General features: G+C 39.9%; 1 pseudogene; it reads left to right on the top strand.

Annotated features, from left to right (window-relative positions):
• Nucleotides 1–32,915: 32,915 nt before the first annotated feature.
• LOC102428080 lies at nt 32,916–55,703 on the top strand (annotated as a pseudogene).
• Nucleotides 55,704–72,089: the final 16,386 nt, after the last annotated feature.

Below are 72,089 nucleotides of genomic sequence, written 5' to 3'. Positions count from 1 at the left end.
AAAAAGAGGAAGGAAGGGAAGGGGAGAGAGTGAGACATTGATATGAGAGAGAAACATGGATTGGCTGCTTCCCTTGCACACCCTGACCAGAGATGCAACCCTCAGCCTAGATATTTGCCCTGACCAGGAATCCAACTGACAACCCTTTGGTCCATTGGATCACACCCCAATCAACTGAGCCAACAGGTCAGAGCTGTATTGATTTTTATATTTAAGTTATATTTTATAATTTAAATTATGTAGGTGGTTTCAATGTCAAATCTATTAACAAGCATATTCAAAATGACAGGCTTTTGAGATCTGAGGCATGTTTGAGCTGCCTCCTTTCCCCAGGGGAATTTGAGGCATAGTTGGGGAATTCGTACTTCTTTGAAATTTCTGGTTACTGAACAGACTTAGGGGTCACTCATCTAGAACCAGGTACCATCTGAAAATGAAGGGAGTTGGCTGGCATGCATATAGAAAGCAGCAATGGGCAATCTGCTCAGATCTCTATTGCTTAAATAAAAGGTACACTAACTATCAAGTAATATTATGAAAGGTTTGGATATTAAATAAAAATATCAGCCACAATTTTCTTCTACCCTTGTGATATTTTACATATTTGTTTTACAGAGTTGACATTAACAGATTGCCTATTACTTGCTATTCTGCATTTTTATTTGACTTTCTATCATAAACATTTTCTATTGTTGTCACCTTTTCTTCTTATTATTTTAATGGTTGCACTATTCCATCTAGTAGACGGACTTATTTAATTAGCTGCTGTACCACTATAGAACATTTATGAAAATTCAAATTGTTTACTGCTACAATCTTGGAATGAGCACATGATGCTTTTAAAAAATAATCTAAGTATTGTCCTCAGCGATGGCAGCAGTAGCTAGTAGTAGTTTTGATCATGTGGATGCATAATGCTTTATCAGGTCTTGTTCAACAATTAGATGAAAAATTTGCCAATTAGGAAGCAAGGAAGAGCAAAACATTAACTGTTCTTTTTAACCAACTGCCAAGAGAACAGACAGATTGCAATAGTGTCTGAAACAACTGACCTAGAGTTGACCCGAAGGACCAAATTAGTCTCTTCTCAGGATACATTTCCCATGTGTTTTCCTACTCTGTAGAAAATGTGTTTTCATCATCATTTCCTACTAAAGATCATATTGTATGCCAACTTACCAAAACGCCCCACGCCAGAGAATTGAATTAATCTTCCTACAGATCTAGGTTTTCTTAGAGGTGAACTAAATCTGGCAAACGTGCAACTAAAATGGTCAGCCACAGGACTGACCCCCGAGGGAGTGCTGTTATATGTATAATTGCACAACTATCGAGAAGGTGAATAAAAGGGATGGGCTGGGATTTGGGGTGGATGGAAGTAAGAGCACATTCAGAGGAAAATGTTGGGTAACAGCTAATTGGATAGAAGTTAGGAGGCTCTACATGACACTGGGGACAAGAGTTTTAGTGTTGCAGGCCTTTGAGTGATCAAAACTGGAATCTCCCTAAGTGGTGTCTTTAATTTAATTTAAGTCATAATTCAGCATTTGTGCAAAGTTAAGTCTCTTAGGTACAGATCTAAGACTTCTTGCAAATAGGATCGGAAACCATATGCAGAGCTGAGATGGAGAATGCCTGTTAGAAGATGGGGTGTGATGGCTTCAGAGAGTTAATTTCCACATAGTTTAGGGTTATATAAAATGGAGTGCTTTCACCATTCCTAGAGATGTTACCCTGGTTGCTTGGACCTTTGATTTTGCAGATCACTAGTGAAGATAACTTTTGGAGATATAAATGATTGGAGGCGGAGTAGTAAAACTCACTTTTTAAAATTGTAGTCATGTCTATCATTTGAACTCAGGCATTGTTGGGGTTCTAGAGAGTTATAATGCAAGTCTGTGATAGGTGACATTAATTTTACATTGGGCCTTGAACTAGTTTAAATAAATACCTATGAGATATGATGAGGACAATATTTTAGATATGGTGAGTACAATTTTTTCTAAATATTAAGATTATTAATATTGGATGTTTTATGCTTCAGATGTTTAATTTCTGCCAGATTAATTTCTTCATTAAGCAGAAAAGGTGTCTATATTTTGTACTAGACATTCATATTATGCAGGAAGCAACTTCTCAGATAATTCCTGCTGAGATTTAAACAGTAGGACCCTGGTCATATGAGGCATGAAACATCTCTAATTGTTCCATCATTTTATTGGAATATAACTTCATTTAAAATTTTGCCAACTTCATTAAGACATGAAGACCCAGAGAGAAAGAGTAATTCAGCAAAAATAATTAGCTTAGAGTTTTTCATTTGCAAGGTCTTTTGCCAACCTTCATCATTAATCTGGCCTTTAACAACTTGAGCATTCTAACTAACAGTATGACCCTCATCTTGAACTCTCTAATCCAACTGCAATTCTTCCTTGAGCTAACCTGTGCACCATCTCTTCAACCATCTGAGCTGCAGGGGTATCTTAGACAAATAGGATGGCAGTGATGTTGAGATGTGTTGAGAGATGCATAAAGTACCACCTTCAACTAACTCTGGAGGTTCAGGGGACCATTCTGTGGAGCCATCGCTTAACATCACATTGTAAAATACATGGGAAAGTTGACTCATATAAGTGTGGAGAGTTGGAGTCTTCTTATATCCTTGCCTTTGTGGCAAATACCAAGTCTGACTCTTTTCAAGAAGGCTAGCTAAGAGGTAACCTGAGTTTATTTAGGAAAATGAGTTACAATTATTTTCCCATGAGACACAAGACAGATCATAGCTCATGTGCTGCCTCCCAGGGGTTATTTTGAATAGCTTCTGTTTTTGAGGTGAAGTCAAATTTGAGACCAACTGGCCAGTGGAAGGAAGATAACACAAGGGTCTTCAGTCCTGGCTCTGGCAACAACAAACTATATAACCTGAGATCTAAGGATTAAACCTTAACAACCCTGAGTCCATATCTCCTCATTTATAAGATAAAAGCTCTAGAGTAGAAGTTTTCTAGTGTTTATCTTTTTTTTTTCCTAAAAATACCTCTATTCCTCTTGCATCTAAGATCAATTATCAGCTGCCCCTTGGTCTTTGCTGAATTATGTAACACTCTGTCAATGGCTAACAGGGCTCAATTTATTACAGAAAAAAATTTTTTGATCATTCCAAATCAAAGTGATAACATACTTAAAAATGCTTATTATATACTTTTTAAATTGGCTCTAACAAAAGTTGACTAAGGTCCTTGAGATATAAAGGACTCTTATTAACCAGTAAGAAAATGGGCTTAAGTCATAAATGAATAATTTACAAATAACAATGGGTCATAACATTTGTAAAGAAGTCTAACCTATTAATAATAAAATAAACATATTGGTAATTTGAAATAATAATAGCATAGCTTTGTGGGTTGGATCTCATTACATGGCCAAAGTAAAAGAACAAAGATGCCCAATGGTAGTGAGATGCAGAAGTTCTGCATTGCAGGGGTGGTACCAATTGGCCCAGCCCTGCTGAAGGAACACTTGACAACATGGACCTAAATTCTTAATGTGCATACCTGTTGAACTAGCATTTCTAACAATTAGAATAAGAAAATAATTACTTAAGTATTTGAAGATATTTATGCAAAGATATTCATAAAAATATTTTTGTGAATTTTCATAGTAAATTTATTCATGTTATCCAAAACCAGAAACAAATTAAAAATTGTGTGCAAAATTGGAAAAAAAAAATTGAATTTTCAAGTTGAGACCAATTTAATAGAATCTTATCTAATAAAGAGGGGATATGCTAATTTACCCTAACGCCATTGCAAAGATGATGGTGCCCACAGCCAATAAGGAGGGAATATGCTAATTGAGTGCCACATCCTCAAAGATGGTGGTTCTCACAGTCAATAAGGAGGGAATATGCTAATTGACTGCCACACCATCAAAGATGGCAGTACCCACAGCCACAAGATGGAGGAGCCCTGTCTTTTCAGCCCCGCCCGGCCTTGCCATGCGCCTGCCTCTGGATACCCCCAGTCTCCTCAGCCCCCCAGCCCCCCAGGGCCAGGCCCAAGGCACAGGCAAGCCTTGGATGTTGGCTGCACAGCCGCCCAGGGCTGGCCCAAGGTGCAGACAAGCCTCGGATGGCGGCTGCCCAGCCGCCCAGGGCCTCCCGAGGCTCAGGAACCATGGCCGGCCAGGGCTTGTGCTGCCGGCAGTGGCAGCAGCAGAGGTGTAATGGGGTGTCACCTTCCCTTGATCGCTGGGTCGCCTCCCATCCCTGAAGACTCCCAGACTGTGAGAGGGGACAGGCTGGGCTGAGGGACCGCCCCCTCCAGTGCATGAATTTTCATGCACTGGGCCTCTAGTGTAATCATAAATTTAAAATCGATTAAAAATGTTACCATTTGCAATATAACGTATAAAAACAGGATTTTCAACCTAAACAAATGATAGAAGTCAATGCAGAGCCAGGTATTCCATGTATATACTTTTAGATCTGAAATTTTTGTGGCCATATAATACTCATTTTTTCTTATTAGTTACTTTTAAATAAGTAAGTAATTATTAACTTAAACTCATAAAATGCATCTATACTTATCAGATACCTATCTTCTTATGTAATGCACTAGAGGCCCGGTACACGAAATTTGTGCACTCGGGGGAGGGGTCCCTCAGCCCCGCTTTGGGGGATATCCGACTGACAGCTTAGGCCTGTGGGGAGCTGTCCTAAGCCATCAGTTGGACATCCTTAGTGCTGCTGCAGAGGCGGGAGAGGCTCCTGCCACCGCAGCTGCATTTGCCAGCAGTAAGCCCAGCTTCTGGCTGAGCGGCGCTGCCCTTGTGATAGTGCACTGCCCTCCAGGGGGCAGCTCCTGTGTTGAGCATCTGCCCCTGGTGGTCAGTGCGTGTCATAGCCATTGGTTCAATTTGCATATTACCCTTTTGGTATATAGGATTATTATATAGGATTACTCTTGCCTTCTTATGAGGGAGGGAGCCTAACCAGGTGGATTCTGTTTCTGGATTTGCAGCAGTGTATAAGTAAAAGTTCATTGCCCTGTGTGTTCTTTTGACCTATAGGAATGGGGGCAGTGGGCAGTTCCAGGGATGAGATGGGGAAGGGTCTTAGTGTTCTGTGAGGTGTGCTCAAGCCAGAGAACCTTATAAAGTTCTATTAGATTTTTTTTGACTCCTGCACGGAGTTGGGGAATTGATACATTTAGTTAATATATAAATTCTTCACTGTACTTGGAGCTGTTTTAACTGGAATGCAAGATAAGGATCCCAATTCTCTCAGATGCTTAGACTCACCAGCTGACCTGATCCTTTAACCTGTCTCTGTTACCCCTTCCTCGAATAGACCTGTCATCTAAGAGTGAGAAGTACACTGGTATCTGTATAATTTGCAACATCCTTTAAATTCTTATTCTTTATAAGAATATCAGGCAAACAAAGTTGAGGTCACTTTGGGACTTATATTCCTAGCTATCAGCACCTAATTGCTTGACATTTCTTATTTTCCCTTTATTACTTCCTCTTTCCTACCCACCCATTCATTCACTCATACATCCACCCACCCACCCACCCACCCACCTATTCACCTACCCACCCATTCATCCATCCTTCTAACCCAAACATTTATTCCCAGCTTACTATGTGCCTTAGTACTATGATAGACTATGGAAACTCAAAAGTGATAATATGGTTCCTAAATTCTAGGATATTCTAGTGGGAGAGTGGGGAGTAATAGGAATATAAACACTTAAGGACAATGCGACAAAATCAATTTTATACTTAAGATTATTGCCTAAGATCTTATTTGCATAAATTGTTTTTCTAATGAAAATGATCAAAATGCATCATTTTCCAAGTCTAAGATTCAATGATTCTATGATCATTTTCTAATAATTATAAGCCAGACTTGGTAATGCTCATCAATCTACTTAACATCTGACACATTAAGTATACCTTACCTCTTCAACAGAGCTGAAATCAGAAAATCATTACCTTTTCAAGCCTAGAAGTCTAATATAAATGATGCACAACTTGCTTAGTACTGCAATAATTCACTCAGTAAAGAAAATGGAAATAAAGAGCTTTTTACAGGTTTTTAAAAAGCAGTCTTCAAAGGCAATACCCTGTTTATAGTCATTTGTGAGGTTTCTAATGATAATAGCTCCATTTAAAATACTACCAATTGTTAACTTGCAGCTATTCTTGAAGTGTTATTTTCATTTTACACAGCTTTTATTGGGATCTAATAATAGTAATATATTTTTAACATTCAAAATGTAAAAACAATCTTGGTGACCACCAATGAGAGTCAACTTTAAAAACTCCCACCCTCAAAGATAATACCAGCATTGAATATCGTCTTTCCTCGAGGCCTCACCTCATTCCGCCTGCCCTGCCCCCACCTTCATTTTGGGTAACATTGTGAATGAGGAAGGAGTTAAACTGCAGAAAAGGGAAGTATCTCCTCAGACTCTCCATGCCCTAGACCAGTGGTCGGCAAACTCATTAGTCAACAGAGCCAAATATCAACAGTACAATGATTGAAATTTCTTTTGAGAGCCAAACTTTTAAAACTTAAACTATATAGGTAGGTACATTGTTATTAACTTAATTAGGGTACTCCTAAGCTGGCCTTTGCTAAAAACGTCCTCAATTTGATTGAGGTACGTTCGCTGAGGTCGACCCCTTCCAACTCTCCCATCCACACTCGTCTTGTATACTTGTTTCGTCTATCTCCTTTCCGAAAACCGACTTCTGTGCATGGGCCATGAAGTTTCAATCGCACTGTACGTGTGCGCCCGCACGTGGTATTTTGTGGAAGAGCCACACTCTAGGGGCCAAAGAGCCGAATGTGGCTCGCAAGCCGCAGTTTGCCGACCAATGCCCTAGGCAAATCAGAGCTAGGGGAGGGGAGATGGTTTTACTTTAAAATAAGTAGGAGGCTTTGATTACCCCATCTGTTCCTGAACTGAAAATAAGCTCAGGGACTGGAGGGCCTGGAAGAAGTTTAATTCTCTGAGAAAGACCAGAAAACTCACAGAGGCTCCGAGAAAAAGACTAGCAACATTCTGCCATATTTTTTTCCCTCTCTGTCTCTTCCCTATTTCTCTTTTTAATTTTAAATAAATCATATAAATCAAAGCAATTAACCTCTAAATACTTACCATGTTGTTTCCTGAGAATAAAGATAATTGCTTCTAGGACCACACTGTTCGGGTCGCCGAACGCACAAGGCTGAAAGTGGTAAAGAAGTATACATTTGCCCTAACTGGTTTGGCTCAGTGGATAGAACGTTGGCCTCCGGACTGAAGGGTCCCAGGTTCGATTCCCGCCAAGGGCATGTACCTTGGTTGCGAGCACATCCCTAGTTGGGGGTGTGCAGGAGGCAGCTGATCAGTGTTTCTCTCTCATTGATGTTTCTAACTCTCTATCCCTCTCCCTTCCTCTCTGTAAAAAATCAATAAAATATAAAAAAAGAAGTACACATTTATTAGATCATCTGGAAACCGGATGGGCTGAGCCCCCAAATGGCGCCAACACCGGGGACAGGGGAGTCAGAGTTTTAAAGGACTCTAGGTGCGCTTTTTCTGAGCGGGTCCGGATCTTGGGCAAGTACTGAAGGGGAAGTTACTATAAATAGAATGTGGTCTAAGAGAAATGAAATGTCCGTTATGAAATTATCTAAAGGTCAGTTTCTCAGGGGAGGGGGTATCAATTCGATTGTTTGATCAGATCTAACACACACTACCATTAACAGGACTAAAACTTAATTATCAAGAATTCCATACTATCTAATATCTACTTCACATGCAAAAATTCCCAAATGTTGAATTAATGCATTTGTAGCATTTAGTTAGTTAGTTCACCATTGTCTAATCTGGCTTTACACATCGGTGGTTATATCTCTTTAGTCTCTTTTGGTCTAAGATATGGCAGAAGCCAATTCCAGCATGACAGCAGGGCTGAATCTGGAGTGGCTGAAGGGCATTTCCCTAAACCTGAAAAGCATGCATTAAATTGATTGCTTGCTGCCAGACAGCTCAGGGCATGTTAATCTACATGTCATTGCCTCCTACTGGCCAAACACCTGAACAGCTGTAGGCTAATTCTCCCCATTTTGACAATGGACTCTGTATACAAATCCCTACCCTTTGAAGTGTATATCTCTGCCTCGCCTCAGGACAAATTGTGTTAATAAAAAGCATGGGGTCCTGAGACGAGGAGATCTTAGTTTCTTTAGCTAGGCTCCTCTGACCCCCAAATGCCTTTCAAAATTATATTTCATCTCTGGACTCTTACTTAAGTTACACACAGCCCCTTCTCCAGATTGCTGAACCCTTCTAGATGCTGAAACAAGAACCCCGGCAAAGATAGTTCCTTCATTGATTTTTATGACACTGCATTTTTAAAGAATCTAGGATATTCTTTTTATAGGATGTCTCATAAACTGGATTTTGCTGATTGTTTTATCTTGTTACAGTTCAACAATTTCCTCTATAGCCTATATTTTCTGTAACCGTAAGTAAATTAACTTCAGGTTAAATATTCTCTCTTTTGCAAGTGTAGCTCAGGAGTGATGTTGTGTATTTCTTATGTCTCTAGACTGTCTTGCTACTAGAGATTCTAAATTTAATTTCTTGGCTAATATATTGACTACTCCATCGTGACATTCCATTTTTCCTTTTGAAATTAGTAAAAACTATGGGTGAATCCTCTGTTCCTCAATCACTCCCTTTTCTAACATATACATAAATTTCAAAATTATAACTATAACATTATAATTTGACATATGAATACACTAAAAATGATCACCTCCAAAAGTCTAGTTACTGTCCAATACCATATAATTGACCCCTTCACCCCTTTTTGCCTGCCACCCTCCAATCCCCTTTTCCTCTGATAACCACTGATCTGTTCTCTGTATCTAAGAGTTTGTTTTTGTTTTGTTTTGTTTGTTTAGATCCCACATGTGCGTGAAATCATTTCGTATTTGTCTTCTTTTTCTGACTTCTTTCACTGAGTATTATACCTTCAAGGTCCATCCATGTTGTCACAAATGGCATGAATTCATTCTTATTTATGACTGAGTAGCATTCCACTTTTTATTTATTTTTATTATTTTATTTTATTTTATTTTATTTTATTTTATTTCTTAAAGTATTACAAAGAGTATTACACATGTCTCCTTCCCCCCCCCCCTTGACATTCCCCCGGCCTCCCCCACCTCCCAATGTCTTGTGTCCATTGGTTATTCTCATATGTATACATACAAGTCCTTCAGTTGATCTCCTACCCGTGCCCAACCCTCCTCAGGGTTCCCATTGTAGTTTGGCAGTCTGCTCAATGCTGCTCTGCTTCTGTATCCATTTTTGTTCATCAGTCTATAATGGTCCTTATTATCCATAAATGAGTGAGTTCATGTGGTATTTTTCTCAGCTTCCCAGGGGCCGTCTCAGTCTCACAGGGGCCATCCCAGCCTCACAGGGGCCATCCCAACCTCACCGGGGCCCCCTCAACCTTACCAGGGCTGTTTCAACCTCACCGGGGCCGATTCAACCTCACCGGGGCCGTCTCAACCTCACCGGGGCTGTCTCAGCCTCACGGGGGCCATCTCAGCAACACAAAGTTTGGCATTCTGTCCTTTGTTGGGCAGCTCCTTGCTGGACAAAATCTCCAGGCGTTCCTGATGGCTGAATATCTGGTATGCTTGCTTTGATTTCGTTTTCTACTAAGTGCACAGACTGCCTGTCTGCCGTCTCCCAGCGTCCCGTGTGAGACTGGATCTGGTGGACCTGCCTGTGCATTTGCTGGTACAGCGGTTCCACGTCACCGGCCCATCCGGGTCTGGCTCTGATTCCTCTGAATCTGATTCTGCTTCTTGAGTGTGTCCCTTATGTATTCGAGGAGTTGAAATCTGCAGTCTGCTGGGCTGGGCTGCAAAAGCGCCAGTGGTTCCCTTTGTGCCACTGGCACAGTTTGGGTGGGAATGTAAATTGAGTAGGGCGGGGTCCCCGGGAATCACCAGGGCGGAGCAAGGGGCAATGGCATCTTCGCATCTCCTTGCCTCTCAGCAACTCCACGTCCCTGCATCCCCAAGCACCGGCGGGCAGCTCCGCAAGACAGAAACTCTCGCTCTCTGACCTGTTGCAAGGCCATCCCACCTCTCCCTGGGACCTCAGAATCCCGCCCCAAACAAGCTCAGAGTCTGCAGCCCCTTCCGATTGAAAAAAACCGCACATCCAGTTGCAGCCTGCCTGGCACGCGACTTCGTACCTCCGTTCTTGGAGCCTCTGCACAACCTACTCAGTCTCAATGCTCTTCTTTCTTTCCTTCCAGTTGTAGAGCTTCCACTGGGCCAGCTTTCCCATGGTTCTGAATGATAGCTGTTTGTCTTATAGTTGGTAGTCTCGATGTTGTTGTGGGAGGCAGCATGCACAGGTCTGTACCTTACGCCGCCATCTTGGTTCTCCGCATTCCACTTTTTATATGCCACATATTCTTTATCAACTCATCAATCAATGGACACATAGGTTGTTTCCATACCTTGGCTGTTGTAATAATGCTGCAATGAACATAGGGCTGTATATATCCTTTTGGATTTATTGGGATAACTATTCATAAGTAGAATAGCTGAATCATATGGTAATTCTGTTCTTAATTTGTTGAGGAATCTCCATACTATTTTTCAATTTACAATCCCACCTACAGTGTATAAGGGTTCCCTTTTCTCCACATCCTTTACAACACTTGTTATTTTAAGTCTTTTGGAAAATAGCCAAATATCTTGTCCCATTTGGGGGCAAGCTTGCCTTTCCATTTTTGATGACGGTTTATTTTGCTGTAAAGAAGCATTTATTTTCATGTCATTCCATATGTTTATTTTCGCTTTTGTTCCTCTTGCTTTTGGAGTCAGAGCCATAAAAACACAAACATTTCTAAGACCAGAATCAAGTAACTTACCACCTATGTTTTCTTCTAGGTGTTTATGGTATCAGGGCATACATTCAAGTTTTTATCCATTTTGAGGTAATTTTTGTATATGGTGTAAGATGGTTGGTTTTAGCATTCATTAGTGGTATATTTTTAACAAATTACATTATTAAATTTGCAAAATAGTAATTACAAATATATCTTTCTTATGTTTATTAGCCGTGGTGTTTGTTGTTGTTGTTGTTTTGTTTTGTTGTTTTTTTTTAAGTTAAAATGACTACTTTCTTTCTTTCTTTTTATTCTCTTTTGTTTGAGCATCACTATGGACTTAGGGATGTCACATTAATGCATTACAATTAATTACCATCATGATTATTTTTGCTGTTACATTTATTCCAATTTGGCAATGGATGCTACTTCAAGCTGGTCCTTGATCCATTTCTGACATGACTCCTTGGTCACTTCCCTTGTGTCACTTCTAAACCTTAGACTTGAAATCATCCATTTCTCTAAATAGTTCTGGTTATTTTCCTTGGAAAATGGTAATTAGAATGCAAAATCTAGGTGCTAGGTGCTAGGGGCTTATTGCTACTCAGATATCATAGGTTCTGGACCTTTTTGTGGACAGAGATAAAAGATATATTTTTAAAAATTAAGCATTTTGCATGGATATTTCCATTACAAATTTAACATTATAAATTTGATTTTTCTTTATGTATTTTATTATATATTTTTCCCTTTCATTACACTGAAAATCTTGACTCAGATTTGTTTGCTTGTTTGTTAGTGGGTTTTAACATATTAATTGGCTTTATCCAAATTGTGTGTTGTGTGTACTTTTGTTAAATTTACTGAATTGATTTTAGATACAACACTTTGCAGATATACTTTAAATGATCCATCATTAAGAAAGTACAGAAGTAATACTGTGTTCAAGAGCTATTTGAAGCAATTATTTAATCTGCATGATTATCAAATAAATTCATTTCTTTCTACCTGTGTTAAATTTTAGCGTTGGCTGCTTTTTTTTTCTTTTTGATATTATTTTATTTTTTAAATATACAAAACCATTACATGGTTCAAAAGTTAAAACAAGATACAAATTATGTTCAGAGAAAGCTCACCCTAATCCCTGTTCTTTTCACCTCATTGCCAGTGCCCATGGGGGGTCATTTCATTTGTTTTCTTGTTTGTCTATCTCAATTATGCCATCACAAGTTGGTCCTTGTGACAGAAAACGTATTGGCCCAAACACCCCAGCCACAGATTGATGGAACCCTGAGTCAAACCCAGGCAGTGTTCTTGCAGGAGTAGAGCACCCATCTAGCTGACAAAGGCCCGAGTGAAGTAACTGTGGGGAAAAGGGGCTTGGAAATCAGTAGGTCCTGTCACTTATTATATGTGTGACTTTGGACAAGTTCCTTACCTTCTCTGAGTTTCATTTCCCTCAGTTATGATTTAGGGATAAACATGCCAATTTTACAGAAATGTAACAAGAGTTAAAGATAATTACTGAGAAGCAATTAGCAGATTGCCTGGCACATGGTACTTATTTAGTGAATGTTACCCATGACTACAACTAGTGAAGCCATAACAATATCAGTCATGCAGGAAGGCAGGGGGAAATTTTACTTTTGATTTGTCATTGAAGTATTGTGACTGATTGCATGTTAATTCTTTTAATAAAGCTAAATATTTTCTAAGAATTAGTGAATTTGAATTATTGGGCCAAAAACAATCTTGAAAAGCAAATAAGCCAGGGTTTGGTAATTTGTGATTTCAAGTAGGTTAAAAGCATCTCCTTGAATAACTTCATTTTTCAAACCACAGGTTTTAATATTTTAGTAAAAAAGAAAGTTCTGCCACTACTGGAAGAAGTAGAGAAATAATTGGTCATTTCTGGCTGAAGTGAGTTTTGCCTAAATTTGTACTAACATTCTCATTGTTTTCCCTCTCTGTTTGCAATGTAAGATATTCTTATGCCCCCTATGTTTTAAAGAATTTTCATCCTGTGTTTAACACAAAGACAGTTGAACCATGCAGAGGTGGAATTTAATTTGTATAACACCCTCTTAATAGCATGGTCTAATTAAGATACCCATTAAATTCATGTAATGCTAATTTAATTTGGAGACAAATGTAATTGAGCACTATTGGATTACTTTTAACATAAAATTAACGCAGTGGACATAAAATGAATGTGCTAATTGAATATTGTTGTGAGAAAGATCACAAGGATAAAAATCATGACTGCTATCTTGATGGAAATTACTGTTTTATAGAATGTGACGTGCTGAGCTTACTAGGTTTACCAGTGTAATTTACATGAAGCTGTATGAACAAAACTGTTAGTGACTGTTTTTCTAAGGACAAAGGTCATGAAACAGTTTTCTCCTAACATTGGATAATGCCTTGGCCCTGTCTTTAAGAGTTTGTTATATTGTTGAACTTTGTAAGAGTGCAGTGCACACACTGACTTGCCTTAAGGCAGAAAATTTCAAACTTTTTGATCTCAAGACTCTTTTACACTCTTAAATATTATCCAGGACTTCAAAGAGCTTTCCTTGATGTGGATTTATAGCTACTGATACTTATCACATAAGGCATTAACATTGAAAAAAAAGTTAAGTATTTTTATTAATTCATTTAAAATAGCCACAGAAAACAATTACATATTAACATGAATCGAATTTTTAAAATAAAACATAATATATTTTTCCAAGAAAAAGTGACGTTATTGCCCATTTTTGCAAACCTCTAAAATCTAGCTTCATGGAACACATCTGGTTTCTGTTATCTTCCTCTGTATTAAATATATTGTGATATATTGCCTTGGTTGAAGCATATAAAGAAAATGCAAACTCACTTATCGGTAAGTGGCAGACTGAGGCGATTTTAGTAGCCTTTTCAGATAATTGGTGGATATTATTTTTTGATGTGAAAACCAAACTCTACAGGTGGCAGTTCCCAGGAGCAGTTGTGATGCAATTAGTGTCTCAAACTGGATCAGAAGCTCTTCACACCCAGTTACACTGTACGGGCCTCTTATTCATGCATGATTTGCTAACATTATGCACTGGTCATTTGAAAAATATCGGTTCACTGAGTTATGTATATATTCCAGATGTTGACAGATTCCATTATAAAATGTGAGAAAATTACATTTGTTAAAATCACGCTGTTCTCATCAGAAAAGCCTGTTAAGTCCTGGGGAGCTGTCAGTCTGGGTGGCAGACACACATTTCCCAGCATTTTTACTTACAAGCTGTCAGTTGTTTTCTTCAAAGTGACAGATTCACTAGCTCACTTTTGAGAAAGTGTCTGCTAAGCACCCAAGTCTGAATAAGTATAGTTTCTGATAATTCTTTTAAGTAAGAATCACATTAAATGAACAAAAGGAGCCTGTTAATCTCACAACTCAAAAAATTGCATAAATGCTTTTTAAAAATAAGTGCTGTGCTTCCACAGAATTGTTTCATACAACTTTCCAAGATATTAAAAGTCTTATCAAAGGTTGTAAATAAAATTAATGATTTTTAAAGCTTCAACAGAAAGAAACCTGGCATGCGATTGGCGTGTTTTCCTGGCCATGAGTCACTTTGACGAATACAGTGACTACGAGGACAGCGTGGCACCATTGCCTTGAATGAAGCTGAGACGCCAGCGGTTTACCCACCACGGCCTGCGCACCATCAGTGCAAATGTCCGCACAACAAAAAGGCTTAGTAGTAGTGTCTTAGGATTATTGTGGAAACAGTTCGGACCAGAAATACTGCCAGGAAATGTCTTGGAAATCCCCAGGGCCTTTGGTCGTACTTTGACAATACGATAGTAAGGTCTATGTCTGCCTAGATGCCCCTGAACCGGGCAGAGATAACATTTACAAAGACAGGCCGCTTACTGCCAGATACCACCCGCACAGTGAGGCTCCGGGCTGTCTTCTCCCCACTCCAGCCTCTACACATCAGCCACTACCAAACAAGTGAACAAATACAACATCTAGCTACAGTATTTTCTCCAGAGGATTGGGATGTGGGGTACATAAACCATAATATATTGCAATTTACAGAAAAATTAGAACAAGCGAATGCTCTTGTGTGTGGATATTCAGATGAAGCCTGACTGACTCGATCAGCCTTGGATCCTGGAGCTGCACACTTTGAAGTTAACACGGGTGTTATAAATATATAGACCCATCAACTTTGTTTCAGAGAGCTGAGCCGCCTTGAGGAAAGGACATTGATATTGACAATTATTTCCTTTTGCAGCATCTCAGGCACCCAAGACAGCACAGTTCAGTTGGGGGTTGGTGTGAGAATGTATCAAATGGGCCTGTTGCGGTTTTAAGGGTTGACACATCATTCAAGGCAGAAAGGAAGTATTCTTGCAGATTTTAGAACCTGTACCTCCTTCAGTCTTCCATTCTCATCAAAATAAGATTTAAACTACATTTTAACTAGAAAGAAGTAAGAAATACAGATTCTTTTCCATGGTCCTTGAAAATGTGGGGATTGCTATGAACTTTAGTTGGAAAACCAAAAACTTCCCTGGCCTTAAATATATATACTGTACCTTCTTTGTTGGTTTTTGATTAAAAAAAAATGAGTTTAAAAACTCCAGAAAGAGGACTTCACTTCAAATATTTGGAACATGAGAAAAGTGAGGGTGAATAGAATAATTTAGGAAATTCAAATCCTGTAGTGGCAGAACTTGTGCGACTGCCACATACTTGGAAATATGACAAGATAAATTTGTGGGAAGAACCACCAGAAAATTAATGTAATACTGTGCTTTGCTTCAATCCTTGGTTTTTATTGTCTGTTGTTTAAAGACTGTGGTTTTTCTTTGACTAATTTGGAAAGAATGTTTGTTAAGATTGGGGTAAATTTTTAATTTCTTATATTTCAAGATCCTTAGAAAACAAAAAGGTTCTATTTAAAATATCTGGCTTTGAAGTAAAGGCAAAACAAATGTCTAATACTGAAAATCACGTTGTTAAGATAATTTTGTCACATAGTTGACAATTACTGAGTGAACAGGAATTTTTACTGAGGGCAAGGTTTCTATAACCTTAAAGTCTTTGAGAAAATCATGTGATCGGTTCCCTTCTCTGCTGTCTTCCAATCCATACAGGAGTTGGTTAAACCTAATGCAGAACAGGTTGCCCAGGGAAAGATCAATGCCCAGGGCCCACAGAAACTGAACCTAGAGTTTTATTTCATAAAATAAGTAAGTAATTGGTTAATTTACAAAGAACATTTCAAGTTTCAGGTCTTTATTCTATCTTGGGCCCTTCTAAAGGTAATGGACACTTCCCCTCCTCTTTTTAAGTTATCATCCCATCATTGAAATAATTATAAATCTCAAATCTTTTTCCCTGGGGAAAAATTAGATTGCAAATGAATTTCTACTGAAATCAGTTAATATCTGGAATGAAACCATTGCTGAAGTTACTGTGATTCAATCTTCTCAAGACTTCAAAGTTTTTTGGAAAATTCTGTCCTTCACTGTTCCTTAAGGAATTATGAAAAGAATGAGAATAAATGGCAGAGGAAAATGGGACAATTATAGTGACATCATAAGAACATTGCATTATATGAAATGGGACTTGGATTCTGATGCAATTTCTGTCTTCAGCATATTGTGACCTTGTGTGGATTTTGTAAAAGTAACAGGCAAATGATTCCCTAATCCAAGATTCTCTGTGCGGAGTTAGAGAACTGAAAACAGTGCATAGTAGTGTTTCAGGCAGACAGTAGGCTCATTTACTAAACCTTGGACCTTGGAAAGCTGAGGAGAGTCTAAAGCTGATCAGAGAAGGCCACAATCTATTCAGCAGCCTCTGGTGTAACCACAGTATCACACTTATCTCATTCTATCAGCATATCTTCCTTGCCCATTTTATCAGGCACCAAGCTGATTTGACTTTTTGACTTCTACTTAACTACTTCCTATGACTCAGAAATCACTTACATCATCCCTAGTGTAGGCAACAGTGCCTCTATTTCTTCCATAATGTAAATAAAGAGAACTAAAGAGGACACACCCAGCGTGCCTTAATTCAGTAACCCAGCCTCAATAAAGCTCTAATGGCCATCCTATATAATAAAAGCCTAATATGTAAACCAACCAAATGGTGAAAAGATTGGTGGAACGACCAGTCATCACTATGACACGCACTGACCACCAGGGGGCAGATGCTCAATGCAAGAGCTGTCCCCAGTCCACAGGCCACAGGCCAGCCAAGGTAGGTGCCAGCAGGGGTTCCCCCATCCCTGATTGCCGCCCCGCCAGTCACCCTGCAGAGGGAGGTGACTGGCGGTGGCAGCAGGGAGTAGGGCCATGGAGTGGGCGGCACCAGGCCAACCAAGGTGGGTGCCAGCAGGGGCCTCCTGATCGCCCCACTGGGTGCCCCGCAGATTGTCCCTGATCACCAGCCAGGCCTATGGACCCTACCCGTGCACGATTTTCATGCACCGGGCCTCTAGTTTATATATATAAAAGCCTAAGTGACCAAACAACCTAACCACCGAACAACCAGTTGCTATGATGTGCACTGACCACCAGGAGGCCAACGCTCAATGCAGGAGCTGCCCCCTGGTGGTTAGTGCACTCCCACAGCGGGAGTGCCACTCAGCTGACCGACCTAGCCCAGTAGCCCACCAGCCTGGCAGCAGGCAATCACTACCTCAGTAGTCCTGCAGGTCCAATCTCCAGAGAACGGGCCAGGCACCAACTGACCTGCGCCGGCATGATCCCGACAGTGCCACTGGCCTGGAAGTCAGCCTTGGGCACCATGGCCTCTTTCCCTCCCTAGATGCTCCACAAGGAAGAAACGATATAAAAGTGGCCACCAGGTGGCTCCCTACAACTGGCCCAAACGTCAGCAGGACGGATCCAGATACCAGGCCAGCAAGGGCTTCCTACCACCCACCCAGAGGACCGATTGCATCCCGGCCCTCCCCGCACCCACCTCAGGACGGGTGCCAGACACAGGGCTCACGGCTGGTGAATGCTGCTGTGGTGGCGCAAGCCTCTCCTGATCAGAACTGACTGGGTGTGAGCCCACAGCAGGTGCAGCGGGGCCAGGAGTGGCAGGCAGGAGCGGCAGGTGGCGTTGGACTGCCGGTTTCAGTCCCATCCCTACAGGCCATGACAAGGGACCCCACCCATGCACGAATTCATGTACTGGGCCTCTAGTTAGGTTATGACAGTCCATTACCTGGGTCCTCCTGCCTCCACCCTCCCTCTCCTTTCACCTTCAGGGAACCTCTTGCTCCACTGTATCATGGACACCTATGGCAGCCCCATCCCTGAGGGTATTTCTACCAGCCATCATCTGGAGAACAAGGGAAAGAGCTCTCTTTGGGAGTTCCTTGGCTCCAGGAAAAAGCTATCTCTTTCCTCCCCTGAACTTCCCTTCTTGGTGTGCCACTGAGAAGGGGGGAGCTCATGACTCAGTATTAAGTGAAATTGGTCTTGGAATGAAGGGAAGGGAGGGGCCCTGTAATACTTCAGAAGAATCACAAATCACAGGCATCTCAACTGGCAGGTTCTTCCTGGCATTTCCATACCTCTGATAGGGTTTCTCTCATTCTCTGCATTTAATTTTCTCTCTTGAAGAGGAGAAAGCTAGAAGAGGTTAAACCAGTGGTTCTCAACCTTCTGGCCCTTTAAATACAGTTCCTCATGTTGTGACCAAACCATAAAATTATTTTCATTGCTACTTCATAACTGTAATGTTGCTATGAATCATAATGTAAATATCTGACATGCTGGACGTTCTTAGGCGACCCCTGTGAAAGGGTCGTTCAACTGTCAAAGGGGTTGTGACCCACAGGTTGAGAACCGCTGGGTTAAACATATAACCTCTACATGTAAGCACCTACTCTATTTCACATAATACAGCTTATTTAATGCTCACAATAACCCTAGAAAGTAGTTGATACTATTCCTATTTAATAATAAAAAATGGTGGCTCAGAGAATGTCAGTAATAATACCAGATCTTACTTCTAGAATAAGCCTAAATACTAATGTTGCTTTCATTCTTCTGTTCATATCTTATTGCTCTCCAGCTAGTATATTCTCCTCATTTCTCAGTCACTTTACAACTGAGACCTTTTTTTCTTTTATCCTGATAGGTACTTTGTTCTTGGCACTGCTTTCCATATTCATGATCAACAGTGCTCTTTCCAGCTGTGTGAGGCAATGACAAACTTTTTCTTATGGGATTTCTCAGTAGAGAAGTCATAAATGGCACTGCGTAAGGAGGCCAGCTCCAAAGGAGCCACACTAATGTTAATAGCAGATTAAATGATCTGGTAGATGCTGCCACAGTGGGCACTACTTAAAAGTATTTTCCAAAATAATATTCTAAATTTTAAAATGATCTTAAGTTCTTTCTTTTTAACTTGAATTCAATGTCACTTAGCTGTTTTATAAGGATCTCTGGCCATCACTAAAGTCTATTTTAAACTGATTAGTCTTCTCTAATGAGGAACTTTATAAACTCCCAATAAAAGCCCACAATTCAGAAGTTAGAATAATTCAGTGAACTTAACCATGTAAATGCTCAATGAAGCAAGTGATTAAAAAAGAAATAGATAAAAGAAATCAAGGTATAAATGAATAAATTTATGTTTTGTTTTTTTTGGTACTGCTTATAGGTCATAATTAGATTGGCATGGCTTGAAAGCAAAAAGCTGACCTTATCACTCACCAGGTGTGGCAAATAACATGGACACGTTTTTGTAGCTTTATAGTAATAAGCAGGTTCTGTTTTTTTCACTCAATAGAGTACTCTTTGCTATTTATTTCTGGATGATCACTAACTGTAGTCACTCTTTTGATTGGATAATTCTCTGCCGTTGCCTTGCTTGTAGCCAGAAGGGAAGCATTTTTGTAGTTGAGAATCCTGCTATGCTCTTCAATGAGAGCAAAGTTTGGACGCACGAGAAATAAGAGAAATAATCATATTTACAAAATGAGATAAAAATGTTCTCTGAGGTCTCCTTAGTGTACTGGACTTTTTAATCAGGAAGACCTCTTTTTTATCATTATGCAATTGTGAGAGGAAGCTAGTAGAGATGGTATCATTTCCATTTTGCAAGAAAGGAAACTCAGGATCAAAGACATTAACTGACTTTCTTAAGTTCCTCAACCAAAGACATTTTAAAATATATATATGTATTTTTAGAGAGACAGGAAGGGAGAGGGCGAGAAAGGAAGAAACATCAATGTGAGAGTGAAACATTGATAGGCTGCCTCCTTGCATGCCCCCTACTGGGGATAGAGCCAGCAACCCGCGCTGAGTCCCTGACCAGGAATTGGACCTGCAACCTTTTGGTGCACAGGACCATGACCAACCAACTGTGCCACACTAGCCAGGGTTCAACTAAAGATTTTGAAAGAACTGAGATTTGAATCCATATGGGTTAACTGCAAAGCCACGTTCTTTTATCTAGACCAGCCGTGGGCAAACTACGGCCCGCGGGCCGGATCCGGCCCGTTTGAAATGAATAAAACTAAAAAAAAAAAAAAGACCGTACCCTTTTATGTAATGATGTTTACTTTGAATTTATATTAGTTCACACAAACACTCCATCCATGCTTTTGTTCCGGCCCTCCGGTCCAGTTTAAGAACCCATTGTGGCCCTCGAGTCAAAAAGTTTGCCCACCCCTGATCTAGACCAATGATTTTCAACCTTTTTTATCTCATGGCACACATAAACTAATTACTAAAATTGTGCGCAAAAAATAGGTATAATTTTGATTCATTCACACCAGTTGGCTATGGTTGTGTTAGCTGTTGTTATTTTTATATTTGACAATCTGAAAAGAAAAGAGGTCAGTGCCCATGACTAAATAGTCAGGTATTACATGTTTTTTTTTAAAAATCCACACAAAGTTGAAAATCACTGATCTAGACTGAGTTGAATTAAACAAAGCAAAATTAAACGAAGAACTTAGTAGGATTATATTTTCAAACACATCCTTTTTAGAGCACTAAGCAACTACTAGGTGCCAGCATTGCTCTGGCAGGCACTGTGCAGACAGGAGAATCGGATGCTGCAGGCATCCTTGGGCTATAGGTATGTCAGCAGCTGTGGTAATCACAGTGAAATAAATCGCTGTCGTGAGAGCAGCAGGAACAAATTACCAGGGAAGCACAGTGAGAAAGTGAAAACCTCACCGTCAGAAATTCCACCTGTCCGGGAAAAACCCTCTCACTTTCAGTGTGTTTCTTAACCAAACACTTGCTCAACGCAGATAGAAACTGTCACTGCTGTAGGTACCAGTGTTTGTATGTGTGAAGCTAGAAATAGAACCCTGATCTCATGAGTCCAAGCAGGTGCCTGCTTAGATCACTCACGAGCATAATCACAATGAGCCAGTCATGTTTCGCAGTCCCCCTTGTTCCTATCTCACTCCCAGCACTGTCCGTCTGCCCACCCGTCCCTGGTAGGCTCCCATGGGATCGTATACCCTTCTGCATATGGAATGAGTCTGTGAAGACAGAAACTCTAGTATGAACTGAAAATCCCTTTTAGTCTAATGACATTCACCTTTCAGAACATCACCTCCTGTGCTTCTAGGTTCTAGAGCCTGTGAAACTTCTGTAGGAGAGACTCACTCTTGCTCTACGATGCCCCCATCCATGGTGGACCAGTCAAGCTGCTGTTGTCCCAGTCCTCACTTCCTAGTCACTTCCATGGCGGGTCTTCCAAACTCCTTGATGGTAGCTGGGGGCCAGAGGGCACTCCAGGAAGCAAACTGACACAGACCCCAAAAGACAAAAGCCCTATCCTCCTTCCCATAAAGCAATGTCACCTGGTAAAACAAATGGGGCAATGCAGGCGCACACTCAGTTTATTCTCCCCGGCACTGACTCTGATAGCAGAAGACAGGGCAGGCCGCTACCATTCCTAAGGCTCCCTCAAGCAAGATGCTGATAAGCCTTTTATTTATGACCAATGGATGAGCCCATGTGTGCTGATCCTTTATCTTCTGCTCAAGCCTTGCCGAGCTCTGTCACCAGCCCTCCTCTAGCTGAAGTCCGCCAGACCTTAACCTACAGCATTCCTGCCCTGGCTACCATTTCCTTCATTTGTCTGTGACTTCTATCAGATAATAGGTTCACTATCGTCAGGACAACCACTATTAGTTTCTGTACTGCTGACCAATGACGTTTTCTTTGTTCTTGGTTAAATCCCATCTGGGCTCTGATTTATTTCTCCCTTTTGAATGATCCATGCTCTGCCCTTCTTTTCATTATCTTGCTTATATTTTACTAACCGAAGGCAGTTCTTCTAAACTCGATCATTTCGCATGTACTATATTTACTTATATCCAATGCATAATTTCCCCCAGTGTATATACTGCATAATCATGCCTAAATATACTTTTTAATCATATATTATACATGACTTCCCACAAGTTGTATGTGTCTTTAAATATCTTATCTCCCCATAAGAGCTCCTTCTCTCCTATTTGTTACAGCTCATAACTTGGAATCTCGTTTTCTGAAATGGGGCTGGTGATGAACTCGCATTGCTGATAAGTTAAGTCGGTGAATTGCTGCTTGGCCACAGATTCTCTGGGTGCAGAGCTCCAAAGTCAGTATTTCCTGAAGGCATGAGGGGGATTTTAATGTGAAGCCAGGTTAACAGTCTAGCCTTCTGGAAAGGCCTGCTGATTTGACTCAAAGACCGCTGGGCTCACAAAATTGCCTATTCTCTTCAGTCAATATTTATTGACAACCATTACTCAATAAAGCAACTCAGATTAAGTGCCCTGCCTGAGGTGGGTGATAATGGCAGCTCTGATGGTAGAGGACAAGTTACTAACTTCTATCATTTCAGATCTTATTGATTTAGTGGATGAAAGAGTAGGGCCACTCTTTTGGTACTAATTTACAAATTCTCTAAATATAGGCATGCAAGGGCACACAGCTCCCCTCCTACCTTCTGTTTTCTCTTGGTGAAATCCAGTCTTCACAAATGCAAATTAAGGCCTTAATAAATATACTGGACAAACTCGTGTAGTAAGAGACAGACCCACTTTTCCGAATTAAGATACTTAGCAAGTATTTTAGGTGATGAGTGACAGTAAGGAGAATTCTAGGATGTCACTTGACAAAGTCCACTCACCTGTTTTGTCTTTGATGTTTTTCACTCAGTGTTATAACCTTAGGGTCTGAGTTCCATGTCCCTGCCAGTCTATGGCATGTGGAACAGAAGGCTCCGCCCTGTGTATGAGCCCAGCAGAGCCTGGCGACCCTTCCTGTTTCCACACTGGTCTTCCCACTAGACTAGAGTTCACCAGGACAGAGTTCCTCACATGGAAGGTTCTTCTTCCCAGAACCCTAATTCTAACTGTTATGGCATCTGTGGAACAAATCAAAATATCTTCTGAATTCCAAAGCCAGGCCTTCTTAGAAAAGCTACAGAGGGGATACATGAAAGAAGGAAACACTGCGTTTGCATCCATTCAGAGCCATGTGTGGGCAGCGGAGGGTCAAGCCGGTCCTTAATGGCTCAGGACGCTCAGTCATCCAGATGTTTCCCATCCTTCCTTCCTTTTGCATGAGCCTGAGACAAACTGAATGGAGAAAACATTTAAATAAAATGCGACTAGAACAGAAGAGAGGGCCCTAGTCCTGAAGGCAGGTTGTGTGGATGAGGGGGGACATTTTTGTTCCTGCACACTCTCACCTACCTCCGTTAGCCAGGTCCCTGCTCCTGCAATTCAGGAGAGCTACCCAAGGCCAAATCAATGTAATGTTCTGCCCTCAGCATGGTGCTATCTCCATGTTATGTGCCCTGAGTTTCCTTCCAAAGAGATGACTGAACAAGAAGGAGACAGCTCTAAACATGATTTATTTTTTGTTAAAGCCTATATACATCATTTCCCAGCATGCTTTGGATGGGCCCCTTTTCAGGTTTCTGTGTCTGAATCTCTGAATGAATCTAATTGGGTCCACAAGGGAGGGAGTTTTTCTTTATTATATGAAATTAAACTCTGATTCAATGTGTGTGTGTGTGTGTGTGTGTGTGTGTGTGTGTGTGTGTGTGTGGCGGGGGGCGTTATTGTTGGTTTTTCACTGGAAAAAAAATTTTTGAAAAAAATAATAGAATTTCAGTGGTAAAGGGACCATAGAGACTTTTATTCCAGTGTTTATTAAATTCACTTTGGCAGGGAACTCTTACCTAAAAGTGAATCTATAGGAGTATAACAATGTATGATAGATATTATGTGAACTAGTTAAAAGGAAAGGTGAAGCCTGCTTTTTGTTGGTTTGTATTTTTTTTTTAATTTGGTCTTTCTTTCTCTTCAACCCATTTCCCCGCCCTCCATCAAATGGTCCTTAATAATTCTTCTTGGAATTGTGTCATTTCCCAGAAAGGTATTTGAGGTGCGATGACCTAGTAAATATCCCCTCATTTTATTGAGGAGGAAACTGAAATCCAAAGCAGAGGAGGGCCTTACGGAAGGCCCCGCAGCCAGCTAGCTGCAGTTCACACGCTGGACTCCAAGCCCAGTTCACTTTCTGCTACACTGTGTTGCTTGGCGTGACATCATCTTTCAATTAGCTGCGGTCATTGCCTCACGACATATGCAACAGCAGCCTGAGGAACGCAAGCTGAGCACATTTTCAAATCAGCAAGTGCTGCTGTGACCAAGAGAAAGTTCAAGGGCAGCTGATGGGATGGCTGCAGGTGTCCAGCCTTCCACGTTCCCTTGCCATCACGTTCTCTGCCTCAGGGGGGCTGTTTCCCATTGGCTGGCCCTTGGGGTGAACAGAAATTGAAAGTGTTTAATTTAGATTTTCTTCAGGTTCCTTGACTGGCAATCAGCACATCTTCGTACCCTTACCTCTCCAGCTGTTCTCTGTGCAAAGCTGAGCAAAGCAAGGCTGCTGAAAATGCCAGAGCCATTTAGTGTCAGAGAATGTCCCCAATGGATTCAGCATTCTTAAAGTGACTCATTTAATTGGAGTTGTAAGGCATTGGATAATAATGATATCCTTTGGCTATATTCTTAGTGGGTTGTACACCTATAATGAAATCCATAATGAAAAGGATAATAGAAGTATATTTGGGAAGGGAATCCATTAAGTTCCCCACGCTGCAGAGGAAAATGTGGCATCCTGAGTAATGCCCTGACTTTGGTTTTACCCTCAGAGACCCCCATCTGGTTCTAAGGTATGGACAGTAGATTAATAGGGGTAGAGGAAATTCCCGTTAAAGCCTGGATTCACAGTGTTTCTCTAACTAGAAACCAAACCCATTCGTCATTTGTTGTGAAAAACTGGGATTATAATAAGGACTGCTAATTTTAATTACTGTGATTGACTTTTTGTCTCCTGGTTTTATTCCTGTTGTATTCTGGGGTCCTGTCTGCTATCCCCTTTGTTCTCATGCTGGGGGAATTGGCCATGGTATTTCTTCACATCTGTGGACTTTCTAAGAATGAAAAAATCCTTGGGAGATGGAGGTATTTCCCTTCTCCAGAGCAAGAGGCAATATAATAATGATAATGCCTCCATCAGGACACAAGCTGAACAGGTCTGCTTGCAGCTTTCTTCATAGAGTGGAGGTTTTCTAATCTCAGGGCTCCTCAACTGTGGCACCGACCTAATGTGTGTGTAGCCCCACCCTGGGCCCACCACCGCCCACCCAACCTCCCCATGGGACTGGAAGAACACAGGCAGCTGATGAGAGCATGAGGCCCATGCTGCCTCCTGCACTCTCTCTCAGTAATAGAGCCTTTTGTCTCTGATGCAGGAGCCTCATGTCTTTAAGCCTCTATGAAACTTGCAAGCTGACTTGTAAATCTTAAACTCTTCACAGTTCTTGAGACCTGGTTTCTTCTTTCTGGAGCCTCATCTAGATTATTAATTCCTGCTACGCCGTCTTCATCCCAGCATCCTTCCCATGTTTCAGAGGTTCCACCCAAGTTTCTGGTGTACCTTTCCACTGATTACCCCTCCAAGTGTGGCTTTCTGTCTGCAGTCACTATTAAATACGTAATTCCTGTAGGCATATTTCAACTCATATGCCAATTCTAATTATTTGATGGTGACAGCCGGGAGCTTATGATAGAAAGATTCAGAAGGTATGTCCATGCCCAGGGTAAAAGAAATGCAGGATCCTTAGGGCTAGGAAGGAGAAGTGGTCTAGATACTTCAAGTCCAAAATATCTGCATTAGGGTTCTGGTGTCAGACATGCCAAGTGCTATGTGATATGGAGAACTGGTGAATAGAGCTGGACGTATACATAACATGAAGTGGACTATTTTTGAAGATGGTGAACCCATTGTCCATCCAAACAGATGACTACTCCGGCTACTTATAGAAGATAAATCTGCTTAGTTCTCTATAATCCTTTCTCATACTCTGCTGTGGCCAGGCAATTAGGATCCTTCCCACAAGTTTCAAAGGTGGAAAAGCACAACTAGTACAGGCTTTAGTATTTTAAAGCCACTGTTAACAGGTTTATAGAATTCACTGTTTTGTTTTTATTTTACAAAGTTTTGAAATAGTGAAATCTCCTCTACTTTTAAATACCAGGAAAACTGGTAACTCTCCTGAAAACTGGTAAATGTACTTCAAAGGCCAGAAATGGCTATGAAGCAGTCAAAACCATTAGATATGATCTTTGTGGCACTGGGAACCGGTCCGGAATGTGATTCTAAATGGTAGTCCTCTGGGAAAAAGGCTATCGTGCCAAATGAGGAACACCACACACTCAGAATGAAATTTGTTTTTCAGTACTGCTTTATTGTGGCAACCTTCAGGGTTGTGTTGTATCATCACATTTTCCCACTTTCAATTTTGTGAGTTATTCAGAGCATCCCATTAGTTGTATCAAAAGAAGGGATCCGAAATATGGTTGAGGAATAAAAGAGGCTTTAATAGTTGGGAGAATTCCATCAAGTATAATCAGGAAGGGAGTGTCTTAGAATTAGATGGAAATTTCAAGGTCTGTCCTCTGTAAAACCAATGTCACATCACCCTTACAGAAGGGCCCTCAGACCCTGCACCTAAATGACTGCTATATGTGTTAACGGAAACATGGAGTTCTTGGGGGGCTGCAAGGAAAAGAATTTCCTAAGCTCCGTGGGAGGATAGGGTTTTGTGGAAAGCTTTATTGATGATGATGTAAAATTAAGGGAATTCCCCTCAATGGCCCCATCTCTATCAGTCTCCTCATGGAAAAAGTACAATCTGGTCTTCAGCAGGGCCAGACTATAGTTCCATATTAAAGTCTAGTCCAGTCCAGCATCTGGCTAGCTTAGCTTGTGTTCCCAGCTGCAGTCCATTGCATGTGAGAGAGAACAGACAAGAGCATGGGCTTGTGTGAGTCGTGAAGCAGGAGAGCAAAAAGAAGAGAAGGAGCTCTTTGGAGATTTTAACTAAGATTCCATGCACTTCTGAGGAGGTCCATCCCCTAGCCAACCCATTGTTCTTCAGGCTGGACTGGCAGGCAAGCACCTCCCCTCTCACCCTGACTTCTCTGTGCATGCCCCCCCCACACACACACACACAATTTCCTTCCCCCAGTGATCTGCAGGTTGCCTAGGGAGCATGAATCTGTAGCTTCCTGGTGAAGCTGCCCAGATGACCATGTTTATATGTCTGGCCTCCCCTTTGCTCTTTTCCTATCATTAATATTAATAAACTGGCTAATGATAAGGACAATGTATGGATCTCAGATTCAGGATTCTGCTGAAGATACCATGACTATTCTTGTCTCAGGACCTTTGCACATGGTCTTTTCTTGCTGGAAACTTCTCTGTCCTCTGTCTTCCCTTAATCTAGCTAACTGCAACTCATACAGTATATATTTTTCTGGTATTTTTTAGAAATAGTTGATGGTTTGGAGTGACATTCAAGATGCTTTGTAGTTTGACTATCACCCATTTACTTATTTTTATTCTATCTCTCTATTTAAAAAGCTAATATGCAAAGTGTCCCCGAGGGAGTTCAACCAGGAGACTGGAAGTTCTATTGCTCACTATGATGTGCGCTGACCTCCAGGAGGCGGTGCAGAATGAAGGAAGGCCCTGGCCAGTAGCCAGAAGGCCCCAATTGGCCCTGATTGCTGTCCAGGCTTAGAAACCCCACCCAAATTTTGTGTACCAGGCCTCTAGTCTTTAAATAAACCACCCTAGTTTCCTAAATGCTCTCTTCCCTCTTATTATTTATGCTATGTTACCTGTGTAAATTTTTTCTTTATACAGAAATCCTTCCACTAAGGATTAATAGTTGTTTGTGTGTTTTTTTCTTCTTGCTCACATTCACTTTGCTTGTACTTAATCACATTATGAGCAGAATTACAAGGGTCTGAACATATATGTCCTGTTTGGTTCTGTCTGTATGTTCAAAGTGTTTCTTTCAAGTACATTTTTGTTACTCTTGGGTAAGAACCAGACTTTATTTATTTGTGTGCCTTCCACAGAACTTTGAGTGAGCGGCAAGAGATGCTCAACAGTGTTGTTTCTCAAACTTTAGCCCTCATCATAATCACTTAGAGACCTTGTTAAAATACAGCTTGTTGGACCCACCCCCAGCGTTTCTGGTTCAGAAAGCCAAACATTTGCATTTCTAACAAGGTAGGGCAATGCTGATGCTGCTAACTCAGGAACCATACTTTAAACCACTATTCTGTGAGAGTGGTTTTTTTTAAAAAAAGACTGTTCCTGGGCTCCACCCATGACAAAATAAATTAAGATCTCAGAGTATGGCACTTTTCTGACAAAAAGAAAAAAATCAACAACCACAACTCCACTGGGGTTGAATTTAGCTGTTTCACTGAAGAAGTGGAGTCCAGAACAAGAGCGCATGCTTGCCGGGAGGCCAGGGCAAAGCAAATGCCATGACCAAACAAGCAAGTGTGAGTTAGGAAGTCCATCTCACACTTTAATGTGCTTACAGTAAGGCATTGAGGTTAAATCTGGGATGGCATTTCAGGTGCTGCTGGGTTAACATGCTCCTAGTGGTTACCTCTGTAAACCACACTGATAGCAATGAGTTCAGACATCCATGAAGAAATAGGGTGAGGACAAGCAAGGGGTGAGGAAGGCAGGGGATAGATCAGACCAGAAAAGTGAAGCAAGGCTAGAGTACCCACATCTGATAGAACATTAGAAATTCAAAAGTAGGAAGGAAGAGGGAGTGCTGGGAGACTGCCTTTGCACAGAAAATTAGTTGAAAGCTATAGGTATGAGGTTTTAAGTACATTTTTTTGGAGAAAACATCTAATCATGACAAGATTGGCCCCAACTAAGTATGTAATTTCTGCCTCATTGAGGAGGCAGGCATGAGAGCAAAAAGGTAAATGTGTCTTCTGGAGGCGCATCCTAACAGGGCCCCAGAGAAATTGTATTAAAACCCATAAGCTTTCTCCATCTTCTTAGTTGCCTTAGTAGAGAAGGTAATTTCCATTGGAAAAAAAATACACACAAAAGGATTTCACTTTCCACTTTATTCCCAGTAGTTGGCATTAAATTAGTCCTATAGAATGTGTTTGGAGACCAGGAGACCAAGTTGATGAGCAGCGATTGTCTAAGCAGCAGGTGTATCAGACTCATTTAATCATTTAACCACAGGCCCTGCATGTATTTCAGCTTTCTTAGTCAGGTTGACTTTTACTTGCAAAAACCGCTATCGGAGGGTGCATTAGAGTGGGTGTCTAATTGATGGTGCTTGTCGAATTTTATGCTCTGCAAGTGCCAAGTACATTTTCCCCTGGTATGCTCTTCCCTGATCCATTTCTCCAAAGTGAGCATCTGAAAGAAATTTAGTTCTTTTGAGATTCTTGGCAGGACTCACTTTCTCACAGATTTTAGGGCTCATGTTCAGAGTGGGATGGAAAACTACCATCTCCAGACTCAGCCAAAGTCCATTGTACCCAGACATCTCACCTAGAAGGACTATATGTGTGCAGGAGGTAAACTCTACTTCATGGATCTTTCTCTCTTAGAAGAATGTGTGTGTGCATGTGTGTGCTCTCTACTTGTAGTAGTTTGAATGGTGAACTCCCTGAAGAAATTTCCACATCCTGGAAACTGTGAACATGATCTTATTTGAAAAAAAGGGTCTTTGCAGATGGAACTTATATAAGGATCCTGAGATGAGATCATCTCCTACACTATCCACGTGGGTCCTAAATTCAATGCTGAGCATGTTGTAAGAGACAGAAGAGGAGAAGACACAGAGGAGAAGAGCAGGCGAAGATGTGGCAGAGCTTGGAGTGATGCAGCCACAGCTGAGAAGTGCCTGGAGCCACCTGCTGCTGGGAGAAGCAAGGAGCAGGATTCCCAGAGCCTTTGGAGGTAGCTGGACCTGCGGACGTCGTGGCTTTTGGAATTCTGGTGTCCAGAATGATGATCAACTTTTTGTTTTTTTAAGCCTCACAGTCTGTGGTATTTTGTTGTGGCAGCTCTAGAAAATGAATACACTACCCAATAACCTGAGGTGGGGGCGGGATGTTGGGTAGGGGCTGCAGAAGGAATAAGAGAAAAAGAGAACAAGTCCCAGACCTCCCTAAAGGTCATTTTGGTTAAATTTTGTTTCCAGGCATTGACTGTGTCCTCCAAAGAGGACTTCTGCCAACAACAGGTGGTCAACCACCCTTCACTATGGCAGAGTCTTTCCTTACTTCCACCCTAACCTGACTCCAAATACTGCCTGGCCTGGCCTGCAGCTAAGGGAAGTGTCTGCGGGTGGGTCGGTGGGGGGTTAGGTGTTTGGGTGTAGGGCTGCAGACCAAGTCTTCAGGATAAAGCAGATCTCTGCGGATGAAAAAAAAATGCCTGAGATTCAAAAGAACATTTTCTGTGGGATTCTCTGTACACCAGCCACTCTGGGTAGTGAATACAGTTACTTTTTCTCTCACAAAATAGGCAACTCAAAAGGTACTGAGTTTCCTGGGGGAGTCCACAGCCCTCCAGGTCTATTTCCCACAGTCAGCTTGATGGTATCAACTTAGCATTAGCATGGCCCCTCTGATCCTTGGTGTGTAGTCTCCCTGTGGAATCATTAGTTTTTCTCTCTCAAATATTATTCAGGACTTCATTAAAATTGAAAGTTTTCAGGTCCAGCTCACATTCTCCTGCCTTGACGATCTCACTGCCATTCAGACAAAGACCCACCATTTCTCTTCTTACAAGGAAGCTGAGCTTGATAGGAGAATGCAGAGGTTTCTGCACCTACTTAGTTGCCAGGCAGATAAGCAGCCTGACCAGAATGTAGATGAGCTACCTGAATGTAAGTGACTCAGTCGATGATGTAACATTGGACTCCTATTGTTGTCTTGAACATGCAGTGCTAAGTGTTGAAAAGAAGGGGAATCTAGCGGCTATTGAGAATGATTCGCAATACCTTACAACTGGAGAGAGAAGCCGAGAGCAGAGTCCAGGTCTGTAAAGCAAAGGATATTGGAAGAACACTGAGCGCATGGGAGCCAAGAGCCCACACCATGGGGCTCTGGGAGAACTCGCTGTCCTCAAGTGTGTTAAAACACAGGATGTAAACCAGCAACCTCTGGGCCAGGCCTGACTTATTTGCAAGTGTATTTGAAAAAGCTAACCAATATTTGAAAAGAGTATATTTTAAATAAGAATATGAATTTTTCTCTTGAAAAGAGTTGGAAGATCTGTTTTTTAAAGAAATTGTTCACTAAACTTTTGCAGGGCTTCAGAAAAAAAAATGTTCCATTTTTCCAGCAGAAAAGAGGCAGGTAGAGCAAGAAAAGGCATTTCAAAGTTTGAAGATGCAAGTGTCTGATGGGTTAAGAAATGGAATTAACCCTTCACTGACTACCCTCCTTTTTCTGTCCAGACACATTCTTTAGGAAGAAGAGTTAAGATGACAGTGTCTGCTTGTTTGTTTTTTATTTGTCTTTCTCCTCCAGGTCCACTTCATTATCAAGTGTAACTTCTTATCCTAGTCAATCTGTTTTTTGGTAACATTGTTCCTAAGTGTTCAGTTTACATCATTAACTATGGTTTTGTGGTTACCATTCCTATTTTAAGGTGAGGACCTCCATAGGATCTAATTTTTTTTTCCTTGAAAAGACATTTAACAGAAAGAAACTATAGATCAGAACTCATTACAAAGACAGTTCATTATTGTTAATGAGAAATTTCGCTATTTTGGGCTCTGCTGAGCATGGGACATAATTCTGTCAGGAGTGAAGCTTGTTAAAACTTGGTGTTCGGACACATGGACACATATAATGTCAGTCCAATTGTGTGGTCCCTATTAGTAGTTTAAAGACACAATCTTATAGGTTTACATCGACTTTATACAGGAGCATGGCTGCAGGTGGCTTTCCATGAAGGAATAATCCTATCAAATAAAAGAGTGATATGCAAATTAACGGTCACTCCATGACAAAGATGGCGGCACCCACAGCCAATGAGGAGGGAATATGCAAATTTAGGGTCACTCCACAACAAAGATGGTGACAGCTGGGCCAGGACGCAGGCGTTCCGCCACGCCCTGCCAGTGGAGGGCTTGTGGGCAGCATGCAGGCGCAGAGGTGCGGAGTGGCCGGAGCAGGGCGGGACGCCTGGCTTAGTGGGCAGCTCGCACAGGCGTGGAGTGGCCGGGGAGGGGCGGGATGCCCCAGGTGTCCTGCTACACTCCAGGCATCCTGCTCCAGGCTGGTGGGCAGCGCGCAAGTTCAAGTAAATCAGACTGCATCCGCACGTGGGTGACAGCATGATGGGGGAAATTTGCATGCCATTGGGTGAGGAGAGGATGCGCACATGGAGAGCCTCTGGGCGGGGTAGAGGGGCCGTGGAGGGTGGCCTGTACTCCCCACATGGCAGTGGCGGTAGCCGTGAGCTTGCCAAGCAGAGCCTGCAGGCAGAGCTGAAGTAGCGCCTGCAGACCATCAGCGCCAAGGAGTGGCTGTGCAAGTCCCACTTCCTGGCCCAGAAGGTGCGTGATCACAGGAACAGCTATCATGGTTGGCCAGATTGACATCCTCCTGGCCATGCCACAGGGGTTTGAGGATCTGCGCAGCCGCAGGCCTCTGGTGTACGCATCCTCTCTTCCCCCCTGGCGTGCGAATGTTCCCCAGCACGCTGTTACCCACGTGCACCAGTGCAGCGACGAGATCACCTCCATGGGGCTAATGCAGGTGCTGAGGCGGGAGCAGGTGCAGACAGACACACCTGGTGGGTATGGGTGGCCCTCGCTAAGGTGCCTTCAGTCAGTGTTCAAGATCGGAAACCCAGAGGAGGCGAAGAGTTCCGTCCTCTCAGTGAAACGGTGGGATAGTCGGAGCGAATGCAGAGGAGGAATGTGCACTTTGGGTGCTGGCACCCATGAGCGAAGGCGGCCCTGACTGAGCCTCGTTCACGTGGGGCCTAGCACACTCCTGCCAGGCAGCGGGTGACAGGGCATGCTTTTCCGAGTTAATGAGAGAAAACATTGATTCTTCCACTGCCCACTAAGGTGGAAAGTGGAGTGGGGAGACATGCAGGGAGTGAGCAAGGTTCCCTGTCTGGGGGTTCCAAATCGCTGTTGGTTCCTTTCACTGCTGACTAGAGATATACAGGGTGCCCCCCCAAAATGTATACACACTTTGAATACCTACTAATTCCAATGGGTTTAAGCATGAAAAGAAATAAACAACATTGGAGCTGTCATCTGTTAAAAGTGCAGGCACAAACCGTCAGTTGGACATTCCCTGAGGGGTCCTGGATTGGAGAGGGTGCAGGCCGGACTGAGGGGCCTCCCTTCCGCTCTCCCCCTCCGAATTTCGTGCACCAGGCCTCTAGGTAGGTATCTTGTGATTCAATTTGTTATTTGTGTGTCTTTGAAATTCTTCTGAAAATGAATAATTTTAACTTGAGAACAAAGAGTCATTTAGCCTAAGATAAGAACACCTATATAAGCATATTTTTGCCTCAAAATCTTTGTGGTAAAGCTTAGGAAACAGGATTTCAGATATAAAGCTGAGTCAGTCTGCGATGTGAAGGGCCCACAAGTTGGTGCTAGAGGGCTCTCCATGCTGCACACCTGGAAGATTAATGTGGAGGTTCCACTTCCGGGTATTTTTTCAAATGCCCAGACTTACACATTTTAAGATCCAAAAGATATAACAAAAAGTGTATCGGAAAATTGTAATGGGACCAATTCTATTTTTAATTTCATATGCTGTCTTTTTTTTTCTTGTCAGCATCAACAGACATTTAAAAATAAATTATATTATTTCAGTTTTAAACTATCTTGTATGACCAGAAATAAGGATTTTCCCCCAAATTATGTTTTAATGTCAACCTTTCAGTGCACCCTTTCCTAATATGTCATAATTTGGCTTGATAACTTAAAATATTGACAATATTAATTATTAGTTGTTATTTGAATTTTATACATTTGTTTAAATAAATCTAGCTTGTCAGATCTATATACTAATTATTTTCAATGACTTTTGTCTTCTCTATAATTTAAAAATCAAAAAGTAAAAATAATTTCATTCTTTACACATAGTTTAAGAATAACTCCTTGTGAGAAGCCAAAGAATAATTATGATTCAACATATTTATTTTTGCCAAATAACATGTTTCCAAATTTGATAAAATTTCCTTGTGCATAAGACCAACTCATTAAAAGCAATGCCATGAACAGATGTATTACGTGTGAAAAAATAGTTATGCTTATTGGTCTTTTACAAAATTCAAGCACAATTTTATTCATATGTAACCAGTTTTGGCTTAAAAACCCATGCATTTATTTACTCTGAAAAAATTCCATAAGTCTCTGTTATGTGCAGGTCATTATACCAACAGCTATAAACTTTCTCAAGATAAATCTAGTTTCAACTTTTCCACTTAATGAATTTACAGTCATATAAATAGATATAAATACACACATACATATTTGACACCATGTGGAAAAAGCATAAGCAGACATTTATAACAGATATAAGGAGAGAAATTGAGCATCACTCTCCAGATTCATCCCACAGCTTGTGCCAGGTATATGCTGTGCTGGTACCTACTGTTGGATGGAGCTATTATATCCTCTGGAACTTGAGCAGGTGCTGATTCGAAGGGACAGCTGTATAGCAGGAGGGTCTCGGAGTCCCGGTCAGATAAACAGATATGAGAAGAGACTAGGGGTAGTTTAAAATTTCCTAGTGTGTAAAAACATAAACATAAAATTCAAAAATAAATATTCCAATCTATCTATATATAAAACCCTAATATGCAAATAGACCAAATGGTTGAACAACCAAACAACTGAACAACTGGTTGCTATGACGTGCGCTGACCACCAGGGGCCGTGCGTGTAACATGGCGGGCATTGGCAGCAGGCGGCAGAGCACGGAACATGGCCGGCGTTGGTGAGCAGGTGAGCGGGAGCGCCAGACCAAGGCGGGGTGCCAGCCATTGTCATCGGTGTGAGCCTCTGGTGGTTCCTGAAAATTCTTTGCTCCTGCACACTGTGGTCCCGCCTGGCACTCACACCTGCTGCTGGCGTCTGCCCCACTTGCACCCACTGCCAGCGCCAGAATCGCCGTTCGCACCCGCTGCTGGCAGTGGGTGTGAGAGGTGGCTGCAAGCCCTGATCACCCCTAAGGGCTTCTTCACCTCCCTCTGCTTCTAAGAAGTGATCGGGAAATCAGCTGCTGCTCACACCCGCTGCTGGCACCAGGCCTAATTGCTCTGCACCGTCAGCAGGTGCGAGTGGGGCTGGAGCCATCAGCGCATGGGAGTGGCGGTGGGAGCAGGCCTGCTGGCAGATAGGGGACCAGGGGCCATGGTTGGAGGGGCCAGGCCGGGGCACGGAGGATGGGCCGAGACCAGCCCCTGTGCCCACTGCAGCCTCACCGCCCACAGTTCCTTTCAAGGTGCATGAATTCATGCACTGGGCCCCTAGTATTGTAATAAGGACCATAGAAGGACCCTCTTACCAGGAACTATCGCCCCATCTCTGTACTGGCGTACGTGGCCTGACATGGTAGAAATGGGCCTCAGCTCTGACTTGTACAAAATGCCCGTACCAAGCTGGGTAATGGGGTCTGGTATCAGACCGAGCTATTCCATTGTCATTTTTTTCTGAGTTGGCCAAGCATTTATGGTAGGTTCAGAAAACAGTGATCCAATAGGACATCCATTGTATTCTGCAACAGTGGTCTCTTTATTAAAAAATCATCTACTTGGGAGCTGAACTGGGTTAAATTGTGGCCCCAAAAGACATCTGGGTTGAAGTTCTAACCCAAAGTTCCTCTGAATGTAACCTTTGTTAGGAATATTTTCAGATGAAAATAAGTAAAGTTGATTAAGGTGGGCCCTACACCCAGTGACTGGTATCCTTATAAGGAGAAGGACATTTTGAGACACACGGACACACATACAGAGGAAAGAAGGCTATGCAAAAACAGAGGGAGAACCTGGAGTGATTCAGCGATAAGCCAAGTGACACCAAGTCTTGCCAGAAATTGCCAGTAGCTGGAAGAGAAGCAGAGAGTCAGTCACACTGACACCTTGATTTCAGACTTCTATCCCCCAGAACTGTGACAGAAACACTTATGTTGTTGTAAGTCACCCAGTTTGGGGTACTTCATTGCAATTGCCCTGGGAAACTGATGCCAGAGCGAAGAAATAGGGAAGGGAGTGTGTAGTCTATATCATGTTTCCTATCTGACCACTGTCTCCAATAGATGGACATTGATGTTGAGATTTTGTATCAAAAGTTCTTAATATTAACAGTCTGAATGCAATGTGAACAGGAGAAAATGATGATACTGTTTTCTAGAAAAATTAGGCTCTTTCATTGAGCCCTCCTTGGATTGTCTAGAACAGTGATGGTGAACCTATGACACGCATGTCAGAGGTGACACACGAACTCATTTTTTTGGTTGATTTTTCTTTGTTAAATAGCATTTAAATATATAAAGTAAATATCAAAAATATAAGTCTTTGTTTTACTATGGTTGCAAATATCAAAAAATTTCTATATGTGACATGGCACCAGAGTTAAGTTAGGGTTTTTCAAAATCCTGACACGCTGAGCTCAAAAGGTTCGCCATCACTGGTCTAGAAAGTGGTATCCATGGGAATACTGTGTCTTACTGAAAATCAGAGACCGCACAGGAGACCCAGTGTCACCTGAAATGCCTCTTTGGGGGCTTGAGAAAAGGTACCCTGGCTAGATCTTGGGCACAAGATACCAGAAAGATTTACTCCGTATCTAGTAGGTCTTGGCCAAGCGTTTCTTAGAAAGCACAACTGACTTGGAAACAACAGACCTTAATTTGATCTCTAACTTCACAGCTATTAGAAAATGACCTTGTACTTGCTGAGGAACTTCTCCAGACCTCATCAGTAATATCACGGTTTTCTAGGAGGTGAGCTTTAATGTCCTTTTCAGCTTTCTGTTTCAATGACTGCAAATGAATAATTTCCTGAAAATGACATAAAGATTCTGAGTTATGCAACTGGAATTTAAAGTTTACGCACCTGAAAGTACAGGCTTTTCAATAGTTTTAATTAGTTCCTGTTGGATTATGAAGTTTATTTGTATTTTGTTATAAATGAACTGCAACTCTTACATGTAGATGATTTTTCTAAGAATAAGGGGAAATGAAGTAATTTGAATTTCAAATTCTTATCCCATAAAATATGAAATGAATATTTAAAGATGAACAATAAAATTAGGCTACACTTTTGAAAAATATTCCTGCTTGCTAAAGTCAGAATTATACAGCCACGACCTTTAAAATAAAGTACAGAGTTTCAGATAAGTGCAGTAGTTGTAGATTATGGTTTCTGCAGAATTCTGCCCAAAGTGATATGTGCCCTTTCATCTTTTCTTTCAAAGAACAACAAACAATTTCTTTAAGTCAGATGAGTGTTCTGAAATGCTAAAATGACACGAATGGCTTCCACTCTTCCATATTAATATGGATTTCCCCCAAAGGTTTATAATCTTTGATGCCCAATCATGCTTGACTTGGCATTGGAAACTTCTCCAGTAGATTTGCATCAGAATATAATTAACCACTGGGGAGTCTGAAAAGAACTTGGGGATGCTTGTTTTTCCTTTCTCTTCAGACCACATGCTATACTGAGTGGTATGTTGATGGCAGAATAAAAAATGGAGCATACATTTCCCACAACAAATTTTATTTTGCTTGAATAGCATCATATGTGTACATAATATACACGACAATTACTCCATAGATTGGGATATATGTATTAATGTCATCTTCTCACACCTATTAGCTAAGTAATAAAGCACTTCCTGTTTCTGTTATGCATATAATTCATTCTGCCTCCCCAAATCTATTGACTGATACAACAAAAGTATGAGAGAGCGACTATGGCATTTCTAACCCACTACAGACTCCTTAGCATGTCAACACCCAATAGTGTCTGCATGGTACTCTATGTGAATTGCACGGTTGCAAGATTTTTGCTAGGTGTGTTCCAGAAACAACATGCAAACATCTTCTCCTCAAGGAAATAATGGCGATGAAGCAATGAAGGTTCCTGCTGCATAATGAGTCCAGGGGTTACCAAAGGAGCTTAACCACTAAGAACTTGGGCTCTCTAGAGCCACCCTACCTGAATTTACTCAGCTCTGCCACTTACTAGCTGTGTGACCTTGAGCAATTTACTTAATCTCTCTGTAGACTGCATGCCATAAAAATTAGAATGGGAATGATAAGAGGATTTTCCTCTGAGGAGTGAGTTAATACATGTAAAGCACTTAGAACAGTACTCTTAACATAATAAGCACTTGATAAATCACAGCCGTTATTATTAATGAGAGTTTAAAGATGGGTAACTAGAGAAGCAATTTTGGGAAAGGAGCATCATCTACAAACATCCCAGGGAGCAATTATATAAAATTCTACAGCTGAAGCTTGCAGTTGGAATATTTTAAATTTTGAGTAGCAAGTTTGAGATTCTAGTTGTGGTTGGCCAACCAAGAGCATATTAAATCAAATATTCAGTCTCTATATTTTGGGAGCTCAGGCAACACATGGGAATTTAAATTATAAAGTCCTTTTCTTCCCTTTCCCTGAAAAATCATGTAGATAAATGTAAAGCTTGAAGAGTTATAACAGCTTTGAGAGACTTAAGAACATGGTCGCTTAGGAAATGGTCATCTTGATGGCAGCATTTGTAGCCCGAGCCACAATCAGGGAATGGAGAGGCACCCAGTAACCAGAGAAGCCAGCACAAAGTGAGCAAGGTCATTGTCCTAGTGTTTGAGATAAGTTCCTCATTCAAGAACCACCTGCCCCAAAGCCGACCAAGTATAGCCTCTTTCATGCCTGCTCAGCTGTCTGCCTTCTCACCTGCCCATGATCTCAGCCCTAAGGGAAGCGAGCCACTCTTCTCATGCACCCTTTTTCTTCCTTAGCATTTCTTTGCTTGTGTAGCCTCCCGTGGCCACTCTAAGAGGTAACATGAGCTTCTCCCCCAGGCAAAGCTGCTGTGTCAGCTGTTGCTTTCTTGCTTCTGAGCAAAGGGGGAGGCAACCCAGGACCTCACTTCTGTCAAAGGAAGGAGGGCAGCTATCTCTCAGGATGACAGGACTGAACTTGTATAAGACAGAACTGACAGGAAAATCTTTTATTTTAATCACCTGATTAGGCGAATTGGCTTGGAAGTTGTCTAAATGGTAGGGACACTGACATATTTATTGTGAGCGGCATGTCTGAGAAAAACAAGCCCTGTGGTCCAAGATGATCCTAAGAAAGTGTGATTGCTCCAGTGGAAGAGAATCGGGCAGACTGAAGCCTGGAGGATGGAGGTGTTCCAGCGCCTCGCTCATAACCATCACTGCAGTGTGTTCACACAGCAAAGTAATTTTAAACTGGGGCTCACAGAGTCTAGGGGAGTTATTTTTGTTTTTGTAGCCTAAATGGCAGAGCATAAACTCGTGGTTCTGGCCATCAGAGATTCTTTATGTCTCTAAACTTGAACATATTAGATATCTTAATATACTCCTGATTAGATCAGATCCTAGCTAGTGGGACATATTTGTTATGTTCGGGATTTAGAATTGTACTCATCACTAAGCACTTCATCTAAGTCTAATATTTATTTTATTTGAGTTTCTATCCCTAATGCATTGCTCCATGCCAGACACATACTAGGCGTTTAGCTTTTTTATGAGTAAATGAACACATGGATATAAAATTACTGTTCTACTTATAAAAACATTTAAGTAAGCAGATTTAAAATGCAAAAAGTAGGAAAAACCAAACACATTGTGATTATTTTTACATTTTACTTTTGAAGTTGACATAATTTGGCTTCTAGGAAAAAGAATACCTAAAGGAAGAAAATGTAACATTATCTTCTTCTTAGCAAAAGTGAACAGCTGCTCATTTGTTTTGAGAATGAACACATGATTGAAAACTTGGACCTACCAGTAGGGGCCATATGATGGGTGTTCAGCAAAGACACAGAGTTTTCCATTTTTGATAGTAAGAGAAGAATTGAGAACATTGTCCCTCTGCTGCCCTTAACTATGTTAGAATGGAATCAGTGGTTCTCAACCTTCCTAATGCCGTGACCCTTTAATACAGTTCCTCATTTTGTGGTGACCCCCAACCATAAAATTATTTTCATTGCTACTTCATAACTGTAATTTTGCTACTGTTATGAATCATAATATCTGATATGCAGGATGTATTTTCAGGGGTCACGACCCACAGGTTGAGAACCGCTGGAATAAGTGAACATGTCTGCAACCTCTGAAGTTCATGCATGTTAAAGACTTTCAGAGAAAGACAGGACCAGAAAAAATAAAAAAAAAATAAAATCTCTTTATATTGTGTTATATAAAGAGAGATAAAAAGGTAAATAAAATCTGACCCTTATGTCATAGTCCAGTTTAAATATGCTGCAGTTTTGGGTTTGAATCTGACCCTTTCTTATTGGTCCCTTTCCTTAATGTGGGACCCCCATGTTTTCCTCATTGGTCATTGTGCTACACGGTATTAGTTTCAAAGCTCAAAGTCCACACTCTGCCCCTTATCTTGCTGGTTGGAGTTGCCTTTGATCTCCTGGCTGCTCAGGCCAGAGATACCCCTGTCTGTCCTTGTTTTATGGCTATTTTAATTGCTTAGGCCAGAAATGTTTCCATCTGCCTGAACCCCCTCTTCCTGTGGCATTTCTCTATCCTCTGTATACTGGTAAGTAAGATAAGCACCCTGGCGTCTTCTAGTCTCCATCTTTGCATTCCTCTCCCATGAACCCTCCTCATTCCCTAAACCTTCCTAATAAAGCTAGCTGGCTAACACTTTCAATTGTAAGTACATAAAGTTATGCTCATGAAAAAGAAACTAGTTATTTCTTTCCCTATTTTCAAGCATTATCCTATGCAGGATTTAGGAAACATTTTATATCAAGGGCCAGATAGTAGGCGTATGAGCATGAGTGTGTTCATGGGCTATGCAAAATAAAGTGTGGCCAGATTTGGTCCAGTGGCCACCGTTTGACCACCCATGCTTCATTCCTTTAACAAAGGTTTATTTATTAAACAAATATTATGTGCCAGGCATTGTGTTATATAAGAGAGATAAAAAGGTGAATAAAACCTGATCCTTATGTCATAGTCCAAACTATGGTTAAGGCCTCGTTTGTAAGTTAAAAAGTCATTCATGAATTAATTCTCTCGTGTTGACATTTTTCTATTTGATATAAACTGATACAGGCTTCTTGCAACATGCCTTAAGACTCTGGGTAAGGAGGAAATGCAAATACATACTTTTAGCCTATATGAATAACTCCCCAACAAGTACGATTTACCCTCATAATGTGGGGTTTTCATATTATATCTTTGTCCCACAAAGGGAGAACAGAACTCGGTGTTAATGTTGAAATTTGCCTTCAAAGACAACGGAGTTAGTGAACCACAGAACCCCTACCATCTTTTATGGAATATTCATGCTTGACAGATCCCACTCTGTGTACTACAACTGCTCCAAAAGAGCACAGGGGATATCGAGTAAATGCTGCTGGAGAGGAGATAAGACTTCCAAAGAAAGAGTGTAACAGAAACGTGCATTTTTACAAAGAACTAAATTGTGTGAGTGCTAATAAGAATACAATGGATGTTTCATCAGGGGTGCCTTGTAGGAGTGGGGTAATACAAATCAGAAACATTCTAATGGCTTTGCCAGAGGATGTTCTACATGCTGGAACTTGGACAAAAATTCCTATCAAATAATGTTGTAAGTTTAAAATGTCCAATAGGTATATGCTAATTATCTTTTGTGTTCTTAATCCAGCGACTTCTTAAGGTTTGAGGAGAGAAAAATACTTTCTAAAAAAATTAATTCCCTCACAAGAGAAAGTTTAGTTTGTTTTTTGTTTGTTTTTATTAAAATATTTTTATTGATTTTTAGAGAGAGATGAAGGAAGAGAGAGAGAGACAGAGAGAGAAACCAATGTGAGAGCGAAACATCGATTGGCTGCCTCTTGCAATGCCCCTGACTGACCAGGAATTGAGCCCACAACCTGCACATGTGCCCTGACCAGAAATCGAACCAGCAATCATTCAGTGCACAGGATGATGCCCAACCAACTGAGCCACACCGGCCAGGGCTAGGAAAAACACTTTTTGCCTACAAGATGATCCAATTGGCCATTTAGCAATCTAACTTAGAGAATGTTGGACATGAGCTTCCTTTGCCCCACATAGAAATTTTGTTAACTCTTCAGATCAGAGAGGACCAGGCAGTGAAGAAAAACCACCTAAAAAATCCTCTTCATCCCACATGAAATAATGTTTGAAAAATGAGCAGTGTGTTGCAGACACCTGCACTCAGAGACACATCTTGTCAAATCAAGTACATTTAATGTTCCTTCAAAGCGATGCGAGAGGGGTAAGCCTGATGGTCCTATGTTGTTTTATAGCTGGGCCCATGTTTCTCCTACTTGGGGATTTACATGTGTTTTGTACTTGTATCGTTGTGATATTTTAAGTTTACTGTTGGCAAAGGACCCTTACCTACTCAGTGCTCACCTCTCACTGTGCTGCATTATTTCCAAGAAGCACTGAGAGAATGCAAAGCTTGGCTGCTTCACCAGTTCCCACTTCTGTGACCTTGATTTTTGCTAAACCTCTCTATGCCTTGTTTTCTTTATCTCCACAAGAAATGAAAGTGGCACTTACTTTATGGGCTTACTAGAGTACACAAAACACTTGAAATACCTGATAGCTTCTTTCATAAAAATAGGAATTATTAATAAGAATACCAGTAAAAATATATAAAATTAAGTAATAAGTCTATCCTTGTGCTTATTCTGAAGTTAACTTCCAAACTCTCCTTGAATTGGCAGCAGGTTAATAAGGAATTGGTTATTATTAACAATCCTGGAACCAAAAATTTGAACATTTTTAATAAAATTATTTTATCAATTAGCAAACTTTGTCATTAATGATTTTTAGTTTAGGGATAGAGTTCTTCACATAACAAACATAAATTCTACTTTATATTGATTATCTGGATAGTAAAAACATAGCATAAGCAATTTCATTATTTTTGATACACTTTTTATGTTTTAATCAAATTTATATCTGTACCAGTTTCATATCATATAACTGGTACATTTCAGAAAAATGTATGTTCATTTTGGTCTTATTTTAAATTATAGTTTGTAAAAATCTAAAAATATGTAAGCTCAAAGTCACTAATCACCATTGAGATGCAAATTAAAACCACAATGAGATATCACCTCACACCAGTCAGAATGGCTACCATCAACAAATCGACAAATGACAAGTGGTGGCGAGGACATGAAGAAAAGGAAACCCTAGTGTACTGCTGGTGGGAATGCAGACTGGTGCAGCCACTGTGGAAAACTATATGGAGTTTCCTCAAAATATTAAAAATTGAACTGCCATTTGAGCCCACTTCTGGGAATATATCCTAATAAGCCCGAAACACCAATCAGAAAGAATGTATGCACCCCTACGTTCATAGCAGCACAATTTACAATAGCTAAGATCTGGAAACAGCCCAAGTGCCCATCAGTAGATGAGTGGATAAAAAAGCTGCAGCACATTTATACCATGGAATACTATGTAGCTGTAAAAAAAGAAGGACCTCTTACCCTTTGAGACAGCATGGAGGGCTCTGGAGACTGTTATTCTAAGTGAAACAAACCAGTCAGAGAAAGACAAGTATCACATGATCTCACTTATATGTGAAATCTAATGAACAAAATAAACTGATGAACCAAATAGATCCAGAGACATAGAAGCATGGAACAGAGTGCAGAATCTCAGAGGGAAGGCGGGGGAGGGTGGGTGGATGGTGGAAGAGAACCACCAATAAAATTGTATGCATATTTGCATGATCGATGGACACAGACAATAGTGTGGTGAAGGCCTGGGTGGGGGTGGGTGAGGGCTAGAAGGGGTCAATGAGGAAAAAATGGGGACATCTACAATACTTTCAACAGTAAATATGAAAATATAATAACAAGATAAAAATAAAATAAGAAATCTTATAAACTAAAAGAAAATCTTATAAGTTGCATTTTATGATTAACACTAGAGGCCCAGTGCATGAATTCATGCATGGGTGGGGTCCCTTAGGGTGGCCTGTGGGGATCAGACTCCAGCTCAGCTCCCAGCCTTGCAGCCCTGCAGCCCCGCCTGGAACCCCACAGTGGCCTGGTACCAACCCCTCACCTGCTCCACCATCCTGCTTGTGGGATGATTGTTTAGTGTCAGGCCCCCTACCTGGCTCCCTCAGCACCTGGGAGCTGGGCGGTGGCCCTGCCCCCTGCCACTGCTGCTGATTGCTGTCTTTGGGACCTACCTTGGCCTGGTGCTGCCTACTCACCTGCTCCACCATCCCGCCACTGTCCCACTATCATCGGGGACCATTGGAGCCAGCAGTGCCTTCACTGCCGCCCACTGCTAGTGCCAAGTTGCCGATGTCCGTCATGTTCCGTGCCACCCCCTGGTGGTCAGTGCACATCATAGCAAGTGGTCGAACTGCAGGTCAAACTCCTGGTCAAACAACCACCCGAGAGGACAATTTGCATATTAGGCCTTTATTATATAGGATATTTGAAATTATTGATACCTTCAATTGAATCTCTTTTGTAGACTGTATTTTAATTGAAGAAATACTTTGTACATATGCTAAATTTTCCTCTAAGCTCAGAAAATCTCTATGAATTAAAATATGCTAAATTCTAATTTTTCATATTAAAATACAAAAATATTTTAACCAATATTTTTATTAGGTTTGGTTTTTATTTTGCCTCTCTTCTAGCTTTTTCAGCAAACACTTTAAATCACCTTTTCTCTATTAATAATATTTTGCCTTTAAAAATATTAATAGCTCAAAGTTATTGGAATTTTCATTTTTTCACCACTCTGGTATAGAAAATAAATTTCACAATTTAAAAATAAAATTTTAAAATAAAATCTTTTATATTCTCTATGCTCTTTATATTTAATTTATGCAGTTCCTGTTATGTTTTTATAGGTATACATTTCAATATTTTCTATTTTCAAGCTTATTTTAAATAACTGAAATTCATTAAAAGCTTCAAAATTTTTTTGTGTGTTTTTTCTACTTGCTGAATGATTTTATTTGACATCTCCAACTAATTCCAAATGAACTAGTACCAAAATATAGAGGAAAAGTGTGACTGCCCCAAAATTAGAAATCAGTACCATTGTAGAACTTTTAAGATGATTTACAAAGTGGCTCTTCAAAGTATCAAACATTTCTAAAATTGGATTGAATTTTAGAATCCAAGGATAAAAGGAAAATGCCTACTTCCATCTTAAAGTAAACTTTGTATTCAACTTTTTTAATGTGAATTGTGTAGTTGAGCTTTCAGTTTTCAACAACCATGGCTTCCCCATTGTTTGGTAAAATACTGCAGGTAGTTTATGCACAAATATGAATGATATGCTACCCATGATAATTTCAAGTAACATCCTGCTCCATGGATTTGTTTATTTAGTAAGAATATTGTTTTTGCCACTGCAACATTTTAATGTATGATATTAATGTTCAAATTTTAATGGAAAATAATATCATTCATATGAATATAAGATGCTTTACCTTGGATGTTGTGATAGTTAATTTTATGTAATGATTTGTCTGGGTCATTGTATCCAGATATTTCATCAAACATTTTTCTAGATGTTTCTGTAAAAGTGCTTTTGGATCAGATTAACATTTGAGTAAAGCAGATTATCTTCCATAATATGGGAGGTTTTCATCCAATCAGGTGAAGGCCTGCATAAAGCAAAGTTTGGCCTCCTCCAAGAAAAAAATAATTCTGTCAGCAGGTTGCCTTGGGACTTAAACTGCAAGTCTTCCCCGGGTCTCTAGCCTGTGGGGTTTACATTTATTAAGTCTCCACTATCACCTGAGCCAAGTTCTTCAGTCTCTCTTTCTCTCTCTCTCTCTCCTGGAAAATCCTGACTAATACAGACACAATAAGCTTTTTAAAGTTTGATTCCATGAATGGAAGGAAAAAACAAATGGAACTATTTTTGGAAAGTTCTTTTGCTGTTCAAGCCAAGAAATCAGGAGCTCTCACTTATATTTTGTCCTTGCACATAAAATTTTTGAATCAAAAGTGAGCAATATAAACATAGAATGATAGAAATTTGATCTACATAAAAAGTTGTTTCGTAGACTGTTTTATAAACACATCTGCTGCATGTATTAAATCCTGTCTTGTAGTCATCTCAAATTAACCATAAAAATGGAAGCCCATGGAGGCGCTTTATCAGCATATCTGGGGTCTCTAGTTCCCACAGTGGATGGTGAATGCAGATATATATTTTGTGAAAGTTGCATCACTAACTTTCTTGAGAAGCAGAAACCCAATCGTTAATTTTTCATTAAAAATGTACATTTTCATTTGTTGTTCCTAAAATAGTTTCTTGTAAAATAAAAATAAAAGTAAAATGAGTTATGAATGAAACAAACAACTATTATAGCAACAGTCATCAGACTATGCTATTATTTAGTAAGGCAGGACTTCTTGGCCCTCTTTTCCCACTCAAATTTCATATACACCCTTCCAATCTACACTAATAAAAGAGAAAGATGCAAATTGACTGTACCTCCACAATGTCCACCAGCCAATTGGGGGTGATTATGCAAATCAACCCAACAAAGATGGTGGGTTAATTTGCATACACAGGTGCCGAGTGGCCAGGGGCAGGGCAGGACGCTTGCATTGTCACCATCGTGACGATGCAGGCATTCTGCACCGCCCCAGCCGCTCTGGGCCTCTGGACAGCGTGGGAAGGCGAAAAGGTGGTTCCAGCCGGAGCGAAGGCAGTGCCAGCAGCCAGGGGAAGGAAGGCCCATTCTTGCATGAATCTTCATGCATCGGGCCTCTAGTATTTTGTATATTTTCCATGGCCTTGCTGACTAACATCTTGGTGGCTTGAGCCTCTCAAGACCATAAAATGGCCATGGCTTTGGTAAAAGTGGATGGTATCCCAAATGGGTCAGCAGAGGAAATATCACTAATCTTCCCGGAAGGATTTCTGTCTCCTTCATTTTATCAGCAAGAACCCAGCATGCTCTATTTGGAAGAGTTAAGTTAAAATTATGTTGCGTTTGAAAAGAGTTGGGAAAAGAAGTAGGTTTTGCTGCTTGTCTTTAAATATAACCACCATTAAAGCAGGAATTCTGTTCCCTGAACATATGTTCCACATATACTAAGGGAAATCATGGCAGAAACGGTACAAAGTTGAAAACTCCCAAACTCATAGCAGGTTGTTTGACTGCAACTGTTACAAAATAGCTTTGTTAAAAAATAAAAATTCTGGGACAAATGCCAAACCAGAAAGACATTTATATAAATCACCACCAGACCTTCTGAATTACTGCCACTCACACAAATGATTTATCTGATAAGATATGCAAAAAAGTTCTCACTTTCACCAGTTTCAAATTTAATTTCCTCCACTTTCATTTCCACAAAATATGCTCTTCATATATGTTCTTAAAATATACTGACTGTTTTTGTAGTCATTGGATATCATGGGAACACAGTATGATAAAATACTTTAAAATTAAACTCAAACTCCACAAACATGAAAAGTAGACTAAGCTAAAATCTGGCAGTTTTTCATGATTCTTACCACCAATAGTTGGTCTGAGCAGAACTAATATATTTTTCTATGGAGCATAGCTTTATTCATATGTGTGACAGTAAATAAATTGACAGTTCACCAGAAGGGAAAAATCTTGTTTTAATACTATCAAGTAATTATATACAAACTTTAACCCATATGAAATTATAAATAAGGAGGATTGAAAGAATATGACCCATCAGAGATGCTCAATTACAAATCTGTCTGTGTCCACCAACTGAGCCTTTAATAAAGTTTTTGCTGTCTTCTTTCACCTGTTGAATGATCCTTATGAAAAATCTCTGAGAGGATAAATCTTACTGTGTTTGAAGTTTCAAAGTCATGCCTTTCATTACCTACTTTACCTCCACCCCATGTTTTCATCATGCACCGTGTACATGTAACAAATCAGTCATATGTTTTCATAAATAATTGTCTATGTTTCTGTCTTCCATCAGACTCTGTCCAGGACAAAGCTATGTCTTAACAGTCTTTGTATCAAAACATTCACTTGGGGTTATTTAAAACATAGTAACTAGCTCAAGACATGTTTTTTGAAGAAACATCAAGGTTACATCCACTTTCTTGTCAACATGTCCTACAAATCATTTTTAATAATCACCATTTTTAAATTCAGATTAATTTATAATATCAAATATGTCATAGAGCCCAGTGTGATAGTTAGACTCTTAGCAGCCATACTTTGAGACGAAAACAGTATTAGAAACTATTCCGATTACAGCAATGCATTTAAGTAAATGTATATGCAATACCATTTGTGTAAATTTTAAAAAATAGTAATACAAACATGTGCAATTCCATGCATAAGCCTTTGGCACTGTGGGGAGAGGTAGTTTATGTCAATAAAAGAGCTACATCTATGTGCAGAAAGTCTCTTTCACATAACAGATCATCAGATTCACAGTGTTGGAATTATGACACTCATAATGAATTGCAATTTTCACAAAAATACATTTATAAAATACTACTTACACAAGAGAACAATTCAGTTCGTATTTAAAAGTATTTAGTAACTAGAGGCCTGGTGCACGAAATTTATGCACTGGTAAGGTCCCTAGGCCTGGCTGGCGATCAGGGCCAATCGGGGCCTTCCTTACCCCAGCTGCCAGCTGCCAGCTGCTGGTGGGGCCTTTCTTTGTTCTGTGCCGCCCCCTGGTGGTCAGGGCACATCATAACGAGCAGTCGAACTCCCATTAGGTCAAACTCCTGAGGGGACAATTTGCAAATTAACCTTTTATTATATAAGATTCTTTATTGAGGCTGCCTTTGAATCATCAAAAAACAATTTTGTTAACTGAAAGTGGCTTTCTCCATTTTTAAAAATTATAAAAAAATTATATTTAAAGAGCACAGTGTATTTCAGGGAAAAATATGACAAAGCATTTCCCTTTGTCAATAACATTAGACTTTTCCTAATCCGAGCCCCCAGTTATGTCTGCAAAATTTAAAGTGTCCTTAAGCGCTGGCCGGTGTGGCTCAGTGGTTGAAGTGTTGGCCCATGCACCAAAGCCTCGTGGATTCATGTCTCCATTAAGGGCACAAACCGGGGTTGCAGGTTCAATCCAGTGTGTGGGATGCAACTAATTGATGTGTCTCTTCCACAATGATGTCTCTCATTCTCTCTCTCTCCTCCTCTCTCCCTTTCATTCTCTCTAGAAGCCAATGGAAAAAATATCTTTGGGTGAGGATCAACAACTAAAAAATAAGTATAAAATAAAGAGTGTCCTTAAGTATAAAGTGTACACATGCAGAAACTCACAGAGCAGGCCGTGTTTCCATTTCAAGGGAAAATTGTGTTTACCCTATTACCTATCATCGCAATACCAATCTGCATTATAGTTGAAAGCCATTCATCATCTTAGAAGTAAATAATTTTCTTGATGTAGTGAAGGAAAAATACATCAATACAGAGAATGATGATGGTGTGATTATAGTAATTATCACATGTTATGTGAGTAGTTACTACCATTTAATTCTGTTCTAATTTATTATAGAGGTAGTAAAAGTCACATTAGGGAGAATATACAAGATGAACTCACATTAATGAATTTTTGTTCACTGGAAATGAGAAAAATAAAAGGCTTTAACATAGAATTAATTTACAATTTTTTAGCTAACGGCTAGGGCAAAATTTAATTTACCTGCATTACAGTTTTGAGAGGGATTAAAATAGCCTTCAACTCGGAACAGTAATATAAACCCTCGTCTAAAAGATTAGAAAGTAAAGAAGATAACAGACTTTTTAAATATCTAATTTTTTCCAAAGTTATGATAATTTGATTTGTTGATTATCACTTTCTTTGACTAGACCATGGATTATTCAAATGCAGAAATCTCATTATTTCTATTTTTTCCCTAGTGCCTAATACAGCGCTTGCTCTATGGAAAGCAATCGTGGAGTCCTGGGTCTGACTCTGCTGGTTTGCCAGAGGTCATTGTTAGATTTTCAGGAACCATACAGGCTATTTGTGTCAACTTGGTCCCTTGAAATCAGCATGGCGGCAGTATTTATAGCCTATGCATGCATATTAGGCATGGAAAGGGCTTTCCCTCCAAAGAGCAGGCTATTGAAACATGTACTGTGATACCACCAGAAAGCCTCCTATAAATGGTGAGGGAATGACTGAATGGCAACATTGCCTGGCGATGCTCTGCAATGATAAAAAGAAATGCGCGCCACTGATGAAATAAACACCCAGCATTAAAGAAGATAAAGTATTTGCAATTCGGTGTCAAACAGGCTTGCAGTTCTAATTTGGGCTCTAGCACTGACCAGTTGTGTACTCTTACGAAAGGTGTTGACATTCTTTGAGGTTTAAGCCCCTTACACCACGAGAGGATGCAAAGAGAAGTCTGCAGCCTCGAAGAGAACCTTCGCCTGAGCATGCTGCACCCTGGTCCTGACTTCCAGCCTCCAGGATTGCTGTGAGACAAAGACCGACAGAGACGAACACTTTACAGTAGATAATAGTCCTTTAGGGGCTGCAGAGGATGAAGGGCATGTTGTTGAAGCAGGGACAAGGAATTATGAAGGCAGCCGTAACACTGGCAACTTTGAAATGCCTGCACAGCCAGTGGTTTCCTTTGGGGGCCTTGCCATAACCCCACCTGTAACTTTAGGGTTAAATGTGGTTTCGGGGCTGTGCATATTAGTGGCCAGCACTTAGTAGCTGTGAGGAAGATGCAGAATTGGAGGATGAAGAGGAAGAGGGTGTAAAACTCCTATGTATATCTGGAAAGCAATCTGCTGCCAGAAGTGGTAGCAACGTCCCACGTTAAAAAGTGGAACCTGCTGCTGATAACGATGATGATTTTGATGATGAGAAAGCTGGAGAAAAGCGTTAGTAAAGAAATCTGTATGCAATACTCCAGCCAAAACTGCACAAAAATCAAACCAGAGTGAACAGGACTCAAAACCATAAAAGTAAGACAAAAGGTAAAGAAGCCTTCAAAAAAAAGCAGAAACACAAAAACTTGTAAGACACTAGAAGACCTAGTAGAAGACATTAAAGCAAAAATGCATGCAAATGTAGCAAAAAGTAGCTCTCTTCCTAGCACAGATGGAAGCCAGGTTCCTCGGTTATGTGAAGAGTTGCTTCGACGACTGACCGGGAGCCTGTTGAAGATCTCTGGCAGTGAAGGAAGTCTGTTAAAATATTTTTCAATAGTTTGTTAAAATGTTTTGTGTTATTTTATTTATGGTCCAGTTTATATATGACTGCCCATTTTCTAATACAGAATGGGAACTCCCCTATCATGTCCAGGTTTCACTGTAAAGAACATATTGTTCAAAATGCCCGTTTCCTTTGTAAAGATGGAACTATACCCACCCTTTGCTTGATTTAAGTATGTATGGAATGTTATAATACTAGGGACAGTCAGACAAATGGAAATAGTGTGGAGACAGAAATGTATATGTAAAATAAACTCAGTATTTTAATACAGTCAATAAATAAATAAATGCTTTGAGGTTTAAATAACTTGCTCAATGGTGAGTGTGCGTGTATGTGTGAAAATATGGGGGTAATAATGCTCATCATATAAATATACAGTGGAGAGTAACTATTGCCTAAAATATATAAGATCAAATAAGAAGAAATTGATATTTTCATAGATTAAAAATAGGTCTCAGTTATTTCTCAAGACTCCAGTTTTATAATAGACTAGGGGCCCAGTGTATGAATTCGTGCACCTTGAAAGATACTGTGGGCTGAGAGGCTGCGGTGGGCACAAGGGCAGGTCTCGGCCCATCCTCCACAACCCTGCCCGGACTCTCCCTTCACGGACCCCAGGCCCCTGTCTGCCAGCAGCCCTGGCAGCAGGTGCTGGCAGCAGGTGCGAGCGCCAGGCAAGACCGTGGCGCATGGGAGCAAAGAATTTTCAGTAACCACCAGAGGCTCACTCTGATGACAGTGACCGGCGCCCCGCCTTGGTCTGGCGCCCCTGCTCACCTGCTCCACTGATGCCCACCATGTTCTGCTCTCTGCTGTCTGCTGCCGATGCCTGCCATGTTCTGCATGTGCTCCTTGGTGGTCAGCGCACATCATAGCAACCGGTTGTTCAGTTGTTCGGTTGTTCTGCCATTCGGTCTATTTGCATATTAGCCTTTTATTAATAGAATATGCAATCAATATTTGAAGGGAGAAAGAAGAAAAGAGAAATAAAAGGTTAGAAAGAAAGAAGAGAAAACAGAGAACATATCAGAATTTTATTCGATACAAATTTTTTTCAACATGTCTATGCACATCTTCCCAGTCTTCCAGTTCATCACTATAGTCGGTGACTTACACAGCAGCAATTAATGTTCCCGCAATTTGATTAAAGGGATTGAGGCCCTTGAGATGCCTTCTGAACTGTGTCCTGTATATTTACTACAACTCGAATGGGTAGTGTATATTAGCATATTGTAATTCTTTGACAATGATAGTTCATTTAGCTATATTTTGAGGATCACATTAAGAAACACATTTTTATATATTTACTAGAGGCCCGATGCATGAAATTCATGCAAGGGGCTTGGCCCTCTCAGCCCTGGCTTCGTCTGGAAGGTTGTTCGGCTGTCCAGTCTAATTAGCATATTACACTTTTATTATTATTACTGTGGCTAATTAACTAATTTTTAAAAGCAATACATGTCCTTCATAAAAAAATGAAAGATCCTAATTATACTGTGTATCAAGGAGAACACATGGAATATTACTTAGAACACAAAGACCACACTGTGGACCCTGCTCTGTAGAAATAATAAACAGGCCATGGACATCTTTCCATTAAATGCATACAGGTCTATTTCATCTCTTATTTTTATATCATATTCCATTGTATGGATGAGTTAAAATAGACTAAACTTACTTTTTATTTTTATAAAGAACGCAGCAATGAATATTTGTGTGTGTGTATTTACATATTTTATTTACATTATATATTCATATTTCTATGCACACTTTCTGTTACATATGCAGGCACACACATATATTGCTTTTGTACATCAATAAATATTTACACATGCATAAGTCTTGGAGTTGAAAATACTAGGCAAATGAGACTTTCCATTTCCAATCTGGCAGATCATGACTAAATTGTTCCCAAAAGATGTTGTGCTAATTTATAATTTTCCAAAATTGTGTCTGCTATTAAAAAACACTTCATCAATCATCTCTGAAATATTTGCAAGTTTGATATATGAAACAACTTAATTTGCATAAATTAATTTATTAATGAGTCTGATCATCTCCACATATATTTATTATTTTTAATTTTATCTATTTCATCTTCATATTTTTGTTCATCTTCCTCTTGGGTTGTAACGAGGCTGTTTTTTTTTAAACATATTTTTCTGTCAATATATTCTAAATAATGTTCAGAATTTTTGTTTTTCCTTAACTTTCTCTGTAGTGCTTTTTAATAAGACAACATTTTAAAATGTTATGTAGTGAAGTATATCAATATTTTCTTTAAAGATTTATGTAATACATGTAAATTCTCCTACTTTCCAATATTTATATGTATGTCTATATTTAAATCTTTGATCTGTCTCAACTTTATTTTGATGAAATGAGTGAGTATTGACTTGTTTATTACCAAATGACTGGAATTTTTCCTAAAGACACTTACTGAATATTCTATCTTTCCCTTGCCTATTACAATAGTTGCTTTCTTGGATTCTAATTGTCAATGCGTCTTGGGTCTTTTTAGACTTTTAAAAAGTATTTTCCAGTTATTTATTCTAGTCCTGTGCCTATTTCAATTCTAGTCCTGTTGCAATTTTGGTTGTTTTATTATACATATGTTTCAATATTACTTAGGACAAGTCCTCTTTCATTAACCTTGTGTGTGTGTGTGTGTGTGTACATGCAATTTACTTGGCTCTTCTTAAATTTTTATTTTTTAAGATACATTTTAAAATATCCTGACACATAGCAAACTTAAACTCAGACAGAGAGACAGACCCACACACTCACCTATACACACACTGAAATTTTCATTGAGTTTACAGTAAATTTATTGGTTAGTTTAGGGAGAACTGACATGATAGAAAATTGAATCTCTGTGTCCAAGAATAATAGCTTTCTTCAATTTATTTCAACCTTCTTATTGCTTTGGCATTTTTGTAACCTTATTCATATGAATCTTACATATTTTTAGTAAAGTTATGTTTAAGATTTTTTGTTCTTGTTATTGTGAATGGGACATTTTTAAAATTGCATTTTCTAAATTATTTTTGTAGTATACTAATAAGGTATCTGTATATTTGTTTTTAAGTTTACTTTTTGAAATTCTTTAATATTTCTAATAGTGTTTTTAGTAGTCTCTCCTGAGTTTTCCATTTTTTGTTGTTGTTGTTTTCCACATACTATGTATTAAATACCTTCTTTCTCTAGTCTAATGGCATTGGCAAGCAATTCCAGAATAACAGGAGAAAAAGTAGGCTTCTGTATCTTAAACATGACTGCTTTGCAAGGCTTTTAGGATTTCACTAATAAACAAGATATGTATAAATTGGGGGGATTTATTATATGTGTTTTCTGAAGGTGCAAAATCCATCATTTCTTAGTTTTTTACATTATTTTAAAAATGTATTAAACATTTATTATAACCTTCCATACTCTGTTTTCTCTCACTATTTTTAGGGAGTAATAATCAAAATTTTAATAAAATTTAAAATTAATTAAATTTGGTTACATTCCACTGTTCTTTCAATATTCTATGAAAATTGATTTGCTAATATTTTGTGTAGGTCTTTATAAGTGGGAAATATTTGTAATTTTCTTTCTCAGTCATATCTTCTAAGTTTTTCTAATGGCACTATTATTATTTTGTAAGAAATAATTAGAAATGTTTCTTTTTATATTTATCAGTGGTTCCCAACCCTAACTGCACATTAGAATTTTTAAAACCATGAATACTTAAAAATTACTAAGGCCTGCGCCCCACCCCAGATCACTGACATGAGGAGGATGACAGTGATTTCAGTATAATATAGTCTCAGATTTCTTCTCTTTTTGTCTTATGTTGACCATGCATGACACCTTACCTCATTCTTTCTGGTTTTGCAAAGTGAGGGATGCAGTATAGATCTGCAGCCAAACTAAGCATCTTCCAGTTTGATGAGATAGCATAACCTGCTATTTGAATATTTGATTCTGAATCCATTTTTTTCCTAGCTACTTATTTTTCTGTAGACCTAATTATTTCCTGGGTATCCCTTACCAACTCTTCTCTTTCCTAGAGTGGAATTGGTCTTTCATTACCTCTTAGATCAGCGGTTCTCAACCTGTGGGTCGCCTAAGACCCTCGGAAAACACATATATAATTACATATTGCTTTTGTGATTAATCACTATGCTTTAATTATGTTCAATTTGTAACAATGAAAATACATCCTGCATATCAGATATTTACATTACGATTCATAACAGTAGCAAAATTACAGTTATGAAGTAGCAACGAAAATAATTTTATGGTTGGAGATCACCACAACATGAGGAACTGTATTAAAGGGTCGCAGCATTAGGAAGGTTGAGAACCACTGACTTAGATGATCCCTTTTCTATGATAACATATTTTCTATCATCCAGTGGTCTCTTTCTCAATGTCCTTATGTTTTATTTCCATATTCATATTGCAAATGACCCTCGTCTGCCAGCTGTGACTGCCCTACATTGTACATTGTGCCTCAGAATTAATTCCTCGAGAGCAAACTTTCCACCCAGTCACTGGTCCTCTGCTCCCAAGTGAAGTTCCAGGCTCTCTTTGGATACCCCTATTTTAGGTTTAGTTATATCTTGGGTAACTTTCACAACTTCTCTCATTCTTGCAAAAGGTAATCATCTGCTTAAGAATTGACTTTAAATTCTCCTGAAAAAATCATAGCTAAACTCACTGTTCTTATCATCTCTGTTACCCTCAGTCACTTTGCAAATATAAATCTCTAGGGTCCATTTGTGTATTCACATTCCCACATGTTCTAAAGTTCCTTACCAAACTCTCACTCTGAATTTTGTTACTGTTTGGCACTAGGTATTGTGGCAAAAACATAAACAAATGGATTCAATGAAAACAAATGCCATGATATACTCAACTACTTAATTGACAATGTCATTTTATCTCTAGCCAGACTCACTTTCTCTGTGCTTTCTCACAATAAATCTTCTTATTTTCCAGCCCTATACACTTCTGTGTGAGAATCTGAATAAAACAAACTCCCCATTCTTAGGCACAACTCATTAATTTTTCAAGTTTATGTAGAAAGTTTTGCTGATCTAATGCTTTTATCTTCTACTAACCATCCTTAACTCCCCTCTCTTCATGTCATCTACCCACCTCCTAGGCACCTCTCCATGTAATTCAGTAAATATATTAGCCTTTAAGTATTGTCTTCTTATATATGCCAAGCCATACTGTCATCCTGTGTAATACTTCATCACAGAACCCATCCATTCAATTTGACCTTCTCAACTTCAATGACTTTTAATTTTCATTGCAGAACAATCACCTTCACCAATGACCACACAATGAAACTAATTTTCATGTAGCAGACACATAATTCTAAAATTTTACTTGTAGACATTCTTCTTAACTCCCTGCCCTGTCACTTCTCTACTTAATTACATAATTTTCTCAGTGATTTTGCTTTTCTTCTTCACATTAAATGCAGAAACAAGTCTTACTGGTTCTATTTCCAAAACTTATCTTTTATGCAACAGTTTATCACCACCTTTACTCTATGAGAGTCATTCCGGCTACCATCATACCTCACCTGGACTATGGCAGGAGTCTCCTACTACTCCACCAGCTCTGCTTTTGCTCCTGTTTTCCTTAGAGACTAAATAAGATCATATCACAACCTTCTTCCAACCATTCCTTGGCTTTCTGTTGCAAATGGGATAATATCTAGTCTTCAAAGCTCGGTATAATCTGTTTGCTGCCCACCTCTTAGATCCTATTTCTTACTACTTCTCTTTAGTCGCTACAATTCCGTTACATGGATATTCTTATCTCCTTTTGAAGATGCCAAGCTCAGTACAGCCCCAGGCTTTTGTGCTTTTTTCCCCCTCCTGCCTAAAACACTCCTCTCAGATCTTTGCCTGACTGCCTCTTTTACATTATTTAGATTTTAGTTCAAATGCCTTATTCTCAGAGGGGTCTGTTAAAATATTAACCGATCACTCATTCCAACAAGTATTAGAGTATTAAAACTTTCCTACATAGTTTTAATCCTATGAAAACTTAATCTACTATAGATTTTTTTCTTTGTGGTTACATGAAACTTATATAAAACAACTTATAGGTATAGCAGTATATTTTAAGCCACCGATAACAACTTGCTTTCAATTACATACAAAAACTGTACACTTGCTTCTTCTACATTTTATCCTATGGATGTCATACTTTACAGATTTTTATATAGTGCATCCATTAACAAATTATTGTAGCTATAGCTATTTTTAACATTATTTTTTAGTATTCATATTAGAGATAATAAGTATTTTACATGCCACCATTACAACATTAGGGTATTATGAAAATAATGGTATATATATATATATATATATATATATATATATATATATATATCTTTACTATGGAGTTTTATACTTTTCTATGTTTTCATGTTGTTATGTAGTGTTCTTTCATTTCAACTAGAAAAGCCTCCTTTATAATTTCTTGTTAGGCAGATCTAGGGATGATGAGCTCTCTTAGTTTTTGTTTCTCTAGGAATGTCTTTATCTCTCCTTCATACCTAATGGATATTTTTAATGGATATGATAGTCTTAGTTGACAGTTTCCACCCCTTTTAGCACTTTGAATATATTGTTCCATTCTCTCCTGCCCTACAAGGTTTCAACAAACTAATTTGCTGATAGATTTATATGGGTTCCCTTGTATGTGATAAGTCATTTTTCTCTTATTGCTTTTAAAATTCTCTCCTTGTGTTTGGCTTCTAACATTTTTATTATAATGTGTCTCAGAGTAATCTTATTTGAATTGTTCTTTTTAGGAGTATTTTAGCTTCCTGAACCTGGACTTGTATCACTCTCCCTGGGGTTGGAAATTTTCAGCTATTATTTCCTTAAATATGCTTTCTGCTTTCTGCCCCTTTCTCTATTCTCCTTCTGTGACTTCCATGATACTAATGGTCATTTGTTTGATGGTGTCCCATAATTCACATAGACTTTCTTCCCTTCACCATTTTGTTCTTCTAACTGGCTAATTTCATAGAATCTGTCTTCAAGTTCATTGAATTTTTCTTTATGATTCAATCTGTGGTTTAAGCTCCCTTGAATTTTTCAATTCTCTCATTCTCCAGCTCCAGCATTTCTGTTTCATTCTTTTTTTATGCTTTCTATTTCTTTATTTTTTTAAAATTTTTTAATATATTTTATTGATCTTTTACAGAGAGAAAGGGAGAGGGATAGAGAGTTAGAAACATCGATGAGAGAGAAACATCGACCAGCCGCCTCCTGCACACCTCCTATGGGGATGTGCCCGCAACCAAGGTACATGCCCTTGACTGGAATCGAACCTGGGACCTTTTAGTCCGCAGGCCGACGCTCTATTCACTGAGCCAAACTGGTTTGGCTCTATTTCTTTATTTAAACTTATTTTGTTCATGCATTGTCTTCATGATTTTGTTTAGTATCTATTTATTGGTGTTCTCTTGAATTTCACTGAGTTTCTTTAAAATGACTATTTTGAATTATTTGTCAAATTATAGATCTCCATTTAGTTGGGGTCAGTTACTGGAGTTTTATTAGTTTCTTGCTTGAGTCTTTGTGATCCATGTAGCCTTGGGTAAGGAAATACCTCTTCATTCTTTACAGATTTGTTTCAACAGGTAAATATATTTTTCTATTGGTGCCCTGGGCTGAGGGGATCACCCCCGGAATTTCAGTCATGCTGGTTGGAGCCTGTTTTGAGCCTGTTGCTGAGTGAGGTCCACAGTTTGTGTGCTTGTTACCAGAGTTCAGAGAGGTGTGGACTACATCTAATCTCTGGATGATTGAAACTGCCTCCAGTAGCTTGTTCAGGAGGGTGGCACTCGGATAAGATTCCATTACAGGGTGCCTAGCTGGATACTTAATCAACGGGCCTGTTACTGGTGTACAAAGGGGTGTGGCTCTTGGTAGGTCCCTGAGAGGGTACCTGCCTGTCACTGCATGGGTCCTTGGGTAGGCAGCATGGCCCTAGACCTTGGCTGAGAGGGACTGGAATAAAGGTTCAGGAAGATTTAAGTTTTCACAGTTAAGATTGAGGTCTGCAGACCTGGCTGTGGAGGCACAAATGGGTGTGTTGCCCATCAGGTCCCTGGGTAGCCTGGACTTTCTCTACTGTGGCTGGAGGGACAGTAGCTGAGTAGGGCACCCTTTCTGGATATTTTCAAGTACAGACCTGAATGTCTCCTACCTGGTCACTCTGCCAGCATGAGTGCTCACAAATTGTGGCTGAGAGGGGCTTGAACTGTCTACAGGGCCCTTCAGGATCTTTGGGGTGGCAGATGGGATTATTTCCTGCTGGGTTCCTGGGCTGGCAGGTATGAGGGGGCTAGAGCTGATATAGGGCCTTTTCGGGATCTCCAGGGTTAAGGTGGAGTGTCTCCTCTCAGGTCCCTGTGCCAGTAGGGCTGTTCACAGCTAGGACAGGCTGGAGCTCAGTCATAGGGCTCTAGAACCTGACCTAGTATGGTGAGCTTACCTCCAGGCACTCACAGAATGTGGTCAGTAGGAGCTGAAGCTGATTCATGGGCCACTTTGGGGTGTATAACTAGGACCAAGTTTTAAATATTTATTACCCAACACACACACACAAGTGGATGTGACTTCTCCCAGACTACTTGGCTTATAGTGCTGGTGACAGGACCAAGCCAAATGGAGCTGTAGCTAAGTCCTCTGATGGGCAAGTCAGCCACATGGGTGCAGCAAGCCTGCCTTCTCAGCAAGCCTGCCTTCTCAAAATGGCTCTCTTAGATCTCAAACATCACTGTGGCTTCACAGTTTCTTACCCGGATCCCAAAGCTCCCAGGAAGGCACTGTTATCTGTGGGTGGATGCCAAAGTATTGTTGTTCATAGAGGGTAAAAAAAGGAAGACATCTGCCCTAGCCAGTTTGGCTCCGTGGATAGAGCGTTGGCCTGTGGACTGAAGGGTAGGTTCGATTCTGGTCAAGGGCATGTACATTGGTTGTGGGCACATCCCTAGTAGGAGGTGTGCAGGAGGCAGCTGATCAATGTTTCTCTCTCATCGATGTTTCTAATTCTCTATCCCTCTCCCTTCCTCTCTGTAAAAAATCAATAAAATATATTTTTTTAAAAAAAGGAAGACATCTTATTTAACTGCCTTGCTAATGTCACTATTTTTGTGTGCTAAGTGAAAAACATTCAAGCTTATTTTTATTTTCCAAACAGATATCTTGTTGTTTCAATATTATTTATAGAAAGGATATTTATATCCTTTATATATTTTATATATATTGGGATTGTGGGTCACATTCAAATAAAACAGACACCCCCCAAAAAAAAATTGGAAGAAAAACATGGCAAATGTAAATTATATAAATATCATATTTTCTTTCTGCAATACACATTTTCTGTCTCTCTCTTCCTCCCTCCCTCTCCCTCCCACTCTCCCTATAAAAAAGTATTTGATAGATATATTAGGTAACTGTTCTTTGCATGAGTAAATTGTTTGCATTGATACTCAAGTGATTATATGTTTATGTCAACACTTTCTGAGTATGTTGCATTTGTAAAATTTGAAATCACAAGCTGAATCCCAGCTTCAGGAGATAACATATGAAATATGAGGCGAGGAAATAGGGAGGATGTCACACTGATTGCTTTCTGGAAGACTCAATTTGTAAGCTAGTGGGAACCCATATTTTTCCCAGTTGACCTTTCTTGTTACACTTTCTGCACTTTTTTTTTCTTCTAACACAGAAATTATCATGGGGATTCGTGGGAGCTTGTTTGTTTCTCGGAATTGTATGTATTACTTTGTGGAATTTATAGTAGTTTTCAACAAATAATTTATTAGTGCTTGTTGTTAGATGCCCAGTAAAATATGTATCAGTCCCTACTCTCACAAAAATATTAAATACTTTCCTCCACATGCAGATTATTTCTTGATTACATTTAATCCTGGTCCTGGGAAGTCAAGGAGGATGGTATCAGCCTTTTCCTGTGTCTAGGGTCCTCCAAGCTCAAATAACATCTCTCTATTTTATTACCTGCTGCTCAGTGAATTATTAGCCATCTGCTACTGACTTAGTACTCTGACTTAAGTATTGTATCAGGTGGGAACAAAGGGTAAGAAGATAGATGTTAAACATTCTTTTTCTCAGTGTGCCACTTAATTTGCTTGACATATTACACCTTGTAAATTCTAGTGACTGTCAGTACAACTTCTCTACACCCATGCTAACTTGTACAATAAGTCTACAGTACGTTGTTGATTTAACTTCTTGCTTTTTCCATAACTTCATACAGTGTCTAAGGTGAGCAAATAGCTTCTAATTCATATGTTGAGTCAGATTGAAAAGTAATGTGCTAGAATAACCTGAGGCTATGCATTTGCTACTCAGCACTTATCTAACAGAAAGATTTGATGGTTGGTGATATGGTTTCTGTTTTTGTTATTTTTTTCTAGTGTCATATTAAAAACATTGCTTTTAATAAATATAAAAATGTCCTGTTCTATAACCCATTTATTTATCACAAGTAAGAGCAAATTCATTAGTAAATTCCTTGTATATGAATTCTCAAAACTGAATTTCTTGAATCTCAGTCATTTTCCACTGTACCATGTCAAGAAACAAGGGATCTTGAATCAGTTAGACTTGCAATACTAATAATAGAATGTGTTTTACTTTAGTTAGAACTTAAACTTGAAAGTCTTATATTTTTAATACTTAAAGCTTTTCATGGAATATGTTCAAAAATATGAAAAATATAAAAGGAAATTTTAAACTCAATAAAATACCTTTTATGATTCTATCCTACTCATTATTAAAATCTTTGCATAGATTATTGCATTTTTGTTATATTCATACTTTTATGATATAGTCAAAACTATACTGAATAAATAATACACATCCTGTTTGTTTCATCTACCATTAAAATATAAGTATTTTCTGATGTTTGAAAGTCTTTATAGCATAACTAGAGGCCCGGTGCACGAACTCGTGCACAGGTGGGGTCCGGCTGGCTCACCCCAATCGGGGCTGATTGGGCCAGGCTGGCTGGGGAAAGGGGCCGAGGGAGGTTGGCCAGCTGGCCCCACCCCCTGGTCGAACTCCTGGTTGAGGGGACAATTTGCATATTAGCCTTTTATTATATAGGATTTTTATGGATTCAAAATTCCATCAACTAAATGTGTTTACTTGACTTAGCATTCCTAATATTGTGCATTTTCATTGATTTCCCATTCTACCACAATTGATAATACTCCAATGAATGAAGCAATATTTTTTTATTATTTTATTTTACCAGAGTTAAATTCTTGGAGCAAAGTAAAAAATATTTTTGATTATCATTAAAAAAAAACCTCTTTATAAACAAACAAGTTAATGTTACAAAATATATCTGTGCAGTGTTGCTTTTCAATTTGGTGATTTTCCTAAATAAATGTGGGTGGTGGCAAAGGAGATCCCATCCTGGCAGGTAAGACATTTTTAAGCAGCTCTGCACTGGCAATGATTGTGGATGAGATGCACTTTTGAAATCTCTTGTTATTGCAGGTAGTATGGAAGAGAAGAAAACAGAGAAATCGTTTTATTGTTGGAGGATAGTTGATCTAGTAAAATATAGCATCAAATTTCAGACTACATACTGAATAATGTGCTTATTGAAATTTCTTCTAGAAAAGATGAAGCTAAAATTATGAACATAATTTATTTAACTTTATAGTCTATAAACTGCAACTGTGTGTCATTATTGGAAATTGACAAAAATATATTCCATTTTTCAGTATATTTTTCTAAGTTCAAAATTAGCATAACCCTTCACTCTATGGATGAGTTTTGTAGCATTTTCATAAAAAGAATTATTTTACAGAAATGTTTTAGTGCATAAGCAGTTTTCCCAAGGGCCTCTCCTAGTCTTTTGAAATTCAAATTATTCTCCTTGAACTGTCTTTTTTATGATCCCCCACATCAGTTTCCTGAAACCCTCTTCTTGCTAACTGACCTAGCTCTGTCAGAAAATCATTTGTCAATGGCTTTGCATGTGATTCTTCTACATCACTTTTATGAAATCCTGGGTCAAAAAATCCCACAATTTGACCCAGTTAACTTATATTTTAAACATCTGAGATACACACACACACACACACACACACACACACACACGTGTCCCCCAAAATTTATACACACTTTAACAGCTGATAGCTCAGTTGTTTCTCTTCAGATGTAACCAATTGGAATTAATAATTATTCAAAGTGTGTATACATTTTGGCGGGGCAGCATTATATGATGGCAAAATGGGGGGGGTAGATGTTAGTGGTAAGAGAAATATTTAAATGAGGATTGATTTGATAAATCATCAGTTGATTACCAATTTCTGTGGTATTTTGAGTCCTAACCAATACTATAACTTTAGGATTGTGACTGATAAATTTTTGGATATAAAGGGCAACACATGTGCTCCAGTCCTTATGCTCAATCTGTCCTTCCGGCCTAATGTCTGAGTTTATATTTCACAATCAGGAGTGGACACCTTAGTGAAGATGTTTGTCATGCTAACCATGAACCTTAGCTCTTGAAAACAACAATTCTCAGTGTTGGCTTCACATTAGAATTGCTTGGGAATCTTTTAAAAATGTCATTGTTATATACATTCTATATAATAAAAGCCTAATATGCTAAGTGTCTGGTTGTCCAGTTGTCCATTCAACCCATCAAAGCATAAGGCCGCTCAACTGCTCGCTATGAAGTGCACTGACCACCAGGCGGCAGACGCTCCAACTGGTAGGCTAGCTTGCTGCTTGCTGCTGGGGTCTGGCCCATCGGGATGGGCCGGACATGCCCTGGAGCCCTCCCATGGTCCCTCCCCAGCTGGCTAACCTCCCACGTCCCTCCCCGGCTCTGATCGTGCACCAGTGGGGTCCCTTGGCCTGGCCTGCACCCTCTCACAATCCAGGACCCCTCAGGGAATGTTGGAGAGCCGGTTTCAGCCTGATCCCACAGGCCAGGCTGAGGGACCCCACTGATGCACAAATTCATGCACCGGGCCTCTAGTGTTTTTATAATATAACTAGAGGCCCAGCGCATGATTAAATTGTGCAGGGTCCCTAGGCCTAGCTGCAATCAGGGCCATGTCTGCTGCCCAGCGTCACTCCTCCACCTCCATGGCCTCTGCCCCATGAACCTCCATGCTCACGGCCCCCTCCCCACGAGGCTCCTCGGCCTCTGCTGCCCACGCCCTGCGACTCTCTTCTGCCTCAGCAGCCCCAGGCTGCTCCACACTTGCCGCCCCTGCCCTGTGAGGCTCCTCAGCCTCAGCCGCTGCCATGCCACAACGCTTCTCTGCCTCAGCAGACCCGCAATGCTCCACGCTCGCCTCCCCTGCCCTGTGACTCTCCTCCACCTAAGCCACCCTGCAAAGTTTCACGCTAACAGCCCCTGCCCCACGAGGCTCCTTGGCCTCAGCCACTCCTGCACCGCGATGAACCTCCACCACAGCCACCCAAGGAAGCTCCACGCTAAAAGCCCCGCCCTGTGAGGCTCCTGAGCCTTAGCCACCACCATGACGCTCCTCCTCCGCCTCACCGCCCAGCGAAGCTCCATGCACACAGCCCCTGTGCTACGAGGCTCCTCAGCCTCCATGGCCCCACCCCGCCACGCCGTGAGAGCCGGACCGGTCCTTTGGTCTTTTGGTCCCACAACTCCCTCCTCCCAGCCACGGCGCTGTGGGCAGCTGGGGTCCCACAGCTCCTGCTCCCTCAGCTCTCTAGCCTGGTGTTCAGTCATCCATCCAGTTGTTTTGGATGTTACAGGTCCTGGCTCTTTATATATATATAGACTAGAGGCCCAGTGCATGAAATTCATGCACTTGGGGAAGGGCCTCAGCCAAGATTGTGAGAGGGCACAGGCCAGGCCAAGGGACCCCACTGGTGCACGATCAGGGCCAGAGACAGACACAGGAGGTTGGCCAGCTGACGAGGGACCACAGGAGGGCTCCAGGGCATGTCCAGCCCATCTCCCTCAGTCCCGAGCAGCCTTAGCATATCATTAGCATATTATGCTTTGATTGGTTGAATGGCTGACCGGACAACCAGACACTTAGCATATTAGGCTTTTATTATATAGGATTAAATTATACTGAATAAATAATGTATATCCCATTTACTTCACCTATCATTAAAACATGAGCATTCTCACCCTGCCTGTGTGGCTCAATGGTTGAGCATCGATCTAAGAACCAAGAGGTCATTGTTTGATTCCTCAGGACACATGCCCAGGTTGCTGGCTCGATCCCCAGTAGGGGGCTTGCAGGAGGCAGCCAATCAATGATTCTCATTACTGATGTTTTTATCTCTCCCTCTCCCTTCCTCTCTGAAATAATATATATATATATATATATATATATATATATATATACACACATTTTTAAAAAAAAATGAGCATTCTCTGATATTTGAAAATTCTTTATAACATTATTTTGTTTGCCCAAACCACACTCAGATAAATTAAATTGGAATTTCTAAGGGTGGGACCCAGTCATCAGCATTTTAGTGTCCTTTTAAAAGGAAAAATTTGAGTATGTACTCCCCATTTTCTGTGCCCCAGTCCCTAAAAATTCTGATTAACTTCATTTGGGAATTTGGTGTCTTATTATCTGCATTTATGATTAGTCCCTATATGACTGTGATATAAGTTGTCTTGGTGAGCATTTTGAGAAAATATGATCTGCTCAGGTAGATTAGTCTTATCCTGTGGAATGGCATCACTAAAATATCTCATTTAAAATTTTACTTTTCATTTTCCATTTAATACCATCAAACACTTATTTTCAGATCTTCATAAGAAGATTTACTTCTGTAGATAAAAAGTAATACTATTTAACATACCAACTACCAACTTTACCTGTTTTATGGTGAGCATTGTTGGTTATAAAGAATTTCAATTCAACTAATCTAGTATTGGTGCTCTGGTATACAGATACACACGTACACATATGCTATGTTGTAACCATAATTAATGGAACAATTACAATGAAAAGACTCTTCACATAAGTGCTTCTACAACTTGGTTGTGCATCCAAACTATCTGAGGATCTTGCTAAAATTCCTATTAAGATTCTGTTTCATATGATTGGAATGAGACCTAACAAGCTTCCCTAACAAGCTTCCAGATTTTGCCAATGCTGCTAAATTTGGGACCAAAATTTGAAAAAGAAAGCTCCAGGCATTTATTTATAGATCTTCCTCATTAGACTAGATCCTATTGGATTGATCATTCTCTTGAAATTAACCCCTTGTAATCTCCTCATAGTTAAATACAATTGAAAATGGATTTAATTACTATTTATTATGGACTTTCCATAGGCAGAGCACTTTAAATATCTAACATCAAACACATCACCTTGTTTATTATACCCACTAAACTGAGGCTGAGAGAGAAAAAGTACTTTGCTCCAGGCCACACAGTCCGAATGGGCAAGACTAGAGTTGGCGCTCATCTTCCTCTGATCCAAAGTCTATAATCTTAGCGACTGAACCATGTTATCTCGCTCTGGCTCAGCTGCTCCCTACCACCTCCTTCAGCCTGACCTTTTAACTTGTCTTCTTTTGGGAATGGTCAAAGATAAATGTTTGGACTCCATTGCAGGCCATATCTTGTACATTAAAGGTGGCTGTCTAAACAAGATTGTTAATTATCAACATCACTGTAGAAAACATAAAAAAGGTAAAACATACAGTTGTTATTGCACATTTGGTTAGCACCTCCCTCTTATATAGTCCTTTTATACTTACTGGATTTGGACTTCTTATAGGAAAAAATGGCATTACCCTCCCATCTTTATTTTTGAATAAGAAAATAAAGGAAATAGATGATCAGTTATTTGGGGGCTGAAATAGATCTTAAAGCTTTTCCTCTAGTGGAAAAATAATGAACACTTATTGATCTTCTATTTTTTTACTGGGTGTTGTGCCAATTACTTCATGCATTGATTATTCCACTTGGTGCTCACAGGCCATTAAATGATTATCTTCTGCATTTATAGATGAAGAAATTGAAAATTAAGGATTAAAAATTTCCCTGCAGTTAACAGCTGCTAAATGATGACGGCAATGTTTGTGTTCTTAGTGAATCAATATAGGTAAAGAATATAGAGTTTGTTTCTATATCAACTGCAGATAACAATTTGGAATGCATTAGGGGAATTTGTAACATATTGTGCTAAAATTGATCTGTTTTTATTTTAGAACAAAGGGAAGCATGTTTAATCTGATGATCACTGCAATTACTCTAGCCTGATTGAGATTCATGAGGGTAGTCATTTATGTGAGGAAGATAAAGTAGCATTTTGCGAAAGGCACACCCAACCACCCATATTTTTACATGTAATTTATAAAATAAAAGCTTCCTAAAATGAAAGATATGGTGTGTTTTATTTCTTATCTTTTAACGTTTGTGACAGATCATAACATGACAAATGAATCAGGTTACACTGATTAGGTTTCTGTTGCAGTCAGTTTTCATTTTGCTTCCGAAACGGTTATGCCCGAGAGTGGAAATTAAACAAATGGCTTAATTACCGCAATACCAAATATCTTTCAATGCCAACTAGTAGCCATGTAGATTAAAAAAGGCAGACATGTTTCAGCGATAACTAACCTCTAATTTATGAGTTGAATATATCTTCAGCTTGCGTTTGTCTTGCTCCTTCTGAATTGGGCCAGTTTTCCATCTGAGTGGTCTTGTTGTGGCTGTTGGCATTGTTGTTTTCTTTTGTTTTCCCTGAAAATGGCTTTTACTCTAACCCCATATTCCCATAAAAGTTATGTGTCCCAAGTGTGTGACAGTTTGCAACTTTACTAATTCTGGCTTCCCTGACTCCACCGGCCGAGGATGAATTAGCTTACCAAGGTCTTCTCCAGCATGTGTACTGGTGAACTGTCCTTTCTCTTCTCCTCCTCCTCACATTTTTTTCATTTCTGCTCCTATACTCTAATTATTATTTACAAAAGTTCTCGCCTCACCGGTTTGGCTCAGCGGATAGAGCGTCTGCCTGTGACTGAAGCGTCCCGGGTTCGATTCCTGTCAAGGGCATGTACCTTGGTTGCGGGCACGTCCCCAGTGGGGAGTGTGCAGGTGGCAGCTCATCGATGTTTCTGACTCTATTCCTCTCCCTTCCTCTCTGTAAAAAATCAACAAAATATACTTTTAAAAAAATTCTCTACTACATATAAATTCTTGAGGGCAGGAGATAGACATAGATAATATAGATGTAGATATATACATATTTAGTACTTGAAACTTCAGACATAACACCATAGTGAGCAGGCAATAAGCACAGTAAATATTGATGGAATTAGTAACTAGTAAATGCCCACGCAGAAAAGTGATTGAATGTTATTTAAAAACCTTTCCCTAATTTGGACTAGACAATAGTAAAATGGTAATTCCCTTTTCTTCTCTACTCTTGCTCTCAAATTTATCATCATGATGATATGATTTTGAGAGAAATTAACTCTGCAGGATAAACGTTGTCATTTTAAGGGTCATTCCTTCTATTTTTATTTGGCTCAGGCACATGGGTACATCTCTTTAAAATAAGTCGATTCTCAACCTGGCCAGTGTGACTCAGTTGGTTGTGCATCATCCCATGCACCAAAATTTGCTAGTTTGATTCCCAGGTGGGGCACATGCCCAGGTTGCGAGCCCTGGTGGGGGATATGCAAGAGGCAGCCAACCAATGTTGCACTCTCACATTGATGTTTCTCTCTTCTCCCTTCCTTTCTCTCTAAATAAAATTCAATAGCCGTAACCAGTTTGGCTCAGTGGATAGAGCGTTGGCCTGTGGACTGAAAGATTCCAGGTTCGATTCCCATCAAGGGCATGTACCTTGGTTGCGGGAACATCCCCAGCAGGAGGTGTGCAGGAGGCAGTTGATCTATGTTTCTCTCACATATATGTTTTTAACTCTATCTCTCTCCCTTCCTCTCTGTAAAAAATCAATAAAATATATTTTTAAAAAATTCAATAAACTATTCTTTAAAATAAAAAGAAGTCTATTCTCAGCAGGTTGTTTCTGATTAGGAATCCATTTACTAGTATGTCTTCAATCAATTTGAGACCTTCACTTTGCTCTAGAGTGCAGGTTTTCCGAGTGGCCACAGTGATATTGTACACACAGTTGGAACCTGGTTTTCAAACAAGGTCTGATTATACCCCAGTGGTTTATGAAACTCTAAATGCAGGTCAGTTGTTGCAAGCACTTTATTTGTGAACACCTCAAATGAGATTTCTAAATTTTATTTGCTCAGAGCAGGGACTGAATTGCAGAGAGGCGGGGCTGAGATCTGTTTTTGCAATGAGAAAAAGCGTCTTGGCATCGAATGCAGAGAGCACTTCCAGGGAGAACTGTAAATGGCCTGTGGATGATTCCTTTCTACGTAGTGTGGCAGTAAAATCATTATTTTCTAAAAGGCCCAGCTGTTAGTGTAATGGCACTAACTGGTATTCTTTAGGCCCCTCTTGTTTGTATTATAGTATTTATTTAGAACTAAATAATAGAGGATACTTGGGCTAAAGAGGCCATCTAGGATTTGAGGTGTCCACACGTTTCATCCAGTCAGCTTCCTTGAGAGTGAAAAATAATAATTTAAAAAAGGATTTATTGTGTACTATAAAGAAACTGGATTTTAAAGAAAAAAATATGGAATCAAATCACAGCTGCCTGGCATTCTAATTGTGTGTTGTTGGGTAATTTTTATAGACCCTTTGGGCCTCTGGTTAGTTACCTGCAAAGAGTAGATGTTAGTCTACTAAGTGGTTGTTGCCACTGGACCAGTTCTGCACTGGGGCATCCCTGCCAGGCACAGTCCCAGACCTCCAGGCTCCTGACTGACTTGAGCTGGAAAGAATTCAAGAGCCAGTCCGAGTGAGAACGAATGCAGGTTTTATTTAGGTTGAGAGAGAGGCCAGGACACAGTCCCTGGGGAGAGGATGGGGGTGAGCTGGGGGCTGACTGTGCACCCACTGCTCCCCAGGTTGCAGGTCTCACAGGCGCCTAAGAAAGAAGTGGAAGTACACGTCCCAGTGGTTTCGTGAAGTCGCACAGGAGTTGTGCTGGCCAGTCAGTTCTTAGGATTTTATGTGTTTCTAAGAATGGGTTGTTTCTGAACTTTGTGGCTCCAAATTCTGTCTTTGCCTTTTGATTGGGAAGGGTCTACTCTAGTTACTGATATTATCCAACTGAGGCAGGATAGAAAGAAGTTAGGGAAAAATCTGACAGGTGGAGTGAGGAAGTGGGAGCCAACATCACACACAGGCTGATAAGCAGGTAGGTCCTCTCGCCAGAGCCTCCACCTCCACGCATGATGAAGTGGAAACAGTTTGTGGCAGGAAATCTCTTCAGTGGTTCAGAGACATCAACAATAGCAAGTATTGGCTAAAACCAGGTTAATCCAACACGGAGGAAAATTGACCAGCGAGGGACCCCAAAGCTCATTATACCATCGTTATAATGAAAACTGACACCACAAGTGGGAGTGGGCCCAAGGGGGTCAAACGGGACACTTCAGAAAGGACCATGTGAAAATTACCTAACAACACACAACCAGAATGTCAGGCAGCTGTGATCACTTCACCCCACAAAACTGTTTCAAAATCTCTTGGTCTCCTTACTATCAAAACCACCTCACCTGGTTTTATAAACCCGGGTCCTGTATTATAAGAACTTCTAGAGATAATTGCAATAATGGGTTTTCTCATCACTCTGGTTCCACATTGTCTTTCTGCCTTAGAAGTAAAATTTTATTCTCTAAATACTTGCCTTAAAAAACGCAGTATTTTGTCTTTCTTCTTTAAAAGCTTATTGTGTAGCTCTTTAATCTTCACAATAAGTGGTGAATTGAATAAAATGTGTTAAATGTTTGTGTAAATCTGTTGTTTAGGAGTTATCTGAATGCATTGAAATAACTCTCCATAAATATAGAGAACAAAAGTATAAAGTACAAAAGAATATAGTTATGGGGGGGAATGAAGCAAATTGATTTTTTTAAAAAAATTTGTTACATCCATCCTTTTAAGGTTGTTTACTTAGGTTATTTCAATATACTTTTGGAGGCCATTTAGTGAACTACATTTTCATTAAACTAAAACTATAAACAAGGCATGTGCTAGGCCATAGAGAAGCAGATATGATAAAGACATGATCCTGTTATTACAGGGACATAGTTAGAGAGGAGATGAATTTTGACTACTATATAGTAGACTGCCCTCATGTACAGATAAGTCATTTCATTTTTCTGATTCTGGGAGTCAACCTCTTTTCCATATAGTTC

Source organism: Myotis lucifugus, unplaced genomic scaffold (assembly GCF_000147115.1).
Source record: "Myotis lucifugus unplaced genomic scaffold, Myoluc2.0 scaffold_116, whole genome shotgun sequence".
NCBI lineage: Eukaryota > Metazoa > Chordata > Mammalia > Chiroptera > Vespertilionidae > Myotis > Myotis lucifugus.
This window is presented reverse-complemented; position numbering and strand designations above follow the sequence as displayed.